At 45.4% G+C, this 71,845-nt stretch overlaps 1 protein-coding gene and 1 pseudogene across 2 annotated transcripts; one reads left to right on the top strand and one right to left on the bottom strand.

Moving 5' to 3' along the window:
* The first annotated feature begins 29,328 nt into the window (after positions 1 to 29,328).
* LOC126491221 (SUMO-activating enzyme subunit 1-like) lies at positions 29,329 to 30,646 on the top strand (annotated as a pseudogene).
* Positions 30,647 to 39,398: 8,752 nt separating this feature from the next.
* On the bottom strand, positions 39,399 to 45,658 carry Atp5mc2 (ATP synthase membrane subunit c locus 2). Of its 2 annotated transcripts, XM_050126735.1 has the most exons (5): positions 45,526 to 45,658; positions 43,205 to 43,273; positions 42,574 to 42,648; positions 41,952 to 42,166; positions 39,399 to 39,662 (listed from the first exon to the last, which is right to left on the bottom strand). In XM_050126735.1, exons 2-5 carry the CDS (start codon positions 43,241 to 43,243, stop codon positions 39,548 to 39,550), a joined length of 444 nt encoding a protein of 147 aa, XP_049982692.1. In that variant the 5' UTR covers positions 43,244 to 43,273; positions 45,526 to 45,658; the 3' UTR covers positions 39,399 to 39,547. The 2 variants fall into 2 exon arrangements, with proteins under 2 accessions (XP_049982692.1, XP_049982691.1); XM_050126734.1 differs by lacking the exons at positions 39,399 to 39,662; positions 45,526 to 45,658 and adding an exon at positions 45,061 to 45,216 and having other exon boundaries at positions 40,976 to 42,166.
* Positions 45,659 to 71,845: the final 26,187 nt, after the last annotated feature.

Here is a 71,845-nt window from a genome sequence, read left to right as displayed (position 1 = left end):
AAGTTCTTTTAATTTCCATTTATTTAAAAATGTTTTGGGTTCATTTGGTCAAGTGCTTGTCCTAAAAGAACAAGAACATAAGGTCCTGAGGGCCCACATAAAAAACCCAGGGGTGTTTTCTGCTTACAGTCTCAGTACCAGAGAGTCAAAGGCAGGAGTCCTGGGGCTTTCTGGCTAGCCAGCGCTGTCTACTAGGTGAACTTCAACCAGTAGGATGTCATGTCTCAAAAAACAAGGTGGAAGGCTCCTGAGGCACATGCCTTTAATCCCAGCACTCAGAAGGCAGAGGCAGGAACTCAGAATTTGAGGCCAGCCTGGTCTACAAATCTAGTTCCAGAACAGCCAAGACTACACAAAGTAAGCCTGTCTCAAAAAAAAATTTAACTTTAAAGACTTTGGGATTAAAAACATATGCCACCATGCCTGACTAATGTTTTTTAATATTTTTTTAATTATATGGGATCCATATTTTCTTTTTATGAATGTTTTCAAACATTCTATATTATTCCCTGTTTATGCACATTGACGTCTCTGCTCAGTGAACCTGGTGGTCAACGCCTTATTTCACTAGAACCAGAAAGTCACTCAGTCTTTGCCAAGGTGCTCAGGACTTGCTGAGGCATGCTTTCAACTCCAGCCAGGTAGTTTATACTACTTCACTTCCTGCCTGGAGAGAGTCTCACGTTTAATCAATGGTAAGAAAGTAAGAATTCCTCCTGTCTTTCCTGCCCACACACAGCCTTGTGTATGCACATTACCTAAAGTATGTGTGTGCTCTAGACTCCCAGAAACACCTCAAAATTCTTCAATGCCCCATACAGATACCACATTTTCTAACTTTTCCTTGTAAGCATTTTAGTTAACTTCTCCTTTCTCCAGATGTTATCAACCAGCACAGAATGCCAACATGTTAAGCAGCTGCCTCTCACAGTTAGACAAATGTCCCTGAGTCAAGTATGGCTCCAGGTCAGTGAGGGAATGAGGAAAAGACAAATAAACACTCAGGAAATCTGGCATCTGGCACGTTGGGTTCTCTGATGGAAGAAGCTCAGCATGTTTATTCTATCAGTTGAACAGAGAGGTGTATACAACTGGATGAGGTGTCAGACCATCACACACAGATAAACAAGGAGGCAGCTGGATCTAGGAGGCAGTTTCTGCAGGGGAGAAGTCTTCAGGTGGTAAGTCTTAGGGGTGGGGATCAATGGTGGACATTTTCTGCACACACTATCGACATCTACACATGGACTAGAGAAAGGCTTTCCCTTCTTCTGAGCTAGAATGGGGGAGGTTTTACCACTTCACCACAGGTCTGAGCCTATGGGGTCCTTGACATGGCTGTTCCCTATGCCAGCAACACTCATTCACTCAGGACTTCCTCCACTCCCCACAATCCCTAAGCAAAATCTGTTCTCTGCAACCTGCAAGTCAGATCAAATAAGACAGCCTTCTCTTTCTCAGACTTCGCGTGTATTGTTCCTTTGGCATGTTGTATTTGGATGGGGGTACGCAGGGTTGTTGACATGAATTGGCATGATCCGGAGTTGGTTTTGAAAGAGTTACTTCATCAGCTGGCATGGTTACTGATCTCTGCATTCTTTTGGAGCAGCTCTGCCAGCAGGGCCTGCTCTGTTCCAGTTTATATTACTGTTGCTGTCCATATGCCAAGAAGAAGAAGGTGGTTCCTCTCTCCTGCAGGAGCCTCAGTTGTTATGGGGAATCAGATGTATGCTTCTGGTGAGTCTGTGTTGCCACCACTTGCCAATTGCTTAAGTTGGAGGTAAGCAACTTGGTGTGTTTTAAGCCAAGGGAAAAACTGAAAATAGAAACGTGGCAGTTTAAGTTGCTGGGTTGGTGAAAAATTGTTTCAGGGCTCCATGCAGTGAACACTGACACCCTTACATACGATCCTCCATGAAGCCACTAAATGATAAACAATGAGTTTGCTGTGAAATGCCTTGAAGGAACTTTGAGCCCCCTGTTCCTCTCAGGACTGCCAAGCTGCTGGCTTTCTTTCTATCTGCTGCAGGATGTTGGCTTTCAAGGCTCCTGTGGAACTTGGGAAGAAGGAAGATGGAAGGGATGTTAAAAAATGCCTCCAAACTCACTGCACTTCTTAAGATCTCCCATTTTTCTTGAATAAACACTCATGGGTGCGAAACTTTGAATAATTTCCAAATTTGTGCTTTTATTGTTTGTTTTATTTCTAGTTTTCAGACAGGGTCTCACTCTCTAGCCCAGGCTAGCTTAGAATTAACTATGTAACCCAGGCTGTCCTAAATGTGTAACAGATTTCCTGCCCAGGCCTCCTTAATGCTGGATTACAGGTATGAGCCAGCATACCCAGATTCATTTCCGAAGTCCTTACAGGTCAGCAAGATTTCCGAGCAGGGAAAGGCTCTGGCCACACCAGCTTGATGATCTAAGGGAGATTCCCAAGAACTCATGGCTGCCAACTGTGCACCATGGCACGTACTCCTCCTGCCAAAAGTAATACTTTTATTTTTAATTTAAAAACTGACCCTGACAATTTTGCTTATTACTTAGATTTTTTAGAAGTTCTTAATTCACCATTTTTGCTAATGCTGCTGCTTTCAATTGTTTTCTTATTTTCCCCCTTTTTGTTCTTTTTTTTTTCATATTTATTCATTGGGACAGGGCAGGAGGGTGTTGCTCATATGCCATGGTACATGTGCATGTGTAGAGGTCGGAGGACAACCTTTGAGAGTTAGCTGTCTCTCTACCATTGGGTCCTGGTGGTCAATCTCAGGTTGTTAGGCTTGGTGGCAAGCATTCCACCCTAAGTCAGGCTTCTCTTTAGGAATAAAACCAATAGAATGACTCTTTCTATATGTGAAGAGGATTTATTAGAGTAACTTGTAACCTGTGGTCCTGCTAGTCCACCAGTGGCTGTCCTCTGACAGAAAGTCCAAGAACCTCACAGTTGTTCAGTCCACAAGGCAGAGTGTCACAGTGGGTCTTCAGATCGTCTTAGAATCCTGAAGAAATACGGCCTCCCTCAGGAGTAGGATAAACTTGCCATTAAGTGGAGGGGGGGGGTTGTGTGGAACAATGCTTTGTACCCTGTAAAGATTTGTCATTCTTATTAGTTTAATAAAATGCTAATTGGCCAGTAGCCAGGAAGAATAGGCAGTGCAGCCAGATTAGGAGAATTCTGGGAAGAAGAAAAGAGATATGCAGTCACCAGCCAGATGCAGAGGAAGCAAGATGAGAATGCCATTCTGAGAAAAGGTGCCAAGCCATGTGGCTAAACATAGACAAGAATTTTGGGTTGCTTTAAATTGTAAGAACTAGTTAATAATAAGCCTGAGCTAATAGGCCAAACAGTTAATAATTAATATAAGCCTCTGTGTGTTTCTTTGGGACTGAACAGCTATAGAGGTGCAAGTAGGCAAAAAGAAAAAGCTTCTATTTTAGTTAGAATTTCTACTGCTGTGAAAAGACACCATGACCATAGCAATTTTTTCTTTATCTATCTTCGTTTGTTTGTTTTTGTTTTTCTAGACAAAGTTTCTCTGTGTAATGGTCCTGGCTGTCCTGGAACTCACTTGGTAGCCCAGTCTGGCCTCATACTCACTGAGATCTGCTTGCCTATGCCTCCCGAGTGCTGGGATTAAAGGCATGTTCCATCACCTCCTGGCCCAACCACAGCAATTCCTTTAAAAGGAACATTTAATTGAGGTAGTGCCTTACAGTTCAGTTCATTGTCACCACAGTAGGGAACGTGGCAGTGTTCAGGCTGACATGGTGCTGGCTACAGCCTGACCAGAAGGCAACAGGAAGTGGAATGGGACACTGGGATTGGCTTGAGCATATATGAGACCTCAAAGGCCACGCCCACAGTGACATGCTTCCTCCAACAAGGCATTCTTACTTCAATAAGGCCACACCTCTTAATAGTGCCAATTAAATTTATGGGGGCCAATTCCATTCAAACTATCATAGTTTCCTTCTTTCTTGTCCTATATATAGGCTGCCACCAGAAGGTATGGCCCTTAAGGGTGGGTCTCCTCACCTCAAATGATCCAGTAAAGAAAAATTCCTCACAGGTGTGCTTGTGTTTTAGTCAGAGTCCAGATGTAGTCAAGCTGACAACCAGAAACTCTCCCATTTGTTTTTAGACTAAATGTTTTACTATCACCACCAATGTCCGTCTTTCTCAAACACTCACCATCAGCAGTCCTGTAGAGGTTACCAATCCTCTACCTGTGGAACTATCCAGGGTAATGAGATTGTCACCAGTGCTCACCACCTGCATTGCCACCACCCTCACCTAAATCACAGCTCTCGAGTCACTTAGCATTTTCAGTGAAACCTTCCCTTCCCTCAGACTGCCCTCTGTGGTCCTTGTTATGCTTCAGTGTGGTTTGAGTACATTACAGAAAAGGTTCATGTAACCTGGGTGGTGGTGGTGCACACCTTTAACTCCTGCACTCAGGAGGCAGAGGCAGGTGGATCTCAGTGAGTTTGAAGCCAGCTTAGTCTACAGAACAAGTTCCAGGACACTTAGGGCTGTTATACAGAAAAACCCTGTCTCAAAAATCAAAAACAAAACAAAACAAAAAAATATTCATGTACTAGTATCTTGGTACTTAGGGGATGGGGAAGACAGTGGAAATTTTGAGAGGGATGGCTTAAGGGAAGGTAATTAGGTCATTGGGGGCATCACCCTTGCAAGTGACTGACGTAATGACCACGGGACCCAAGCCAGATAGAACCTGTCTGACCTGAATGACCTTGACCATGCTACACACTCCATTTCTCATTGGATCACTCCATTTTCTTTATCTCGCCTCATTATTCCCCAGGACTCACGCTATCAGAAATGCTGTATTTGCTAATGTTCATCTGTCTCCTCACATCAGAATAAAGCTCGTGAAGACACTGTGAGGTTTCATTTGTCTCTTCCTGGAATTTGGGTGTCAGGACAGGAAGAACTGTGCAGTTGCTATCTCAGGTTCTCCTGTAAAGACCACCCCCATATGAAGGCTGAGGCTGCTTGTTTGTTTCCCAACTGCCCAGACCCAGAATTATCACATAGAAACTGTATTAACTGTGATACTGTTTGGCCAATAGCTTAAGTGTATTTCTAGATAGCTCTTACATCTTAAATTAACCCATTTTTATTATTCTGTGTATTACCACTAGGCTCGTAGTTTACCGACAAGGTTCCAGGGTGTTTGTCTCCTTTGGCAGTTACATGGCATCTCTCTGGCTCCACCTTCTTTCCTCCTCTATCTGCTTGTAATTCCCACCTTATCTATTCTGCCCCGCTGTAAGTCAAAGTAGTTTTGTTCATTAACCAATAAAAACAACACGTATACAAAAGGACTTCCCATACCACCCATATCTTTGTAAATGTATCCTTCCTACTTGATCCTAACTTGAGAGTGACATATATTCATTTTGAAATCTTGCTTTGCATAAGTAAATAACTTTAATATTAGCTGTGTGAGGTAACACTGTTAACCATCTTTATTTTATAGACGAGGATGCTGAGGCCCAGAAAGATGAAGACATTTGCCTGAGATTGAACAGCTAGTTTCTGACAGAGCCAAAATTTTACCTTCAGGAAAAATGTGTGGTAGAATATTTTAATGCTATTGGGATAGGTAAGGATCCTAAAACAAGAATAAAAAAGAATATTCATGGCCTGGGGATCCAGCCCAAGAGCACTGGCCTGCAGTTCACACGGACTAGAGATCTCCATAACTACTTTAAAAAGTCATAAAGGAAAGATGGAAAAAGGTGAAGCTCTTTGCATCAAAAGATCCCATAGGGGGCTGGAGAGATGGCTCAGAGGTTAAGAGCACTGACTGTTCTTCCAGAGGTCCTGAGTTCAATTCCCAGCAACCACATGGTGGCTCACAACCATCTGTACTGAGATCTGGCTCCCTCCTCTGGTGTGCGGGTATACATCGAGGCAGAATATTGTATACATAATAAATAAATAAATTAAAAAAAAAGATCCCATAGGACCCAAAAAGATAGTAAGAGAACCTGCTTCATCTCTAGCATCTGTATTAGTTACATAACGTGGGCATGATGGCACATGCTTATGGCAAACAGAAGTTTCTGTCCTGCCCAATCCCACAGTCATCCAGTCCCAAGAAAACACAGAGGTTTATGACAATTACAAACTATTTGGTCTATTAGCTCAGGCTTATTATTAACTAGATCTTACAACTTAAATTAACCCATAATTCTTGTCTATATTAGCCATGTGGCTTAGTACCTTTTATCAGTGAGGCATTCTCATTTTGCTTCCTCTGCATCTGACTTGTGATTTCAGACTGAGCCTTTCTTTTTCCCAGAATTCTCCTAGTATGGTCGCCCCACCTATACTTCCTGCCTGGATACTAGCCAATTAGTGTTTCATTAAACCAATACAAGTGATAAATCTTTTTTTTTTAAAAATAAAGATTTTATTTATTACATATACAATACAGTATTCTGCCGCCATGTATGCCTGCATGCCAGAAGAGGGCACCAGATCTCATTTTAGATGGTTGTGAGCCACCATGTGGTTGCTGGGAATTGAACTCAGGACCCCTGGAAGAACAGTCAGTGTCCTTAACCTCTGAGCCATCTCTCCAGCCCCCCAAGTGATAAATCTTTGCATGGTACAAGAGCATTATCCCACAGCACTTATAATACCAGTGCTGGGGAGTGGAGACAGGCGGATACCTGGGGCAAGCCCTATGTTCCAGTTAGAAACCCTGTTTCAAAAGTGGGGGTTGGGGAGTCAGTTGGGAGGCAGAAGGTGACTCAGTGGGTAAAGGAACTTCCTACCAAGCCTGATGACCTGAGTTTGATGGAAGTCCCACATGGTAGAAGGAGAGAACCAACTCTTCTAAGTTGTCTTCTGACCATTTATGTGCACTATGTCACATGTGCATCCAAACATGTGCATACAAATAAATAAATGTAAAAAGGGAGGTGTGGTAATGCAATGGCTTGGTGAATGAAGGAGCTTGCTGCCAAGGCAGATGATGGGACTTCAATCCCCAGGAACCACCTGGTGGGATGAGAGAAAGAACTGATTCCCATGAGTTGTCCTCCAGCCTTCACATGAATGCCATGGCATATACAAGGGGCCTGAACATGCATGCACACACATGTACACACACAGGCACATAAACAAACAAATAAATGTAAAATAAGACTTTAAAGAGGGAGGAGGGATTGACTAGATGGTACTAGAAGTACTTGCCACTCAAGCCTGACATCCTGAGTTTGATACCTTGGATCCACATAAAGATGAAAGAAGAGAACCAATTTCTCTCACCTCCACTCATGTGCAGTGATGTAGTAGTGTGTGTGCATTTGCACTCACATAAACATACACATGCTAATAATATATATATATATATATTTAAAAACCGAGATGAATGGTTCCTGAACAACTTTTGAAGTTGACTTTTGACCTCTGCATGCCTGTGCGTGCCAACAAAAAATAAAGAGAATTTGCAGAGGAAGAAATTCATGTAGTTACATACAAAAGCTGCTCAGAGCTTAATGTTTCACACAGTATATTGTAGTAGAACACTTGCTGGGCATGCATCAGGTTCTGGTTTGAGTTCCCAGAAACCCCTAAATTCAGTAATTAGGAAAGTGGAAGTTTAAATACAAGATCTTACAATGTAATGTTTGGCAGTAAAAACCGTGAGGTATGGTGTTAGGAGGATGCAGCCAGAAGAATTGTTGGTTCAGCCACTCTGTTGGGACAGAAATTAATGACAGCCCATAAAACCAATGCTACACAAACTACATCCCATATTTTCCATGGAAGAATCCTCCCCTGAGAAACATTCACATGTTCACAAGGAAATATTCATTGGTTCAATTTGATGTAATTAGGGAAATAAGAAATCTCACTGGGAAAATGGTCTGTCTACCTTACATTTGCATTTATCTACTTGGATCCATCTCAAAAACACAGCATTCGGTCAAAAAAGAAAGGTGAGAAAAAACAAAGTATTGGTGCTTGGTGGCACCTGTGGTCCCAGGTCCTGGGAGCTGAGCTGGGAATAGTATGAGCTGGGAGGCGTGGTGGAATAAAATATTTGCTTAACTATTAAAGATGTGTTGCTGTGTTATCTGGCCTGCCTAAGGCACCTGATTGGTCTAATAAATAGCTGAATAGCCAATAGCTAGGCAGAGGAGGGATAGGTGGAGCTGGCAGGCAGAAAGAAAAGGGGAGCCAGCCAGTCAGCTGGGGGCTAGCCAGCAGGGGACCAGATAGACAGACACAAAAAAGCAGGAAAGAAGGATGGACAGCACATAGATGAGGTAAATGAGCCTCAGGGCAGCACATAGATTAATGGAAATGGCTTAAGTTAAAAAAAAGAGCTAGCTAGAAACAAATCTTGAGATCTGCCTGCCTCTGCCACTCCTACCTGGCTGAGTGTGAGTTTGAGACTAGTCTGAGAAAACAGCAAAACTCAAAGCAAAACAAAACAGTGTAGTTAGTATTATTGACTAAAAGTATGCAGAGTGGTATGTCATATACTTTACAGAATTGTGGTTTATGGATTTCACATATGCTGTCATATGTCATATGTCAGCAATGGTGAGCATCCACTTTAGATGTCAAAACGAGGGGAAGACTAGGGGATAAGGCTGTGCCTAAATCCAATTGTTAAAACTTTTTATTAATAATTTTATTTTATAGTTATTTACATCATAATCCATGTGTCATTTTTAGATCTATTGAGATGAAATTGATATAAATTAAACTACATCTATTTAAAGTGTAAAATTTGATAGGTTTTAAAAAATCTTTTAGTTTTTGAGATTATGATTACAACAAACATTATCCTTTTCTTCCCTCCAAACCCTCCCATGTACTTCTTCTTTCAAATTCATTGTGTCTTTTCTCTTTAATTGTTGTTACTTATACACACATGCATGTACACACACACACACACACACACACACACACACACACACACACCAAACAGAAGCCACAAGAACATAAGAAAAATCACAGATCAAATGTAGCTCTGTGCTTCTAGAGTGATTATAGAGATTGGTACTGCCGGTCAAAAGCAGTTGGCCTCTGCAGAAGAGAAGAGATACTCTTGCAAGATGACAGTGGGTGGCTGCAAGTTTAACCAGGTTGATGCCAGTTGCAGCTGCGATACCAATACAACTTTATTGTCTGGGAAATGGAAGCTTCCCTGGAACCTACTGTGCATCTATTGACTTAGAAAGCAGATGGCTTGCAAGGCTAGTAATATATTCTCATAGCACCACCTCAGGGGTACACTGGAGGAGCAAGTGAAGTCCTGAGTAGAAGTGTGTCAACGACATACCACAGTCTCGTCAAGAACCCCACTGCTTCAGCTCCATGGGCATGGCACAGCCTTCCTGGGGTGACCCTCGGGAAGACAGCACAGCCTTCCTGGGGTGACCCTTGGGAAGATGATGGCACAGCCTTCCTGGGGTGACCCTCGGGAAGATGGCATAGCCTTCCTGAGGTGACCCTCGGGAAGATGATGGCACAGCCTTCCTGGGGTGACCCTCGGGAAGACGGCATAGCCTTCCTGAGGTGACCCTCGGGAAGACGGCACAGCCTTCTGGTCTGAGTGCAAATGTTGGCAGCATGTGCAGAAAATGTCCCCTGTAGCTTTCTCTGCCTGAATGTTTGTGACCAGAAGACTGCTGCCCTACTGAGATGATCTAAACCTCCATCTTTGATTCGACGGTGTACCCCAAAGCCTGCTTCTTTGTTCAGCTGTATTCAATGACCCCACCTCCCTGTTCAACTAACTGTATATGATAAACACACGACGCTCCAGGGTGCTGTAGCTTCTCTATCAGAAAGCCTAGTCCACCAGACCAGCTTGTCTAGTACCCTTACGTTTTCCTTCTTCCCTCATTGCCCTAGTCAGGTCCATCCCTGGAGAGGAGTGGGATGTGAGAGTGGATGAACCTGTGTACCAGCTTATAGCTGGATTTTCCTTGGACCACCAGCTACCAGATAATGACATGTGGACTTCTTATAAGTATGAAAGCTTGGCCTTAGCTTAGGCTTGTTCCCAACTAGCTCTTTGTTGTAATAGCTTTGCCCGAAATAATTACACGGAAACTGTATTCTTTTAAACACTGCCTGTCCCATTAGTTCCAGCCTCTTATTGGCTGGCTCTTACATATTGATCTAACCATGTTTAATAATCTGTGTAGCCCACGAGGTGGCTTACCAGGGAAGATCTTAACCTGCTTCTGTCTGGAGTGGGAGAATCATGGCGACTCCTTGATTCAGCTTCTTTTCCCCAGCATTCTGTTCTGTTTACTCCACCCACCTAAGGGTGGGCCTATCAAATGGGCCAAGGCAGTTTCTTTATTAATTAACCAATGAAAGCAACAGATTAGAAAGAAATCACTCCCACATCAGCTCTTATAACTTAAATTAGCCTGTTTATATTAATCGGCCCTCTGCCACATGGCTCATTACTGCTCTACTATACTGTCTGCCCAATTCCCTCTGCATATCACTGGTGAATTCTCCACCTCTCTTCTTCCCAGAGCTCTTCTCTCTCCCCAGAAGTGCTGCCTATCCTCTCCTACCTAGTTATTGGACAATCAGCTCTTTACTAAGCCAATTGGAAGGCATTTTAGGCAGAGACACATCTCCACAGTGTACAAAAAGATTATCCCACCACACCAGCTCTCAAGGCTTGTGCTGTAATTTAATTCAGAGGATTTGTTGGTTTGCTTGGGTCAGAGTCTTAGGGATTACAAGCTGATTTTGAACTCACCATGCAGCTGAGAGGGACCTTGAATTCCTCCCAGGCTCAGGGAGTATATCATGTTCATCCATGACATTGATGACATTATGTTCTAGTGACTAAATTTAACAAGAAAGCAATAAAAACTATTCAAAACTTACAAATAAGCGGTTTGCATGGTAGACAGCAGGGAAGAAGATGAACAAAACTCCAGGGCTTCTATTTCAGTCAGACTCTGTAATTCACTGCCATGGGGCTTGCTTTACTGCATGTGGGAGGAAGTGTATCTGTTAGGATTTTTGAAACAATATACTTCTTATCTGCACAGATTCCACCAAGAAGCAAAGAAATTGGATTGGAGCTTAAAATTATACCCTGTCACTTGCTGCATTGATTCCTTATTCCTCTGAATCAACAGGCAAAGAAGAAAGTTACTATAGCATTTGAGGTGACTGATCTTGACAATCATGGGATGAATTGGATTGACACTCAACAAGGAAAGTAAGGAAAATTATGTCTAGACTATAAGAGATCTCAGTATTGTATGCCTAGTGATTATGATCAGTGGAAAACTACAACAGCCTATCCAGGTCAGATTATTAATGGCCAGGATCCTTTGGAAATGGTAACTTTAGGGGAGATAGTTCAGCAGACAAGAGAGCATGCTGTGAAGTATGAGGACATGAATTCAAATACCCAGAGCCCATGTAAAAAGCCACCCAATTAAATGTTTTCCTTTATAGGAGTTGCTGTGGTCATGGTGTCTCTTACATAGAAATAAAAACCCTAACACAGAAGTTCGTACCAGGAATGCTGTGATAGGCTTGACCATGCTTTTGTCTGAAGGAATATGAACCTTGGGATTGTGGACCAGCCCTTTAAGTGCTGCTTAATGGGGGACCATCCTGATAGGAACATGAAAGACAGTAGTTCTGAGTGTGATTTGAATTGTGGGTGCTCAGAGGAGCAAAATGTTAGCATATGGCCTAGATATCTTCCTTGTGATATTTTGGTGAAGAATATGACTATTTTTTCCCTTGTCTGGAGAGTCTGCCTGAGTCTAAAGCGAAGAGTTTGAATTAATTCCATTGACAGAGGAAATCTTAAAACAGCTTGGTATAGACTCTAACATGTGGTTATTAGTGGTAAGTTTAATAAAGATTTATAATGAAAAGGAGCAAGCTATACAGGGAAAATTACAAAATGTAAAATTTGAGGAGAAAAGGGGCACCAGAAAGTAGAATGGAGCTAAGTCCTCTATTCAGAGAGATAAACAGATTAAGAAATAGAATAAAGGGAGCAGTGACCTCAGGGCAAGATCCCACCCAGCTAAATTTCCAACTTGTGAAAAGGAGCTTAGGTTCAAGTGTGGTGGTGCACACCTTTAATCCCAGCTCTTGGAAGGTAGAGGCTGGCAGATCTCTGATTTTGAGGTCAGCCTGGCCTAGAGATCCAGTTTTAGGACAGCCAAGCTTAGCAAAGGTAACCATCAAAATCAGAAAGCTGGTAAAGATGTAAGTAAATAAGGGGGACTATTAAATACTGTTGATAAAATAGACTGTGGGGACTTTTAAAGTTGGACTAAATGTATTTTCCATTATGATATGGTTACAAGCTTATTCCAGGGAGTGGAATGTGGTAGCTCGAATGTAATTGGTTCTCATAAGCTCATAGGGAATGGCACTATTCGGAGGTATGGCCTTTGTGGAGTAGGTGTGGCCTTGTTGGAGGAAGTGTGTCATTGTGGGGGTGGGCTTTGAGGTCTCTTTTGCTCAAGCTTTACTCAGTGTGACACTGAGACCATTTCCTATTGCCTGCAAGATGTAGGATGTTGGGAGGCCAACCTTGACAAAAATACCTTTCTTCCAGAGTGGAGCCAAGGGAATTTAGAAGTATAGTAAAGAATATAAAGACGTGAACAAAAATAGTAAAACGCAGAAACACATAGGATAATATCGGGAGGAAATTTCAGTGAGTACTGAAAATTTGTCTGTGTTTAATTTTCATCTGGTTAATACACCCCTGACTTCAAAAGGTAGGAGCAGAACAAAAGGACTGCATTAACATACAAATTAAAAGTCATGGGGTACATTCACTGCTCATGCTCTTGACTCACGCCCTAGACCAAACACTTTGTAGGCATACCACTCCTTGGGGGGGAATCCCAAGTCATTTCCATTAAGGGAACTGGAACTTAGTTGTATCTTTAGACTTTTGTTTTAGGTAGGAACCAACTATTTTCTTATTTCAGGAGCATGAGGTCTGGCACACCTGTTGACAATAGCCTTGAGAGAGCAGAACTCTGATTTACAACTAGGCGTGACCTTTGAGTTAGAAGCACAATAATCTTGAATGAACTAAAAACAAGTCCCAACTCTCTGACCTTTGGCCTCTTTGGGCCTCCACAGTAGCACTCTCAGCTACTTCTCCAGCACCATTTCTGCCTGTGTGACATTACGTCCCACCGTGATGATAATGGACTGAGTCTCTGAACTGTAAACAAGCCAACCAATTAAATGTTTTCCTTTATAAGGGTTGCTATGGTTATGGTGTCTCTTCATAGCAATAGAAATCCTAAGACAGCCCCCAGAAAGTGGGTACATTGTAGTCTTCACATAAGAGAAGATGTATATGATAGTTTGAAAACAACCAGGCACAGTGAATTCTCTCAAGTGCTGGCCTTGTAGGTTTGGGTCACTATGCTGAGTCCACCTTTTGTTCAATTCAGACTTCTAATGGACTGGAGAGGCCCAATTACATGAGAAAGGTAATTCACTTTACTTGGTCTACTGATTCAAATGTTATCTCATTCAGAATATCCTCATGGACACCCCCAGGATGATGTTTGGCCTAATAGATAGAGGCTGCCTGTCTCAGTCAGATTGCCACATAAAATTAACCATCCTAAATTATCTCCTCATCATCTTGGCATCCATATAATTCTCCATAAGCTATATTTATTCTCTAAATAAAAACAGTAGCAAGGTCATAATGTTGCCTAATATGATACAGTTGTCCTGTGTCCAACCAAAGTCCTTCTAAGCCCCTTCTCCTGAAGAAGAGGTAACATCCTCAAGTGATGTTTGCTCCCCTTGTGTCTTAGTTAGGGCTTCTATTTCTGTGAAGAAACTCCATGACCATGGCAACCCTCATTCTCATAAAGGAAAAACATTTAATTGGGTGGCTTGCTTACAGTTCAGAAGTTCAGTCCATTAGCATCATGATGGGAAGCAAGGCAGCATGTAGGTAGACATGGTGCTGGAGCTGAGAATTCTATATCTTTTTTTAATATTTATTTATTTATTTATTTATTTATTTATTTATTTATTGTGTATACAATATTCTGTCTGTGTGTATGTCTGCAGGCCAGAAGAGGGCACCAGACCTCATTACAGATGGTTGTGAACCACCATGTGGTTGCTGGGAATTGAACTCAGGACCTTTGGAAGAGCAGGCAATGCTCTTAACCACTGAGCCATCTCTCCAGCCCCGAGAATTCTATATCTTGAAAGCAACAGGAAGTAGTCTGAGACACTGGATGGTATCTTGAGCACATATGAGACCTCAAAGCCTGCCTCCATAGTGACTTACTTCCTCCAACAAGGCCACACTTCTTATTAGTGCCACTCCCTTTGAGGGCCATTTTCTTTCAAACCACCACTTTCCACTCCCTGGCCCCCAAAGGCTTGTAGCCATATCATAATGCAAAAATGCATTCAGCCCAACTTCAAAAGTACCCACAGCCTATCACAGTCTCAACAATGTTTAAAACTTCAAAGTCTCTTCTGAGATTCATACAATCTTTTGTTGAAGGAGCTGTGGGCTGTGTTCCTGCGGCCTGGCTCCTGGCCGCCAGCTAGCTTATGCTCCGAAATAATTGCACAGAAACTGTATTCTTTTAAACACTGCCTGGCCCATTATATCTAGCCTCTTCTGGCTAACTCTCATATCTTGCTTTAACCCATATCTAATAATCTGTATAGCACCAGTCTTACCGGGAAAGATTCAGCATGTCTGACCTGGCGGCTTGCTCCATCGCGTCTGCCCTGGAGAGAAGCGGCATGGCGTCTCTCTCACTTCCTCTTCCTCCCAGCATTCTGTTCTGTTTACTCCACCCACCCAAGGGCGGGCCTATCAAATGGGCCAAAGCAGTTTCTTTATTAACCAATGACCTTCCTCCATCAATCTTTTAACTGTAATCCCTTATAAAATCAAAAATCAAAAAGCATATCAGATACTTCCAACATATAATGGCATGGGATATGCATTACCATTCCAAAATGTAGAGAGGGGAGCATAGTGAGGAAATACTGGACTAAAGTGAGACCAAAAACCAGCTGGGCAAATTTCCAATTCTGGATCTCTATGCCCCATGTCAAAATGCTCTTCAGCCCTCCAAGTCCTTTCAGCTTTATGGAGTAAAACACATTACTTTGTCTTGGGCTGGTTCTAAGCCCTGTTGGCTGCTTTCCTCAGCAGGTATCCTATGACTTTGGCATCTCTACCATCTTGGGGTCTCCAAGGCAATCCAGGCTCCACCTCCACAGCCTCACACAATGGCCTCTCTAGGTCTCCACTCAGGGACACCCCTGACACATGCCTGGCCTCAGTGGCTTTCCTTAGTCACAGAGGCAAATTCCATAGCCCCTTTCTTTTATCCTTAAGTCCAGGAGCACATGGCCAAAGCTGCCCCGTGCTGTTGCTTCCTGGGACTGGAACATGGTCCCTTGTTCAATTACTTTTTCACCAGTTCTCTGTCCTTCATTGCCTAAGCTTGGCTGCCCTGAAACTGGATCTCTAGACCAGGCTGACCTCAAACTCAGAGGTCACCAGCCTTCCAAGTGCAAACACCATACCTGGCTCTAAGCTTTTCTTTAGTTCCTTTATATAAGTTGGAAATTTAGCTGGGAGGGATCTTGCCTTGAGGTCACCACTCCCTTTATTCCATTTTTTAATCTGCTTATATCTCCTTGAGCACAGACTTTGGCTCTATTCTGCTTCCTGGTGCCCCTTTTCTCAATCTGTGCATTTAGTGTTTCTATTTGCTCAGCTTGCTCCTATATCTTACAGGAAACAGGAAATGATCTGAGGATCACACTGAGCAAAGCTTGAGCAAGAAACCTCAAAGCCCGTCCCCAAAGTGACACACTTCCTCCAACAAGGCCACACCCACCTAAACAAGGCCACACCCACCTAAACAAGGCCACACCTCCTAATAGTGTCCCTCCCTATAAGCTTATGGGGGCCAATTACATTCAAACTGCCTTTTTGAAGTAAATGAAGTAGAGTTAAGGTTTAAAAATATTTTTATATAAGTTTAAGCCTGAGGGTTAAGAGAAAGAGAGGTGCTGAGAAGAAAGTAAGAAATGCCAGAGAGCATGGGTGTGAATTGATTTCAGAGTCTCAGAAAGGGAAACATATCCGAATGTAGGTACCAGCTCTTTAAGGAAGAGTCATCAGTTCTTAAGAATTATGCCACCCACTTCCCTGAGGCTCCTCGTTGCAGATGGCAGACTATAGGACTTCTCCAGCTCTGTAATTGCATAATCCATAGCTTATTGTGCTATGCTGGGCCTCATGAGGTCCGGTGTAACTTCCTGAGCCTAACTCGAGTTTGGAGAGTCAGCACAGCATGACCTAGGCCCGCCTCTGCCCACCCACTGCTGACATGCAAGTTATTATTGGCCCTTATTCCTCACTCCAGCTCACCCCTACCCCAAGACTCCAGCCCACTGCCTCAGCCCTATATGAGTTCCTGCTTCGACATTCTCCCAGCTCAGTGTGTGTTTCTCCCACTCATCCCAGGGAGAGACTGGCAGGACTGGCTCTGCCTCAGCCCTATCTGCTGGAGAACCCGGCAGTGCGATATTACACAAGCTTTTGCTGGAGATGAGCAAATGCCTATTCACCCCAACAGAGGACCAGCGACAGACTGAAGACATTATTCCACTCAAGTCTGACTTGGGGGGTCTGTGGGTCTAACTAAGGTTACTTACAGGAGCACAAGGGTGGCCAGAGTGACACCAGTGGAGGAGAAAGTGTCTGCCCTCCAGCACCTTAACTACCTTCTGAGCCCCTTTCTGTCATGACAGGACATTAGAGGACCCAGCCTTGTCCAGGGGAGAGGACAGCTGACCCACACATGCTGGTGGTTTTCCTTTTTCTGTGGTCAAACACCTGACAAAAGGCAGTTTAACGGCTGAAGGGTTTGTTTTGGCTCACACTTCAGAGCACTCAAGTCCACCTGTGCCTCAGTTAGGGTTTCTTTTGCTGTGAAGAAACACCATGTTCACAAGAACTCTCATAGAGAAAACATTTCATTGTGGCTCACTTACAGTCCAGAGGTTCAGTCCATTGTCATCTTGGGGGGAGCATGGTGGCATGCAGGCAGACACGGTGCTGGAGCAGAGAGTCCTACATCTTGCAGGCAACAGGGAATCAACTGAGACACTGGGCAGTATCCAAAGCTCACCCCCACAGTGACACAGTTACTCCCAGGCCACACCTACTCCAACGAAGCCACACCTCCTAATATTGCCACCCCTGTGAGATTATAGGGGCCAATTACATTCAAACCACCACAACATGGAAGGGAAGACATGGCGTCAGGAGTGGGAAGAGCATCAGTGCACACTGTGTCTTACAGTCAGGAAACAGAGAGGTTCAGCTTAGCAGCCCATATAATGAAATGTCTCTCTGTACTTAGCTCCTTCACAGTCAAAAATTTTAAAGAAAACACAATAATATAAAGAATCCAGACTCTTTGTGAATTCTTCATTTTTACGTGGCTTATTTTTCTTTATTTCTCTTAATCTATAACTATCTGTACTCTGTCTCTTTAAAGACTTTACCTTTTTTTTAAACCATTAACTTTATTCTCTATATTCTTTTTCTTCTCTCTCCCAAGCCTACGTATATCCATCCAACAGTGTCTAAATCTGTTTTATTGTGAATCTGTAATTTTTTTACTATCCAGGAGCATTTTTTAAAATGTTAAGCATTTCTTAAAAACTTAAGTTGCACCATGTAAGGGTAATACGGTACCGCCTGTGTCCTGCCCAGTCTAAACCTTAACTGTGCTGTTATTACGGTAACTACAGTAGTTCCTGCCTGAGACCAGCACAGTTCAGCATGGCGGAGCTGAGCAGCTCCTGCCTCAGAGCCATTTGGTGCCCCTGAGCCACACACAGTTCCAGGCACACAGCAGTCCACATTGCCATCAAGCAAGCCGTAGAGCTTTACTCCAAATGCTCTATTCAAAAGCTCTGTCTCCCGCAGGAGCCAGACAGAGATCACAATGGCGGTAAAGCCCAGAAAGCCGGTATTTTAAAACAGCCAGTTTTTTCCTGCTGCTGAGTCAGGACAATTTCTTTGCAGTACGAAACCCAGAGACAGCAAAAAGCTGTCTTAAATTGTCTCTCTCTCCTTTATTTTTAAGCCTTCTCAGGTTTTTAAATGGATTTAGTCCATCACGTCTGGCACCATCTGTTGAAGGAGGAGCAGCTGGGCTGCGTCCCCGGCACCCGGCCGCCCGCATGGCTAGCTTATGCCTGAAATAATTACACGGAAACTGTATTCTTTTAAACACTGCCTGGCCCGGCTAGTTCCAGTTTCTTATTGGCTAGCTCTTACATATTGTTCTAACCCATTTCTAATATTCTGTGTAGCCCATGAGGTGGCTTACCAGGGAGGATCTTAACCTGCGTCTGTCTGGAGTGGGAGAATCATGGCGACTCTCTGACTCAGCTTCTTTCTCCCAACATTCTCTTCTGTTTACTCCACCCACCCATGTTCTAACTAATAAAATGGGCCAAGGCAGTTTCTTTATTATATAATTAACCAATGTCCTTCCTCCATCACATCTCTACAATTTAATTTTTACCTATGGTTGTGTTTAATTTTTTTTGTTGTCTGGGGGTGTGTGACAATTTTTCTATGAAGCCCTGGCTGTCTGGAAACCGTAACACAGAGCAGGCTAGTCTTTGGCTTTTCGTGGTGCTGCTTCTGCAACCTAGGGTTATAGGCATGTGACAACCACTTCACTGGCACAGTTTCTTTCTTCTTTCTCTTTTTCTTCATCTTTCAGACAGAGTCTTGATATATAGCTTAGGAGGGCCTTGAACTCAGGATCTTCCTGCCTCGGCATCCCAAGCACTGGGGTTACAGGTATCTGCTACAACACCTGGCTGCATACTGGCATTTTGAAATAACTTTTGTATATATCATGATGCAAACAGCAAGGTGACTTCATTTCACATAATGCTCCAGAACCATTTGTTGATAAGTTCTTGGTTCTATTTTGGACTGCTCTACTCACACACAGTCAATTTTCAGCAAAGGTGTCAAGGCAATTTAAACAGGAGGAATAATGGGTTAGAGATGTATTTTTGTTAAACACTTACCCAGAACATGTGAGACCTTGGATTGATAACTCAATACCACACACACAACAGTCTAAAATAGTGTTGAACTCTGGGATTCCTCAGAAAGTGCCTTTACCCGTTGAGTCGCCTCACCAGCCTGTATTTAGGCTTTAATGGATCACCAAGTATTTCATATAGTTCATTATGGTTTTGTATCTTTTGTCAAATTCAGTCCTAAGTATTTTGAGACAGGGTCTCATGTAGCCTCAGGGTGCCCTCAAACTGAATATGTAGCTGTTCAAGGATGACCTTAAACTTCCGGTCCTTCTGTATGTAGTACCACCAGTTTGTGTCTGATTAATTCAGGGCTGGAGACCAAACACAGGCTTTGTATATGCTAACCACACCTGGTTCAGAAGTGATGTTCTGATTATATCCTAATACTAAACATGATTTTAATAGCTGGGCAGTGGTGGCACACACCTTTAATCCCAGCTCTCGGGAGGCAGATGGATCTTTATGAGTTCGAGACCAGTCTGGTCTACACAGCTAGTTCCAGAACAGGCTCCAACGCTACACAGAGAAACTCTGTCTCAAAAACATCAATCAACCAACCAATAAATAAAATTTTAATGTTACTTTGATCCACAGATAATGGCAATGTCTGACATGTTTCTCTGCTCTAGTGACTTTTTCCTTGGTAATGAAGTATAAGAAAGCACTTTAAGACCCAGGTGGACCCATTTCTCATCACATTTTCACTCGTTTGGTTTATTTAGTATGTGTAGATTTTTGTGGCTTCTAAGATTATGTTATTACTATGATGATTACTAAATGATTATTCTTTTCAAATTTTAAAAATTATGTGGCCGGGCGGTGGTGGCGCACAACTTTAATCCCAGTACTCGGAGACAGAGGCAGATGGATCTCTGAGTTCGAGGCCAGCCTAGTCTACAGAGCGAGTGCCAGGACTGGCTCCAAAGCTACAAAGAAACCCCATCTCAAAAATAAATAAATAAATAAATAAAATTATGTGTGTTGGTGTTTGCTTGTATGTATCTGTTCATACCATCTATGTGCCTGAGGCCCACAGAGGTCAAAAGTAGGCATTATTCCCCTAGAAGTGGAATTTCAGCTTCTTGTGAGCTGCCATGTGGGTGCTGGGAATGGGACCCGGATCCTCTGCAAGAGCAAAGAGTGCTCTTACCGCTAACCATCTGCTTAGTCCCCTGAACGCTGTATTTGAACTCCGCCATTAGCACTATGTTGACTAGTTATTACATTAGAGGGGAAGTTCTATCTCCTTTGGTTTATTACTATTAGAATGACTTCTAGATTCCTGTGGATTATCATTGTCTACTGCCAGGATCGCACTCAATGTTTGGATCATCCCAGGTTTGGTCAGCCCTCAGTCTGGCTCCTGTCTGGACAGCTCCATTACTTTGTAAGTAAGCACTGCGCTTTGTGACTTGGCCAGGTATTCCAGGTCCACCTTGTATTTCCCATCCAAGCTCTTGGAGTCAGTCTCTTTCAAGGGGCAATGCTTTGTTCGTTTTCTTTTCTTTTGTTTTTTGAGACAGGGTTTCTCTGTGTAAAACCCCTGCCTATCCTGGAACTCACTCTGTAAACCAGGCTGGTCTCGAACTCACAGAGATCCATCTTTCATTGCTCTCGAGTGCTGGGATTAAAGGCATGTGCCACCACCACCTGGCCTCTTTTTATTTCTTCTTTTGAAATCTATTTATTTAGTTAATTTATCCAAAACACCCACTTTTTCATTGTGAGTGCCACTCAGTATTGTTGGCTACTATTTTGTTCATGGTGCAATAGATTATCAGGGTTCATCCTGAGAGTAGTTGTGGCCAATCTGTGTCCATGATAAAGTTTCTAGTAGCTTGCCTACCACATTTGAAGCCATTCACCATACAAATTTGATAGAGAATGTTCAGGAAAGGGTGGGCTTTCATGAATCCCACCCTGGCCATTGAAATAGGGTGATGTGACCAAGTTCATGTGAGGGTCTGTGTGGGGAGGCAAACCCAGGGATTCAAGCATAACAGGATTACTTCACTGAGCTGCATCCCAACCCCTGGCTATGCCCATCCTTGCCTATTTTCCATTGGCTGTTTTTTTTTTTTTTTTTTTTTTTTTTTTTTTTGGTGCTGGGGATTGCCCATGCCAGACAAACATTCATGAGTTGCAGCCCGAGTCCTTTGTGCATCCATTCTAAACTACATGGCAAGAGAAAGCCCTTTCTTCTTTCTGCCTTTCTTCTCTCTCTCTCTCTCTCTCTCTCTCTCTCTCTCTCTCTCTCTCTCCCTCCCTCCCTCCTTCCCTCCCTCCCTTCCTTCCTTCGTTTTCTGTTGCAAGAAGCTTGTTCATCCCAGCCACCCAGAACCAAATTAAATCACTGCTTAGCCCATTAGCTCTAGCGTCTTATTGGCTAACTCTTACATCTTAATTTAACCCATTTCTATTAATCTGTACAACACCATGAGGTCGTGGCCTACCAGCAAAATGTCATCACATCTATCTCCAATGGCAGATCCATGGCATCCCTCTGACTCTGCCCCTCTTCCTCTCAGAATTCAGTCCTCTTTTCCCCACCTACCTAAATTCTGCCCTATCAACAGGTCAAGGCAGTTTATTCATTAATGGAAATCACAGCACACAGAAAGGACTTCCACATCACCTCCCCTTTTCTGTTTAAATAAAAAGGAAGGTTTTAACTTTAACACAGTAAAATTCCATACAACAAAACAGTTATCAAGCAAGAATTACAGTTATATCTATTTTATCTTTTATTATAACTAAGGAAAACTATAACTACAACTATAAATTCTTCAACTCCATCAAAGACTCCAGAAGGATATTACCTAAGTAAACAGGAGGTGCATTTTAAGCAACTTCCAAAACTCTAGAATTGAAAGAGACATCTTGCTACCTGGACAGTCACTCAAAGTTCTTCTGTACCATTGGGACAGCCATCTTCAACCTACAGGCCCATATTATCCAGCAGACTTTTCCACGAAGCAGGAAATTTCAAAGACAGTTCACCTATATTGGAAGTTTTTCAGTCATTTTCTTCTGGTTCCTGCAGAATGTCTAGCAGACTCTTTCATAATACAGGAACCCTGAAGGATCATCTTAGCTTTAGGAAAGTTCAGCAATCGTTTCTCTGTGGGTTCTGCAAGTACAGTCAAGCAGTCCAGATTTATTGCCCAAATGGCTAACCAACTCCATAAGAAGCCTCTTCAACGCCCATCTTCCTCTCAAAGTAACTGGTGCTGCCAGGAGCAGATATGCCTCATTGTCATGAAAAGCCCTAGGTTATTAAAACTTTTTAAATGCCATATTCTGAAGGTCTCTGAAAGATTTGGAGAATACCTAGCTAACTGAATTATAACTCTATATATCTAGAAAACCTAACTAACATGACTACAATCTTGACTATTATAGATGACTATCTATTAACCTATATTTCTTAATTATACATTACATTTTTTAAATGAACTACACAAACACAATACCTTAATCAAGGGCAGAAATATACATATACAATATAAAAAATTTACCTTAAATTTGTATCAATAAACCAAGGTCCATACCAAAGCAAATTATTCATCTTATGGCATATCCCCCTTTAAATGTAAACAAACAATTATAAATAATATTTGGGAATATGGGCATAGTTATTTCTCTCCAAACTGCTTCCTGTTGTTTATTGTGTGAAGTATTTTCTTTGTTGGGGTTTTCAAGGAAACCTTTCATTGGGGTCTTGTTCCATCAAACCACACCAGTCTGGAAGTAATCCACAGGTTCTCATCCTCTGTGGAAACAAGAGAAGAACCTTTTTTCCAAAGCAACATATCCTTAGACACTAATTCTAAAGTCAAGATACCTTTATAATATACATGCTGGTTTAGCTCAGCAGCCCATATAATGAAATGTCTCTCTGTGGTTAGCTCCTTCACAGTCAAAAATTCAAAGAAAAAATAATATACATATTTCAGACTCTCTGTGAATTTTCCATCTTTACGTGGCTTATTCTTTGTTTACTCCTTTTAATCTATATCTGTACTATGTTTCTCTAAAGGCTTTACTTTTTTTAAGCACTAACTTTATTTTATGAGTCTCTATATTCTTTTTCTTCTCTATTCCAAGCCTGCATTTATCCAGCACTATGACTCACCTGGATTTGTCGTTTTTGTATATCTGTAATTCTTTACTGTCCAGGAGCACTTCTTAAAATGCTAAGTACTTCTTAAGGTGCACCATTAATAGGGTATATATGGTACTTCCTGCTTGCTCCCAGTCTAAAACTTCAGCCGCACCATTACTATGATGTATATGGTACTTCTTGCTCCACACAGGACAGCATGGTGGAGCTGCTTGCACCTCTGAGAATCACACACACCTACCAACTCTCAAGCACACAGCCAGACCATGTCACCATTAAGCAAGCTGCAGCAGTCTGCTCACAAACCCCATCCAAATACTTGGTCTCCCGAAAGAGCCAGAGGTCACACTGGCAGCATGCATTTCAAAACAGCACGGCTTTTTCCTGCTGCTTCTGCTGCTGAGTCAGGAAAATCTCTCTTAAACACCACCAGCAAACAGCAAGAAGCTGCGTTAAACTCTGTATTTTTTTTGTGTGTGTGTGTGAATGTGTCTAGAAATCCTTTTCAAGCTCTCTCGGGTTTTTATATGATGCAGTTGTCCACATGGGCGCCATTCTGTTGACTGAGGTTTTCTGTCCTGCCAGGTTCTGTAGTCATTCAGTCCCAAAGAATCACACAGAGGTTTACATCAATTATGAACTGATTGGTCCAGTATCTCAGGCTCTTCTTATTAACTAATTCTTATAACTTATATTAGCCCATAATTCTTGTCTATGTTGGCCACGTGGCTTGGTACCTTTTCAGCGAGATAGTCACATCTTGTTTCTTTTTATGACTGCAGACTGCACTTCCTTCTTCCTAGCATTCTTGTTGCCCCGCCTCTACTTCCTGCCTCGTTGCCCCACCTATACATCCTGCCTGGCTACTGGCCAATCAGCATTTTATTAAACTACTACAAGTGACAGGATAAAAGACCATTGTCCCACAGCTCTTTTCTTTTTATTTCTCTTTTCCTTATTTTGGTTTTTCAAGACAGGGTTTCTCTGTATAGCCCTGGCCATCCTGGAACACACTGTGTAGATTAGGCTGGCCTCAAACTCAGATATCTATCTGCCTCTGCCTCCTGAGTGCTGGGATTAAATGTGTGCACCACCACTGCTTGTATTTATTTATTTATTTATTTATTGAGACAGTGTTTCTCTGTAGCTTTAGAGCCTGTCCTGGAACTAGCTCTTATAGACCAGGCTGGCCTCGAACTCACAGAGATCCACCTGCCTCTAAGTTCTGAGTGCTGGGATTAAAGGCTTGCGCCACCACCGCCTGGCACTTCTTTTTTCTTATTTAGTTTGTGTGCATAGGTAGGTGTATGAGCATATATGTACCATGGTGCACATGGGAAGGTCAGAGGACAACTTATTTTACTATATGAGAACTGAGAATCGAATGCAGTCAGGCTGGGTAATGGGCATCTTTATTCTTATTCAAAAGAAAGTCCTTCTTTTCTTTCTAAAAATTAAGTATTAGTATGAGTCTGGATAATAAGTGTGGAGATCCCCAATGGAGAGCTAACCCAAGATAAGACCTTGTGCATGCAAGGAAAGTACTCAATCAACTGAGCCACATTCCTAGGCCCAAAAACAGTTTCTGAAAGACATGTCTTAAGCCAGTAAGATGACTCAGCAGGTGAGGGCACTTGCCACCAAGCCTGCCAAAATGAGCAGTCTCTGGAACCCATACAGTGGAAGGAAAGTACCAGTTCCTGCAAGTTGTCCTCTGGTCTCTGCATGATGTACACCACAGTCCTTGTGCCTCCCCTCAACACAAAATAGATAAACGTAATAAACAGAAGAGTCTTGGAGGACTTATACACCTGACTTCAAAGTTTAGAAAAAAGTTACAGAAATGAAGTCAGTGTGGTATAGGTATAAGGATAAACAGTTATATCAATGAATGCATGTGGAGACTTGAATTTCAACAAAGATATCAAACTAATTCAATGGAAAAAGACAATCTTTGCAAAAATAGTGAAATTATATAACCGAGTATAAAGAAAACCTTAATTCATACCTTGTACCCCATAAAAAAAGGAACTTGAAATTGATGCTAGACTTAAATATGAAACCTAAAACTACAAACGCTGTGGACAATGCTCCTGTACACTGTAAAGATTTGTAACTCATATTGGTTTAATACAATGCTGATTGGCCAGTAGCCAGGCAAGAATTATAGGTGGGCCAACCAGACTAGGAGAATTCTGGGAAGAGGAGAGGCAGAGATGCAGTCGCCAGTCAGATGCAGAAGAAGCAAGACGAGAATGCCTTGCTGAGAAAAGGTACCAAGCTGTAGCGCGCGGAGATGTAGCACGCACCATGGCGCTGTCATGTCAGGGGCACGGAGCCTGGGTGCCGTTTGCTGTTCCACATCAAACTTGACAACTTGTGCACAACTTGACAGACAACTTGTGCGCATGCGCGCGAGTCCCCCCCCAACGCGGGGAGTCTTTCGATCTGGCCACCCGATCTGGCCAATCATAATTTAAGCACGATCACTCCATTCTGGCCTGAGCCATTGGGTTGATGACACGTCAGGGCTTTGTCTGGCACCGTATATATTCTTCTGCTCCACGGGGACGGGGTCTTTTGCCTCTCTACAACCTCAAGTGTAAGTGCTCCAATAAAGTGTGTTCTGAGAAGAATCCTGTTGCGGTCGTCAGGCAGAGACCCCTGCGGAAGCGGGAGGATTCAGAACTCAGATGCACGGAGCGGCGGTGCCGGTGAGTTCTCTGTGAGTATTACTTCTGACGTGCTGAGTGGAGGAGTGAATCCGCTTTGGGAGCCCCTGTCATTCGGGGTATGGTCAAGGGTGTATTTGCTGGGACCGGCAGTAAATAAAACTGAAAGTAAGCCCGGTGTAGATAGGCATTTCACTCGTGCATAAGGTGTGTGCAGATAAATGTACAGCATGGGAAATGTAGCGTCTGGACCAGCCGGCATGACACCTTTCTCGCGCCCTATCCAGAGGCTGCTTAGGGACCGAGATCTAAAAATCTCAGAGGGTACCGTAAGGAAGTTTTTGGAGGATGTGGATCGAGTAGCACCATGGTTCGGAGGCTCGGGGGACATCAATCTCCCTTGCTGGAACAAGCTAGGTAGGGACCTTGAGATGGCTAAGGCGGAGGGTATGCTTCGGCCGGGAACTCACCCGTTATGGAAACTGGTACGAGCCTGTTTGCGGGACGGGAAATGCGTCGAAGCAGTAAAAGAAGGCCGAAGAGCGCTTTCAACCTACCAGGATAGCATGTCGGAGCCAGATACCAAGGAAGAAAAGACAGGAGAACGCAAAAAACATAGGCCTAAGGAGGGCAACCAAAGCTCTCGGAAAAGGGAGGGCGACCAAAGCTCTCGGAAAAGGGAAAAGAAAGCTCCAGAGAAAGATAGGGAGCTGGAGGATACGCGGTATCCACTCTTGGAGGAATTTCCTAATTTTTCTATAGATGAGTCCTCCGAGGATGAGGACCAATTAGATGTAGAGGAGGAGGAGGAGGAAGATCTGGAGGAAGCTGCAGCTCAGTATGAACGGGAGCTACCGGTATAGTCCGCAGTATGCTAAGCCCCCGCCATATGATTCACCCAGAGCTAGTGGTACGAGGAGTGGCCCATCAGCACCTCCTGCCACTTCTGCTTCCTTTATTAAGCCTAGCACATGGAGCCGATTGGCTACTGCATTCCCCGTCTTTCAGGATCCCAACACAGGGCAGAGATTTCATGAGCCGGTAAATTATAACCAGTTAAAGGATTTGGCTGATTTGGTTCAAATAGGTTGCATTTCGTATCAAAAGCATGTATGCATAACCCCACTTTCTTTTGATAATTCCAGAAATGAATCAAAGATCCTAGGTGAAATCCTTGCCGACAACTGGTCCAAGGAAGCAGAGAACCTGATCCAGGACCAGCTGTTGCAGATTGCTACCTTGAATGATACTCGTATACAGCCCATGACCCTTGGACAATTTACTGATTGGCTGCAATCCGCTTTTTCTTTCTTTAAGGAGTGGGTGGGGGTTGGCGTATTCGGTGCCATATGTTGCCTTGGCGTGTTTCTCTGCCTTTGGCTTCTGCGCCGATTTCGTGCACGGCAAGCTCGGGACAAAGCAATTATAGTCCAGGCCCTTGCCGCCCTCGAACATGGCATCTCCCCTCAGGTCTGGCTGTCTAGCCTCAAGCATGACCTATAACTGGATGTGGCCTCTGCACCCCAAGTTGTTACAGACATTGCACTGGGACAGGCACATCCTATTCTCTCTATTTTTAAAAACGTGCTGGTAGTCCTTGCACCTCATAGGCCTTGCTGCCATTGCACATGAGAGGATACACAGCATGACACGCACAGCGCACCCTGACCCTTGATCGTTGGGGACATCATGAGGTCTCGAACTAGATCGGGTTTCTGCTTTAAAATATAAAAGGGGGAGATGTAGCGCGCGGAGATGTAGCGCGCACCATGGCGCTGTCTTGTCAGGGACACGGAGCCTGGGCGCCATTTGCTGTTCCACATCAAACTTGACAACTTGTGCGCAACTTGACAGACAACTTGTGCACATGCGCGCTGCGCGCGAGACCCCCCAACTCAGGGAGTCTTTCGATCTGGCCACCCGATCTGGCCAATCATAATTTAAGCACGATCACTCCATTCTGGCCTGAGCCATTGGGTTGATGACACGTCAGGGCTTTGTCTGGCACCGTATATATTCTGCTCCACCGGACGGGGTCTTTTGCCTCTCTACAACCTTAAGTGTAAGTGCTCCAATAAAGTGTGTTCTGAGAAGAATCTTGTTGCAGTCGTCTCTTCTGCTGGCGGGAGCAGGCGTGCTGCACCAAGCCACGTGGCTAACCATAGACAAGAATTATGGGTTAATTTAAGTTGTAAGAGCTAGTTAAAAATAAGCCTGAGCTAATAGGCCAAACAGTTTATAATTAATATAAGCCTCTTTGTGTTTCTTTGGGATTGAACAGCTGCAGGACCAGGCAGAATAGAAACTTCCATCTACAACAAAACTTTTAGGAAAAAATAGAACTTAACTCTTTTTTTTATTATTTTGTTTTGTTTGAGACAGAGTCTCAGTGTGTAGCCTTTGCTGGCCTAGAACTCTGTATATAGACCAGACTTGTCTTGAACTCACAGAGATCCACCTGCCTCTGCCTCCCTAGTGCTGGGATTAGAGATGTGTGTTATTATACCCAGCTAAAATTCAAAATCTTTGTAATCTCCAGTAAAACAGAAATTTCTTAGAACACAAGAACATAAATCATTTTAACAAATGGGTATACCTTAGGTCGGGTGGTGGTGGCGCACACCTTTAATCCCAGCACTCGGGAGGCAGAGGCAGGTGGATCTCTCTGAGTTCAAGGCCAGCCTGGTCTACAAGAGCTAGTTCCAGGAGAGGCCCCAAAGCCACAGAGAAACCCTGTCTTGAAAAAACAAAAACAAAACCAACAAACAAAAAAAAATGGGTACACCTGAAATTACTGCACTTGAAAGACCAGGGCTAACCTGGGCTACATAGTGAGATACACCAAATTAAAAAAAGAAACAGTTGATAATTATCTAAAAGGCTTAGAATCACTAAAATGTAAACTATAGACAGTCTAAAGCAGTGCTAGGAAGGATCCCGAGCAGCGAGAACTCTCACATTCCGGTGGTTGGAGTGCAAAGTGGTGTATCCGTTTTGGAAAACAGTTTGGCAATCTTTTATAAAGGTCCACCTACACTTACCACATAACCCAGAAAAACCAAGAGAAATAAAGACATCCACACAAAGACTTACACATGAATACTCAGAGCAGCCCTACGTATCAGCCCTGAATGATAACCCGCCCGAATGCCGGTCAACTGATGACCGGATGAAGACGTTACAGAGGACAGTCCAATAAGATAGCATTTGCAATAAGGAGCAATGCATGCAAAAACATGGATGCATTACCTTTCCTTGTAGGACTCTCAAAACCTTTAAAAACAGGCAGACACGGCCCCCTCTTACGGCTCTGCTGTAGGTTGACAAGAGCCAGAGTGGGTGAGGTAAAAGCTGGCACCATGGTGGAGAAAGAAGAGTCCAGCATCAGTGAGGAGGAGGCGGCGCAGTATGAGTGGAAGATCCTGTGGGGGGCTGGACGTCCAGAAGCAGCTTTGAGCTTCCCAGGTGTTGATTATAGACATGAAAGGACTTGGGCTGAAATTGCCAAGAATTTATCCTGGCGGGAGTGAAAGGACAGATCATGCTGGATCACGAACAGGTATCTCCAGAAGACCACGGAGCTCAGTTCTTGATTCGAACAGGGTCTGTGGGCCAAAATAGGGCTGAGGCCTCTTTGGAATGAGCCCAGAATCTCAACCCCATGGTGCATGTGAAGGTGGATACTGAGGATGCAGGGAAGGAACTAGAGGCATCATTACTCAGCTTGATGCCGTGTGCCTGACTTGCTGCTCCAGGGATGTCATTGTTAAGTTGACCAGATCTGTCACAGAAACAGCACCATGGTCATCATAGGAGACGTCTTTGGGTACTGTAGAAGCCTCCCAGCTCCCGGCCACTGGCTAGCTACACTAGCAACACAAACTGTATTCTTTTAAACACTATCTGGCCTGTTAGGTCCAGCCTCTTATTGGCTAATTCTCACATCTTGATTAACCCATTTCTATTAATGTGTGTAGCACCACAAGATGATGGCTTACCAGGGAAGATTCAGCATGTCTGACCTGGCCTCTGGCTCCATGGCGTCTGGCTCACTTCTCTTCTTCCCAGCATTCTGTTCTGTCTACTCCATCTATCTAAATCCTGCCCTATCAAAAAGCCAAGGCAGTTTCTTTATTAACCAATGAAAGTAACAAATAGACAGATGACCCTCCTCCATCAGGGTACCATGCATTCACCTTTGCAAATCTTGGAGAGCATGAGTTTGTAGAAGAGAAAACCAAAGTTGCCAAAGTTGGTCAAGGAGAAGATGGACCTGATCCCAAGAGAGCAACCATGGCCAAAAAGAAAGTGCTTCTGCCTTGTAAAAGAGGCACTGGAAATGGATTGGAGTGAGAGAAAGCCAAGGCCTCCCTGAAGCGCACAGCCCCAGACTACTTTCTGCTGCAAGCGCTGCTGAAATTCCACACAGATGAAGGTCGCAGTCCTGACAGCTATAAGCGAGGACGCAGAGCTGCTGCTACAGATATGAAATGATGTGCTTGACCCGCTGGGTGTCAGTCCTGACTGCTTCCCGATGACCCCAGTATGTGCTGTGGTTACAGGGATCTTGGCACAGGAAATTGTGACGGCCCTGTCTCCAGGGACCCTCCTGACAACAACTTCTTTTCTGATGGCCTGACGGGGAGTGGAATTGTGGAGTGCCTGGGTGCCAAGTGAGCCAGAGGTGCATACTCCAAGCTGTTACCTGCTGTCTTCCCAAAAAGGCATTTCTGGATGACAAAGATTTTCCTAGAGCAAGTAGGCCAGACTGTGTCCTGCTCCCATCCTAGCAGCTGTCAGGGACCTGACAGCTCCGGAGCGTGACCACCACCATCACAGAGCACCCCTCTGGCTGGCTCCATCACCATCACCATCACAGAGCACCCCTCTGGCTGGCTCCACCAAACATCATAGAGCATCCCTCTGGCTGGCTCCACCAACATCACAGAGCACCCCTCTGTCTGAGTGATGCCTGGCAAGAACAACATGCTTCATGTTGTTGGAGTTTCTTACAACCTCTGGACTTGGTCCCTTCCGTAGGTCAACAGGAAGGAGAAGGCCTTCAGCAGGGGTATGAGGCCCAGAGCTTTTGAAACCCAGTGGAAGCGCACTTCTACCAAAGCCTGAAAGACTGAGAACAGTGCTGGCTTACTGAGCCTCTTCAGGGTGTAGCCTGGGCTTTGGGAAGGGCGAGACTGTCACCCTGCTTTCTTTACAAGATGAACCTTAGTGGAACTGTTCGTTTCTTATCTTTTGGTTGTGCACCTGTGAGCCTAACCTTTAATGGCTGAGCCATCTCTCAGCCCAAATTTATATTTCTAAAAAGTCAGATTCGGTGCCAGGGGCATGATGTAAGTCTGTAATTCTAAAAATTGGGATGCAGAGCCAGGAGAATGGCTGTAAGTTTCAAGGCCAAGCTGGTCTACAAAATGTACTAAGAACGTGTCTCATAAAAGATGTTTTCCAGAGTTAGAGATGACTGTGTCCCTCATCTCGGGCACCCAGGTCCTTCAGTGGGAGGGTTGAGTTGGTTTGATCTTCTTGGGGTGAGACAGCTTGTTGTCTCTAGTTTGTAGATTCCCTTGGTTGTTTGTGAGGAATGATAATAAAGTAATAATAACTCAAAAAATGAAACAACCTTTAAAAACATTCTAGAGAAAGCAAACTTCGGGAACAGATATCAGATCAGTGGTTCCTGAAGGCCGTGGTGGGTGGGGGTGGGACTACTACAACAAGGGAACTTGTTGGAATAAAAATGTCTAAATTGGAGCTGGAGAGATGGCTCAGTGGTCAAGAGCACTGGCTGCTCTTCCAGAGGTTCCAAGTTCTATTCCCAGCACCCACATGGTGCCTCACAACCATCTATAATGACAGCCAAGGCTATACAGAGAAACCTTGTTTCAAAAAACAAAAGTCTAAATCACAGTTGTGATGGTAATGTGTGTGTGTGTATTTGTGCAAGCATGTGTGTGTGCACACGCGCGCACATGCTCTCAGCTCTTGGATTGTAGACATAAGCTACTACATGTCTGGCTTTTTATGGGGATACTGGGGATCCAAATGCAAGTCCCTTTGCTTATGCTGCAAGCATTTTACCAAATGAGCCATCTCCCCAGCCCTGACATTAGTAGTGTTGTTCTGAATAACACAATTTTTCTGTAAGTGATGGCTATGTTAGGGAGTAGGCACAGGCAGAAGCAGGGAGACCAGGAGGGAGTCTATTATAGTACCACGTAAGTGAGAGACTACAGTGGCTGGCAACCCACGTGCTGGGTAGAGTGGATGAACCAAGGGTGCCTGATGGACTTCATTTGAATATCTAGAATGAGGAAGCATAAAAGGAACTGACTGGGAGAAGAAGTTGTGGGGGGGAATGAGACCAAAGGATGGTGTGGGCCTTGGAGTTCATGGTGTTGGACAAGGGAGTGATATGAAGTAGACAAAAGAGAGGCCAGAAAAAAGGTCCCCCTGGAATACCCCTATTTTCCACCAAAAGGTATCTAAACCTTTGTCACCGGAATTCATGAAATGCTTTTTTAGTAGGAGAATAATTGGTCAAGCCCATGTTTCCAAAGATAACGAGAAGCTGTGGTGTGGAGTGTGGACTGAAGAAGGGGACACGGGAAGCCAGAAGTCCTGCAGAGCTGTCTGACTCTTAGGATGTGGCGGAGAACCTTGGACTCACCAAGCTCAGACCTCATAGCAGGTCATCTCTTGTTATGTAACGAATTGCACACACTTCACAACTCAGATGTTGAAGGATTATTAACCCTTTGTGCCTCTAGATATGTGAAGAATGTTACATAGATAAGCACGAAGAAATAAAGCCAGATGAAGGCATAGATCTACTACTGCAATTATCAGCGTTATATGGAATACCACCTAAAAACCATAGGATGGACAAGATGACCTAGGAATCACCCTTTTTTATTTTAGTTTTTTTTAATTGATTAGATTTTTAAAAAATACCAATCCGAGTTCCTCTCCTTTCTCTCCATTTCCTCCACACACCCTCCCACCCTACCTCCATCCACTCCTCAGAGAGGATAATGCACTTTGCTTTGTGGAAGGTCCAAGACCCTCCCTACTATATGTAGGCTGAGCAAGGTATCCATCCAAAGAGAATAGGTTCCCAAAAAGCCAGTACAAGCAGTAGGGATAAATCCTGGTGCTACTGCCAGTGGCCCCTCAGTCTGCCCCAGCCATGCAACTGTCAACCACATTCAGGGGGACTTTGGAGTCATGGTCTCATGTAGTCCAGGCTGGTCTCACATTCCATAACTGGTTTTGAACTCCTGTTCCTCCTATCTCTCCCTCTAGTGCTAGATCCTAGGTGTGTGACACCGTGACCAGCTGGCTTAGGATACCTTTTTGTTGGTAGACTTCTTAGAGAGGAGCCCTGGCATCATTTTGCACTTTCAAAATGTAGTGTGTTTCTTTTTTCTGGGGAGGGGGCAGGGCAGTAGTGAGGTGGTGATGTTTGAGGCAGGGTCTATTGCAGCTAGACTGGCTTCAAATTCTCTAGGTGGCCAGGCCTGGCCTGGAACCTCTGACCTCCTTGTTTCTACCTCCCAAAAGCTGGGATTGCAGCCACCATGACCAGCAAAAATATAATTTCTTTTGGGATTGGACATTAGTAAAAGAACTAAAAGCACCCTCAAAGACAGGAAGATGGAAGTCAACTAAACTAACAAAACTGTATTGAGAGGAGGGTCAGAAGGCAGGCAGGCAGTGAACAAAGCAGAGAATGTGCCAGAAACCTCCAGCTCCCCAGCTACTTCCTTGGGTAGAGGCTTTGAGTTGAGGGTTGTCTTCTTCCCAAGCGCACAAGGAAACCAACAGAGGCCCCACCAGTCCTTCCAGACAGGGAGTCCCCTGCCAAAGCAAACAATCCCAGCTCTCCCGACTGTGCTCAGCCTGGGGTAGGGGAGAACAAAGATCCCTTTCTTTTCTTCCCCAGCGCTATGACTGCAGCCAAAGACACTGTTTACACAATCTTCCCTGGTGAAGAATTTGTTCCTTTTCTCTCTGAGTTGCAGCTGGAAAAGATTGAGTTCCTCCCTGCCTGTTCCTTATTCCCGCTGGCGTCTCTGGGCAGGAAAAGTGCCCACACTTGACCTTCCCACCCCTAGAGATGTCAGCACACTCAGGAGTAACTCTAGGCCTTTTGTGACGTGACAGGGGGAGTTTAGTTCTAGTGGCAGAAAGCCTGTCTTATCTGGCTGGGAGAGGGAGGCGGTCAGAGGACTCAGAAGCCCAGCTTCCTTCCCAGCACTCAGATTATCTTTATTCCAACCTCTTCCATTCCCTAGGTTTCCCAGACACATTTCTACAAGAGGTCAAATCATCAAAGCCCAGGGCAGAATTGGATTATTTTGAAAAGATGACTGCAGGCTGGATAGAGTGTTTTCTAGAACGTTGTCTTTAGTTTTTGCTATATTACTAACTAGATCTAGGAGGGTAAATGTCTCTCTTACATCCCCCTAAACAAAAGCAAGCAGAGAAAATAAGAGTGCCAGAGTCTAATTTTAGTATTGGCAGAGAATTCTAGTGTTAAGTTACTCTCGGTAAATTGGTAACTAAGAAACAGCAGAGAGAGAGAGAGATCGTTTTAAAACCTAAGTTTGTGCTGGGCTATAGTTCAATGGTAGAACATATATGCTTAGCATGGGATGCCCTGGGTTCAAGCTCCAGAACCAAAAATTAAAACAAAGCAAAATGAAAAACAGATTTTAAGAAAAAAATACTAATTTCATTTATTTCTGTGGCATCTCAAGGAGGCAGATGCAGTCTCATTTCACGAGGAAAGGAACACACAGCACACACATTTAACAAAAGATTAGTGGGTAACCTGAATCCAGGGTTCTGGAACTCTCTATCCAGACTATTCCACAGGGTCAAGCTGTTTCCTGAAAATGCGGTGAGTCTTTTAAGGTTTTAGTTTTCTGCAGCTCTGGGGATTGAACCCAGGGTCTGGTTCATGCTCTATAAGCATTCTACTCCTCGAGAACAACACCCAGCCCTGGAGTCTTTTGTACTGAGTAAACTTTCCCGGCTGTAGACTTTCTCCCTCAGGTCCCTATGGACTGTCCCCTGCTGCTAAGGGAGTCGGGGCTAGCTGTTTGTTACTTTGCAGCTATGTTTTGGAAACTTGAAGTTTCTGCTCCAGGTGTTGGAAACGTGGATGGAGAAGCCACAGGGAGCATAGAGGGACCACAAGTCTGCCTAACCCAGAAACCATCCCTTCACGGTGTACAAAACACCTCACGCCAGCCAACGGCCCCTGCTCCCAGTCCCAACTCAGCAAGTTGTGTGGAGAGTGTCTTTCTGTAAAAGCCGCTTTGCAGTTCCTGGAAGGTCATAATCCACCATGGTTAAAAATATCTATCACAGGGTCAGGGCTGTGCCAGCTACACCTAAACTGAGCTTGCTCAGAACCCCCAGAAAATTATCAGTGTGGTAAAACAAACTCAGGAGCAGGAAAAATGTACCTGTTCTCAAGACAGCAATGGAGACAGTAATTTAAGAAAAAGTCTTCACTGAGAAGCCTCAGAAATTATCCAGATTTCTTTTCCTTGCCTCCAACGGCACCTTAGAGGCAGAGTTGTATAACACAGGGACAGGTGTGTGCCATCAAGCCTGGACAAGTCTTGATTCTTAAACACTAAAGAAAAAGTTCCTACGTCACACAAATGGAAAGACTCCAAAGCATGCATACCCCTCTGGGTTAAATATCTTTTCTGTTCAGCTTTCCCAAGCTACATTTGATCTGATGAAGTTAGGCAGCAACTTGTTGTATGGGCTGGGTCTTCTTCAGGAGGTTCTGAGAAGAAGGAAGATGTATGTGTTTTCAGAAGTCTCGTCTTGAAGTTGTGAGGTGAGCTCGCTACTTCTTTTGGCTGCTAGTTAGGATGTCAGTCTCAGCAGAGAGACTACTTCCTATCTTTGCAAATGACCCCCTCTAGCTACAAAGTGGCAATCGTTCATTTAGCCCATTTTCAAATCTCTTTTCCTCTAATGCTGGCAGTAAGAGAAAGCTCTCTGCTGTTGAGGTCCTTGGATGTGGCCCAACCAGGGTGATGGTGGCTCACGCTTTTGATCCCAGCACTTGGGTGGACCAGAGATGTGTTCTGAACACAGACTTGGAAAAGGCAGATTGACCAGAGGTGTGTTCTGAACACAGACTGGGAAAAGACAGGTTGACCAGAGGTGTGTGCCGAACACAGACTGGGAAAAAACAGGTTGACCAGAGGTGTGTTCTGAACACAGACTTGGAAAAGACAGGTTGACCAGAGGTGTGTTCTGAACACAGACTTGGAAAAGGCAGGTGGGCCAGAGGTGTGTGCCGAACACAGACTGGGAAAAGGTAAGGTATTTTGAGATATGGCTCAATAAAAAGTTTTATTGCTCAAAACTTGCAGGACTACAGCACCACTCCCCACTGTGGCTGTTCTTCCTCTTGATTCGCTGATGGAAGGTCACACGCAGGTGCACTAGCTTGAGCTAGATCCCAAGTACTGCTGACTGGTAGTTTTCTCAGGCTGATGACCTTGGCAGAGTCTGACAGTAAGACACCCATCCTGAGAGGCTGGGGAGAGCTCCTGCTGACTGCTGTATAGCATTTGGGATTCTTTTCTTTTCTTTCTTTTCTTTTCTATGTAGTCATGGCTGTCCTGGAACTCACCACACTGGCCTCTGCCGCCTGAGTGCTGGGATTAAAGGCGTGTGTCATCACCACCCAGTTTAACATTTAGATGATTTTCAAAGGGTGTCGTTTACTTCTAATTAGGAGGGCATAAAACTGCGACCCTCCTTCCCTGGTGCTGAAGAAACAATTGACTCCTAAGAACAGGAAAGCAGGTCTCTGCCTGTAGCATCTCTGGGTTCACTCCTAAGAAGCTATTTCTGTTTACAGATGGGAAAACCGTAAGTACTGGAAAGTTACTGGTTAGAACTGGCTAGTGTTACAGAGAAACCCGAGTTTCTGAAGCCTCTTGATTTCAAATCATGGGGTGATTTTAAAAACCAGGCCAAATAGAAACCAGGGTTGTGAAAGATCTTCAGAAAATCTGCTCTTAAATCCGTTTCTTGTAGCTGGAGAGATGACTCAGTGGTCCTGAGTTCAATTCTCAGCACCCACATGGCAGCTCACAACTGTCTGTAACTCCAGTTCCAGGGAACTGACACCCTCACACAGACATACACACAGGTAAAACACTAATGTACATAAAAAAATAAAAATAAATTTAAAAAAATAATAAATACCAAAAATCTGTTTCTCTACCAAACATAGCAGGACTTCACCCCCAAGCTGTTGCAACTTGGGTATCCAATCAGTGTCCTGAGGCCTCAGCTGAGAGGACGCCCCTGCCTCGACTCCTCTGGAATAAATCTATTTCACTCACCTTCGAACAAAAGCACACACAGGCCACAACGCTTTGCTCTCTCCAATGGGTCAGCTCCACTCAGTTCCAGGATCAAGGGAAAAGCACATACCCAATGACCCCAAAGGGAGGACAGGGCAGGAGCGTCTCCTACCAGGGTTCTAATTCAAGTGACCAAAGCAAAGGGGGGGATACTGCTTACTCTTAGATATGCAGACACTTCCAGTAACTTTCAGCTGTAGACAAGCCGTGGTTTGAAAGAAAATAGCCTGCTGGGAGGTGGTGAGCACTCCTTTAATCCTAGCACTGGGGGAGGCAGTCGGATCTCTGGGAGTTCGAGGCCAGCCTGGTCTACAGAGCAAGTTCCAGGACAGGCTCCAAAGCTACAGAGAAACCGTCTTGAAAAACGTATTATAAAGGGGATGTGATCAGGGGCCCATGCTCATTTGACAAAGGGTCGTATTTAAGCCAAGTCTTTCATAAGTTTGAAGAGGAAACAGCAGAGACGAGCAGAGCAAGGGCAAGGTGTGGGAAGGCCAGGAAGGCATTTTAACGTACACTTGAGCCTAGTTCAGGGCTAGCCTGGGCAATGTGGCAAGACTCACCATTTAAAAAACTAAATTATATATAAAAAAGAAAAAGACGGGGGGCTTGAGAGATGGCTCAGTGGTTAAGAGCATTGTCTGCTCCTCCAAAGGTCCTGAGTTCAATTCCCAGCAACCATATGGTGGCTCACAACCATCTATAATGAGATCTGGTGCCCTCTTCTAGCATACAAACATACATGGAAAGAATGTTGTATACATAATAAATAAATAAATCTTTAAAAAAATTTAAAAAATCCAAAAAAAAAAAAAAAAGAAAAAGACGGGGATAGTAGCTCACATCCATAGTCCCAGCGCCCAGAAGGCAGAAGTAGGCCCACCTTCAGTGTTTCAGGCCAGTGGAGGATGTGATGTGGATGAATTTTGAACTGGTTTTTGAACTGGTAAATGACAAAATCAGTCCTGTCCTCAAGATTTACCTGGCAGTATAAGTAAGTAATGGAAGAAATTGGAAGCAGGCTGCCAGTTAAGAGGCTTTCACCGCCTGGGTGACAAGGAGGGCCTGAGCCAGAATCACTGTGCCAGTGACAGGTAATGACTGCTCTGGGGTCTGGGAGCAGGGACCTCAACATCCCAAAGTGAGTAGCAGGTCATACTGTGATAATTATTGAAAAGTGTGCCAGGTTTTTCCTTTCTTTTAGGCCACTAACCAGCTCCCAAATCATGACACACAGACTTGTTCTGAATGCTTGGCCTGGCTTAGGCTCATCTCTGGCTAGCTCTTTCTCTTTCTCTATCTTCTCCTTGGGGCCTACGGCCTTTCTTACTTCTATGTAACTTACTTTCACTGCTTCTGTCTTGTGTCTCCCGTGTTCTCATCTCTCGTTCTTCAGTTTCTCCTTTTATGTATTCTCTCTGTCCATCAGCCCCATCTATTCTTTTTCTGCCCAGCTATTGGTTGTTCAGCTCTTTATGAAATCAATCAGGTGCCTTAGACAGGCAAAGTAAACAGCTTTTCATAATTAAACAACATAAACAAAGTAACACTTTTACATAGTTAAAGCAATATTCTGCAGCATAAACAAATATAACACATCTTTGCTTAATTAAAATAATTTTCCACAACAGAAAAGAACAGCTATTTTGAATGGAACTTTCCTGAAATAAAAAATTAAAGAATGAACCCAAGGACTGGAGAGATGGCTCAGCATTTAAGAGCACTGGCTGCTCTTCAAGAGGTCAATTCCCAGCACCCACACAGTGGTTCACAACAGTCTCTAACTGTAGTCCCATGGGATCTGATACCCTCTTCTGGTGTGCAGATGCACATACAGACAATACCCATGTACATAAAATACATACATAAATAAATAAATCTTAAACGAATGAGCCTGCCAGATCCCTGCGGAGTTTAGAGCCATCATCACCGGGCCTCGGTTCTCTTACCAAGGCACTCAGCCAACTGTGGAAAAGAAATATACACAGGAGACTCAAGAAACATCTTATTAATACAGTATTTATTTGTCTTCTCTCTGTCAAACCCTGAGCCAGTCACTTTCCCCAGACTTCTTGGGGAGGTAGAGGAAAAGGAACATACAGGGCAGACGGGACACAAAAGAACTACGGGAGGTGAAGTGGAGACAGCTGGGTCACATGGCGAAGAGGATGAGAAAGGCCACCATTAGGCAAAAGAGCCCCATGGCCTCTGAGAGGGCAAAGCCCAGAATGGCGTAGGAGAAGAGCTGTTGCTTCAGAGAAGGGTTCCTGGGGAAAGAGGAGAGAAGTCTGAACTTGTGGTCCACAAGGAAAAGGCAAACATCTCGGTGGTTGCTCGGTTTCCTGCAAGCTAACATTCTAAGTTTAGACGGATCCATCGAGACCCACTATACCCATATTCTCCCACTACGGCTTCAGCGGGGGTGAACAAGGTAGAGGAAGACAATCTTCGGAGCTGTACGGCCATGTGCAAACACCGTCCCCAGTGGATCTCTCCCCCATCGCAGGCCTGGAGACAACGGTCAGGGCCAGAACAGAAAGGCCGGGGATACTCAAAATGACAGTCTTTCCGAAGCAGAACCCAAACCACAGATGGGCTGTGGCGTCCACCCTCAGGGTCCCGGGACTCTGGGCACAACACTGTTCCAGAAAGCAGGTGGAATCAAACAGGACGGCACCCCAACTTTAGAGTCAATACACACTTCACCCTTCTCACCTGTGCCTACGGAGTCTTATGGGTAAGTCAACACAAACTCTCACCTGGGCCTACGGAGTCTTATGATAAGTCAATACAGACTCTCACCTGGGCCTACGGAGTCTTATGGGTAAGTCAACACAGACTCTCACCTGGGCCTGCGGAGTCTTATGGGTCAGTCAACACAAACTCTTAGCAGAATTATGGACAGAAAAGTAACCAGGCTTGTTTAAAGCAGATTCTGAAAAAATAAAAAAACTAACCCTGTTTCCCCAGACATTAGAACAGCGTGTTGGCCTCTAGAGGATTAATTTAGCTCTTCAGCGACTTGTCCAGAGGTAGTAAGCACCAATTAGTCCCAGGTGCCAGGGACCAGGAAGGAGCAACAGAGAGAACCTCCAGAAATGGGGAAAACAGCAGTAACGCTATGGCACTAGCTGACCTCTGCCCAGGGTGGCATCTTTTCCAGTAAAGGGACAGGGTTCTGGACCACAGAGCCTCTTGTTTTAATTTATTCTGGAGTGCACACATATCTGTGCCTGTGTGGCGCACACGGATACATATCAAGTCAGCACACTAAACCCTGCTGCTTCCCTGTAAGAACACGGGAAACTTCTATCTGCTTTGGAAATACTTTTGAAGAATATAAAAACTAGTTGATAATCCCACTTGTAATCCCAGCAGTGGGGAAGCACCCAGGACTACACAGTTAAGTCTGTCTTGTCTGGAAAGATGGCTCAGGGGTTAAGAGACTCTGGAAGGGCTCTGCTCTTCCAGAGGTCCTGAGTTCAAGTCCCAGCAACCACATGGTGGCTCACAACCATCTGTAATGAGGTCTGGTGCTCTCTTCTGGTGTGTGTATACAAAATAAATAGATAAATTTAGAAAAAAAAATAAAAAAATTAAAATATTTCTTTTAAAAAAGTGTCTCAAAAAATAAAAAATAAGGTAAAAACTATTTTTAACTCAACTATAGAAAACCAGGCTATGATCCAAATATCACCCTCAAGCTTAGACTTGCTGGTCCTTGCTCCACACTATGGCGACGTTCATGTGCTGTAGCTGCCGTTAACTGAGGTTCCATCCAGATTCTAAGCACTAGAAATTACATGATAAAGGAACTGAAAACTTCAATTTTATGTAAAGATAGGGTCTCATATAGCCTAGGCTGGCCTGAATTCACCATGTAGCCCAGGCTAACCTGAACTGCTGACTGTTCTGCCTCTATCTCACAACTGTTGGCATTATAGGTCTGTTCCATCATACCTAGCTTGTATTAATCTTATTAAAAAACCTTAAAGCAGAGTGTGTCTGTACACACCCTTAATGCCAGTACTCAGGGGGCAGAGCCAGGTAGATCTCTTGAGTTCAAGGCCAAAATGAATTCTAGGACAGCCAGGACTGCACAGTGAAACCCTGTGTCTCCAAAAAAATAAAACAAACAAGAATTCTGAACAAAGCCAGGCATGGCTGTTTACACCTTTGATCCCAGCAATCAAGAGGCAAAAGCAGATAGATCAGTGTGAGTTTGAGTTAGCCTGGTCCATACAGAAAGCTCCAGGCCAGCCAGGGTTATTTAGTGAAGCGCTATCTCAAAAAAGAAAAACAGAGCAGGGTGGTGGTGGTGGCGCATGCGTTTAATCCCAACACTCAAGAGGCAGAGGCAGGCGGATCTCTGTGAGTTCAAGACCAGCCTGGTCTACAGAGCTAGTTCCAGGACAGGTTCCAAAGCTACAGAGAAACCCTGTCTTGAAAAAACAAAACACCAAAAATATAAATAAAAAATAACAAGGCCCAGCTAGGGGCCTCTGTATATGACAGTGCAGTTCTAGATCTGACCTTTGAAACATAGCAGAGCTAACAGTGGGCCCAGGTAATCTTTCCTGGCATAACCAATGATGAGGCTCCCAAAAACAGTTCCAATCCCAGCCCCAGAGCCAGCCACCCCAACAGTAGCAGCCCCAGCCCCAATGAACTTGGCGGCTGTGTCGATGTCCCTGGAAATGACACTGGTTTGGAAGCTGCGGCTAGGGACGAGTGAGGTCAAAGGACGAGGGACTGCCAAGCTGCTGAGGGCCTGTGAAGAAGAGGCAGTCAGAAGGAAGGGCTTTTGTTAGTAATCTACTGTTGTGCTTTGGAAACACTGTACTCTTTCAAACTCCTGGATCGCCCAGTATGATACTCCTCCCTCAGTAGATCATTTAATTCCCTAGAAACCTCCCTAAAACGCTGGCAGAGAACTTGTTCAAATGCCTTCAAGGAAAGTGTTAAGTCTGAGACATGAGCCTGTTCTCGACCCCAACACCTCATCAGTACACTAGGCAATTCCTAACAAAAGAGTATTCACTGCCTTCCATCCCTACCTAAAGTCATGGCTTGATCCTTCCTCAAGTTCAGTCTGTGGTAATTGTCCTCACACTGGTTCTGGGAGCAACCCTTTTTACCCCTCACCAGAACTCCAGTCCCAACTCCACCTCAAGGTACCTCATCTTTCCGTGTCTGTGGGTTCAGCTCCACTGCAGACAGAGGACGGCTCAGCAGCTGAGAGGTGCTCCTGACCTAGTGGAATGACATGGGCAGGAAGGTCAAGGAAAGCTGTGTAGGCAACTTTCAGAACCATGCCAAGTCACTGCACCCAGTAGGATGTTCTCTGATGCTTCTTCCATTCTTTCAAATTTAGTCAGAACCTTAAAGCATTCTTTTTAACAAATTTCGTTAGTTTAAGAGAGGCAGACACCTCTAATCCCAGCTCTCAGGAAGCATAGGAAGGCGGATCTCTGCATGTTTCCGGCCAGCCAGGGCTACACAGTGAGACCCTATGACAGCAACAACAAAATAGTAAGAGAAAGATTGGAGAGATGCCTCATGGTTAAGAGCATCTGTAAAGACTCAGGTTCAATTCCTAGCCTCTACATGGTGGCTCACAACCATCCATAACTCCAGCTCCAGGGGATCCAACAACCCTCTTTCTGACCCCCTTGTGCCCAAGGCTCACATGTGGTGGTCATGACACATTTGTAACAATGTCATGTGAGAAGGTTGGACGCCTCTGGCACTCTCCAATATAAAGAACAAGGTGTCCTCCTTTTAGGATCCTTTCACAAAATGTACTCACCAAGGAGCGGGTGGAGATGAACCTGGAACAGGCATACATTTTCAGGGGTGAGGGGCCAAGGCAAGAGAGCTGGAAATAAGAAACAGCACTGTAAACACTTCCTGCTCACCAACTGCATCCTTATACCCCAGAAGGAGCACTAGGAAGCTTAATTAGATCACAGGACAGAATGACGGATGTCAGGTCATCAGTACAGTGGCATCAGAATCTGGCAATCAGGTGACTTTCTCATGGCCTGGACAATGCTCGCTCCATGCTTTCAAGAACCACCATCCGGGTGGTAGTGGTGGCACACACCTTTAATCAACACTTGGGAGGCAGAGGCAGGCAGATCTGAGTTAGAGACCAGCCTGGTCTATAGAGTGAGTTCCAGGATAGCCAGGGCTATGCAGAGAAACTCCCCCTACACACACACACACACACACACACACACACTCCACCCGTTCCAAAACAGAACTACCATCCATTTCCACAGTCGCATGACTTGTGGCTGTCAAAATAATTTCCCCAGTGTCCCTTGCTTTTAAATCATCTCTTCCTGGTCTGTCTAGGCCTAGAAAAGGCGTTTCTTAAAAGACCGGAGACCTAGCAGTGCATGGTGGCTCTAGCACCTGTAATCCCAGCACACAGGAGTCAGGTGCAAGACCTTAGGGTGGGGAGTATTAGTGCTAGAACCCAAGACCTTAAGCATACTAGCCTAGTACTGGCTATACCTCCAGCCCCAAAAGACTAGAATCCCACTTTTGGGAGAATTCTTAGAAGACAAAGGCACTGGAAGTGTTCAATCTTTTTTATTATCTGAAGCATCTGACTCCTTAAAATATTGACTTTTATATTAACAAGATGCAGCCAATCAATCAACGAGGAACATTAGCATTACTCCAATCAGCATCGACTGGCCGTTCCATTTCACCACTCCAGTCAGGGCTATTAAATTTTGCATCCTCAAGACCCAAAGAAAGAATAGGTGAGTTGAAGATTTAGGACAATGTTTTTCCCCAAATGAAGTAAGCCCACTTGAACCAGAATTACCTGAGAGATGGCATATATATTAAAAATGAATGTCACTGGGCCAGCAAGATGGCTCAGAGGGTAAAGCCCTTGCCCTATAGCCCTAAGAAAATGAGTTTGATCCCTGGAGTACATGTGGTACGAAGTACTTCCAAGAGCAGTCTCCTGACCTCCACAGGTGCATCACGGTGCACGCTCACACACAATAGAGCAATTTAAGACATTTTGAGATTTGTATGTTTTGCCTGAATGCATGTATGTGTACCACGTGTACGCCTAGTGCCCAAGAAAGTCAGAAGGCACTGGATTCTCCGGAACTGTGGGTACTGGGGACCAAACCTGGGGTCTCAGGAAGAGCAAGAGATGCTCTTAACTGCAGAGTTATCTTCCCAGCCCCTAAAAACAATTTTTAAAAAAAGTGTGTTCTTGGCTTCCCCCTTAGATCTTCCTAGTGCCAATGTTTTAAATAAGCTTTCTAATTGTCTTTCTGTTTAAGGTACACAATGTCAAGGTCTCAACAACACTGAAGAGGTGGTAGCGGCAGAGCAAGGACTCTCTAATTTCACTTTTGAGGAGGTAGAACCCAGAACCTTAGTGCACTAGGTAAGAGATGGTCTACCACTGAGCTACATCCTCGGCTTTTCCTCGTTTCTTAAGTTATGAATATTCCACAAACTGATACTCGGTCCAAGTATAGATAGGCCCGTTAAACACTGTTCCCTTAAGTAATCTGCCCTCAACCTGTCCAACCGTAGGTGCACTACCTGCAAATCTTGAATCATACTTTTAGATCCAATCTTGTTCTACCTAAAACTTTGCTTTTTGCTGGACATGGTGGCACACACCTGTGATCCCAGCACTCAGGATGCAGAGGCAGGCAAATCTCAAAGAATTCAAGGGCAGCCTGATCTACAGTGTTCAGTCTGAAGGTTTCTAAAAGTTAAGGCTATTTTGATCAGGATGGCAGGAGGAAGCAGAGACAGGAGGGGAGAATGTGGGGTTATGACAATAGTGAAAAGGCGGAGGGTGAGCAAAAAGCATCCATAAAGCCTGGTTCGCGCCCGGCGAGAACACGCACACCAGGGGGCCCCCCAAACCCCGTGAGACACCCAAGATGGCGCCAGGCCCGTGCGGTTAGAGGTCACCGACACGAGGAAGGGGCCGCTCTCGGCGCGGAGATGCCGGCAGCCGCGAGGGTGCGAGGACCCGGGTGGGAGCTAGCTAGGTCAGGGTGGCCACGCGTCCACGCAAGGGGTACTGCTGCGCGCGCCTGCGCGCCACGAAGAGGACGCGAGGCCTCAAGGCCTTACCTGCTCCCAGGGTAGAGAAGACAGAGAGGGGCGGGGGCGCGGGAAGCGCAAAAAAGAAGGCTCTGCGCATGCGCGAACAGAGCCAACGAGTTGCTCCGCCGCGGATAGAGTGAACACAAGCAAGAGGCTCGGTCGCGGCGCCACAGCGCCCCCTGTCACGTTGGTGGTGTCTTCGAGACAAGTTCTCCACCTGGCGTTCAACCGGAGAAACTACAAAGGGCGGCCAACAGCCAGAAAAGCCGACCCGCAACGTGGCGGGCGGTGACGACTGCACAGCTTTGGAGTCTGGGACGCGAATCCCCTTTCCGAGCATGTGCAATCGCATGGGGGGGGGGGGGGGGGGGAACCAACTACTCGGAAATTGCTTGTAGCAAAACAGTAGGGATTGGGGTTCAATGCCTAAAATGTAGCACGGGGAAAATAAGTTCACGGAACTCCTGGCTTCTTGTCGCCCTGGGGACCCTGACATCAGTGGACTAATAATAAAATGCCAGGGCTGGTCTGCTGTTTTTAACATCTTTTCGGCTTTTCCTAGCTCGTTGAAAAGCATGAGAAAACCAACATGTGCGAGTCAGAAGATAGGCCTGAAGCTCCCTCTTGTGAGTCCTGGGGCCAACTAGGAATAACCGCACCTGTGACCTGCAGCCGGCCTCGAGGTGCACTCCCAAGCCCCGTTTTCTTTGCCCGTCCCTCCATCCCTCCCCGGTGCAGGGGAGGTGGGGGAGGGGAGTGTTCCCGGCGCCAGCTCCCCTGCAGGCCTTTGTGTCCACCCAGTACCAGACTGGCCTAGAAGAGGGCTGCCCAGCTGTCGTGCAGGGTGCTTGGACGCAGCGCGAGAAAGACGAGAAGACCCACCAAACACACACACACAAATAAATAAATAAAAATAAAAAGAGAACCGCAGCTGTAAATAAAGGCAAATCCGCCACCCTCTGAGGGGCCGTTTGTCCTCCCCTCCTTGGCCCCGTCCTTCCAGTCACCCCCTCCCGGCCCCGCGGCGCCCCGGCCCCGAGCTCCTCCATTTAATCGGATTTGGGAGAAGGGGAGGATAAATCACGGCAGCAGCTTTACGGTCCCGGAGGAGAGGCGAGCCTCAGCCAGGCACACCCCGGCCGGCGATAAAAACCGCCGCTGAAAGCCCACGGAGCAATTTCCCGGGACCCCGAGCGACGCCATTACAGGAATGTAATTTTGCCCGGATGAGGCCCCGAGTTTAATTATCCTCGCGGAGGAATTTCAATGCGGCCAATCCATCTTGCAGGCGGGCGGCAGAGGGATTTATATGGGCCCGTTATTTCACACCGATCCTCCATCTGCATTTTTATGGCCCTGAGCTCCTGAAAGGGAGGGAAAGAGTGGGGAGAAATGGAAGAAGAGGGTGGGGGGACTCCCTGCCTTTCCTAAACCCTCTATTTCAAATGGATTAGGATTCTCACAGCTTCTCCTGAAGTCCCCAAATCTCCCTCCAGTGCCAGCTGTTGACCTGGGCAGGGGCGGGCCAGGGATCTTTAGGAATCAACAGGTATTTTCCCAAGTACGAAGCAGTGTGAGACTTGTGTGGGAAAAGGAAGACGGGCTAACAAGGGCTTAGGAATTGATCCCTTGAGGTTCCCGGGACACACCGCCCCGCCAAAACTGAATTCCTTTCAGTTCTTAGTTTCATATTCTAAGAGGCACAATCCACGGTTCTTAGAGCCGCCACTGCCAAATGATATTGCAGCTGTTGGTTGCGACAACGTAGAGAATGTTGTATATCGGCTAACAAAATCTCAGAGGACGATGGCTCAGAGAAGGGTCCTGTGAGGGGCTAACCCTGGCTCTTCCGAAAAGTGACTGCAGTCTGCAGTGGGTCTTCAGACAAACCTGGGTTCCCAACTCGCGTGCGACCTTGGGCAAGTTAAATTTTTTTTTTCCTTTTAAAACGGAGTATAATAGCAGCGCGTATCCTGTAGCCAATATTGCGATAATAATGTACAAGAAGCTTTTAGCAAAGGGGTTGGTCCTCAGTAAAAGTTCATAATCATTATCGTCAGTATAACAGTTAGCATCCTTGCATTCAGCTCTGCTCCCATGAGGCTGTTTATTGTAAGGTTCTTGCACAGTAGTATCTCCTGAAACAGAGTCAACTATCACAAAACTTTTTCAATCACGTAAATCATGTAAAACCAGCTAGTTGACATATTGATGGGTAATCTGTGAGGGCCCCGGCAACAAGGTTTGAAGCAAGAAATTAGATCGCAAAAGAGCAGGGACCTGACAAAAAGTGGATTAAATCATGCGAGGGAGGGGTGATCCCAGAAAAGATTATCTGGGGGTCCAGGGGTTTCCTTAATCCTGGGGTTGGGAAGGGACCTGGGGTCCAGGAAGGAAAGAGTGCGTGCGGAGCCAGAACCATACTTTCCAATCAGTTCAGGTCTCTTCTGACCAGGCCATGTAGTAAGGTTGACCTGATTGGCCAGTTTTCCTAATGACTTCTAGTGGCAGATTCTAACTGGTTAGCAGCCTCCCTGCACAACGGTGACGGCGAAATGAGATTGATCTTTCCTATCCGAGGATTGGTTAACCACCCTCAGGGGACAAAGACTTTTTAATTGACTGCTAGGCTAGAAGGAGGTTTGGCGTCTCTCAAACCGAAATTCCACGAGTTCTTTTTCACAAAGGTCACCAAGAAAGAATCTAGATAGTCTTGAATACATTTGCCTTTGGCCAGGAGACACAGCAGTTCAGACAAAAATCAAAATCGTACAGGCCCGCCACTGTTAAATATGAAACCTCAGACAGAAGGATTCACAGGAAGAAACATAAAAGAGACAGAGCGAAGGGAAAAATAAGTGTTGTCAAGTGATGAGGGGAAGAAAGGGAGGATTTTGATCAAAGGATACAAAGTTTTATCTGGAATGGAGAAATAAGTTTTAGTAATCTATTTTACTTGGTAGTGACTACATTTAATATGTTGGAGATTTCAAGGCTGCTGCAATAGATTTTAAAGGTTCTCTCTACACGCACGCAAATTGATTGATAATGTTTATTTTAATTAGCTGGATAGAATCTATAATGTATATGTATATCAAAATATCACATTATGTCTAGAAACATGCACCTTTTGTATATGTGTGTGTGGTTTTTTTTTTTTTTTTTTTTGTCTACCCAATCCTGGCTGTCCTGGAACTCACTTTGTAGACCAGGCTGGCTTCAAACTCACAGAGATCCACCTGTCTCTGTCTTCTGAGTGCTGGGATAAAGGCATGTGTCACTATGCTTCCCCCCCCCCCCCGGAGTCAAATCTCATCCCAAATGCCCTTTTTGAGACAGGGTCTCTTGTAGCTGAGGCTGGTCTTGAACTCCTTATACCCCTGCTTGCAATTCTAAATACTGGGATTACAAGAAAAGTCTATTAATTCATTATGTGACTCTGAGAAAAACACAGCTCTGTCCTCAGTTTTCTCATTTGTAAAACAGAAAACCAGCAAACGGTCACTCAGTCCCTTCTCATCTTTACATATTTGTCATAGAGCGCAGCTTTGATTTCTCATTTGCCCTCGTCACCTTGCATTAAATTGATTAAGCATGATTAACTGACATTTATTGACAACCTACTTTGCAAGGTATTGTACCACCTACTGTGCATGGTTATTAAAACAACAACAACAACAACAACAACAACAACAAAAAACCAACATGTGGCCGGGCAGTGGTGGTGCAATTCTTTAATCCCAGCACTGGGACACAGAAGCAGGTGGATCTGTGAGTTCAAGGCCAGCCTGATCTACAGTGTGAGTTCCAGGACAGGCTCCAAAGCTATAGAGAGAAACCCTGTCTTGAAAAACAAAACAATAAAATAAAATAAAATAAAATGTTCTGGGCACGGGGGCACATGCCTTAATCCCAGCACTTCAGAGGCAGAGGCAAGTAGATCTCTGTGAGTTGGAGGCCAGTTTGGTAACAGGAGTTCCAGGACAGCTAGAGCTACACAGAAAATCCTTGTCTCAGAGAGAAAGAAAGAGAGAGATAAAATGGAATACCTTGTCTTTACAGATTTAGAATCACTAAGAATCACTCATGCACACGTATAATATGCACAGGGTAAGTTTATTATGTAAAAGGCTATATGGGTAATAGGAGATGAAAAACTAGAATGAATTCCAGTGAAGATAACCAAATGGGAATCATGATTAAAATGGGGTGGGTTTTTTTTTTTTTGCCTTCTTTAAAAAATTATGAGTCAAGCATGGTTGCCTTTAATCCCAGCACTCAAGAGGCAATGGCAGGTGAATCTCCATGAATTCAAGGGCATCCAGCCTGGTTTATCTAGCAAGTTTCAGGCTGGTCAGAGTTACATAGTGAGACCTTGTCTCAAAAAATATGAACTATGAGCCAGGCTATGTTGCTCATGCCCTGTAGTCCTAGAACTCAGAAGACTGAGATAGGAAGAGGACCGCAAGTTTAAGGCATCTATGCTCAGAGCATGTCTTTGTCTTTACAAATCATAAAAAGAACGCATGCTGTAGATATGTATGTACACAACAGATTATTTTTGGCCTCACAAATGCCAGGCAAAGTTCCCTGTCCAGCACCTCAAACACTGTTTTTTCTGGCATCTGCTATATGCCAAGTATTGTTCATGTGCTCAGAACACAGATGCAAAGAAAGCAAGACAAGAGAGAAATCTTTATTAGAGGCTGGGATCCAGTTTAGTGGCAGGGCACTTGCCCAGCATGGACGAGGACCTGAGTTCAACTCTCAGCGTCACCACCACAGAAAACAAAAGCCTCACCCATCCCGAGAGCTGACATTTTACAGAAACTATGAGGTCTAATAAGAAAATGGGATAGGAAGTTATAAACAGGCCTTGAGCTTAAGAAAAACAAAAATCCCCAACAACAACTTGCTGGTACCACTGAGGGTCTCATGTGCTTCTCCCTGAGTTTCATAGTTAGCACTTCCTAGCCATTCTCGGGTTCTTACTGTAATTATTTTGTCCTTTTTTTGTAAACTTTTCTGAGTGTGACATAGGCTTTGCGATTTCTTCCACTTCTTCTTTTCATTCCATTCTGCATTTACAAGACTCCTCCAAGTCGATGTAGATAGTTGTACTTTGCTGATTTCTCCTGTTGACCAATAGTGAAATTTGTTCTCGGATGTTTGCCCACACAAATAATGTTGCTTCTAGGATTTCTGTACATGTCTCTTGTATACATGGAGAAGAATCTTTTCAAGGCATACAGTTGTCGGGCTGGGGATGTGGCTCAGTGGCAGATAATTTGCTCGTATGTGTGGGACTCTGGGTTCAATCTCTAGTACTAACTATTAATGAGCGGGGCCGTGTGGCAGAGACCAATCATCCCAGTCACTGGGAAGGCTGGCACAGGGCCGGTCGTAATGGCCCACACCTTTAATCACACCTATAACTTGAGACACAGTGCCAGGCAGGTCTCTGAGTCTGAGTTCAAGGCCAACCTGGTCTACAGAGCAAGTTCCAGGACAGTCAGGGTTACACAGAGAAACCCTGTNAAACACAAACCAAAACAAAACAAAAAGAAAAAAAAAAGGATCCTATGTGCAATCCCCTGGACCATCAAAGAGGAAAAAAGTGAAACAAAAAAATCTTATTTTTAATTTTTTTAAACTTAACTTTTCTAACTAAGCTCATTTTATTTTTCAATATTTATATCTACCAAAGTATAAAATAATTTGAGTTGCTATACCATCCATGTCAACTTTGGTATTTAGTCAATTTATTGTGCATTAAGTGGGATTTCATGGTGGTTTGAATTTATATTTTCTTGATTATTAATGAGATTGAGCATCTTTTCATGTACTTATTGGCTATTCATGTTCTATCTTCTGTGAAATGATTAGTCATGTATGTCTTTTGTCCATTTTCCTATTGGGTTATTTATCATCTCTTCATTGATTTTTAGGAGTTAACTAGATCACAAGGGGTGTGTGTGTGTGTGTGTGTGTGTGTGTGTGTGTGTGTGTACATGTGTGTGGAGGCCAGAGGACAACCTTGGATGTCATTCCATAGTCACAGTCCACCTTTTATTTCTTTAATTTATAAAGATTTAAAAATATATTATATGTGTCTGAATCTTTTGCCTGAATGCGTGTCTGTGCAGCACACGATGCCTAATGCTCACGGAGGGCAGAACAGGGTGCCTGTCTCGTGCATCACGGAGGGCAGAACAGGGTGCCTGTCTCGTGCATCACGGAGGGCAGAACAGGGTGCCTGTCTCTTGCATCACGGAGGGCAGAACAGGGTGCAGCTGGAGTTACGGATGATTGTGAGCTGCCGTGTGGGTTCTGGGAACTGAACCCAAGTCCTCAGGAGCAATAACTGCTCTTAACCACTGAACCAATTCTCTGGCTCCTCTTTTTTTCTTTAAGGTAAGGTCTCTCATTGGCCTGGAACTCACAGAGTAGGCTAGGTTAGATGGTCAGACAGTCCGAGGGATCTACCCTAACACTAGGATTAAAAGCATCACTGTGGCTAGTTGTTTTGTTTATTTGGGGGGGGGGGCGTGGATCCAGTTTAGGTCTTCTGTCTGTGAAGCAAGCACTGTGTACCACCTGCAGATCTCCCAGTCCTTTCTGTTATTCTGAGAAAGGATCCTTCTGTGTAGTCCAGGCTCCCCTTCCACTCTAGTCTAGCCTGTCCTCAAAGCCAGTCTTTCTGCCCCAGCTTTCTCAGTACTGAGGTTACAGGTATGAGCCACGCCTACACCTGATTTAGGAGATAACTAGACCTTGAAGGATCTTGGAAGGTCTATCTATCACCTATCCTCTGTCTGTCCGTCTGTTTATCATTTAGCTCTTTGTCTACTTCTAGTTTATAGAGAAGTTGGGCTCTTAGTAGAGTCTATGGATGGATAATTTCAGCTCCAGGGCTCACATCGCATCCTTTAGTTGGATTAATTCTAGTTTATTCACTAGCTGTGTATTGTCTAGCCTGACGTTAAGTATACAACACATCCTGTGTGTGACTACACCGTGTTACCTCCACAGTCTAAGCTGGGTCAAACCACTGACTTCTCTTGCTCTATGCTTCAGTAGCAGCCTCATATATGGTTGCCTGGATTCCAGCACAGCCTCCTCAATGAGGAGGAAGGATCTAGTCTTCCAAGTGAAGCTTAGACCTTGCAACTTAAAGCCACTTAATGGGACTGAGGATGCAGGTCAGTGGTAGAGCACTTGTCTAACACACCGAGGACCTGGATTCAATCTCTAGCAACACACACACACACACACACACACACACACGCACACGCACGCACGCACACACACACGCATGCACGCACACACACAATAATAATCAATAAAAATAATAAAAGTTTTCTGCCAAACAAACAACACACGCAGGAGCAAACCAGGGTCCAGCTGCAGTGCTCCTACTGATGCTCAGACACAGAACTGAGGGGTCTGGAAGATTCTTCCCTGAGTTGGAGCTTCAGCTGCTCTCTTCACAAGACTCTCCTCTGCAGAGTTTCCCTCTCAGTCCCCTTATCAACTCCTGTGGTTTTTCTTTTTAACACTTACTTAAATTTCATAAATTTTCTTATTTGGTTATTTGTTTTTGTTTAGTTTTGTTTGTTTCACTGAGGCAGTGTCTCACTCTGCAGCCCAAGCCGGCCTTGAACTCGTGGATGGTTCTCTTGCCTCAGCCTTCCAAGTGCTGGCATTATAAGTGCAAGTCATCATCCATCGCTTGTAAGTTTGTTTGCTGTGGTGCTGGAGACTGAATCCAGGGTAGTGACCTTGTTCACTATTGTTTCTCTAGTATTAGAGTGATATCCTGTACTTGCTGGACAACCCTACAGTCTACTAGCTGAAGTTTGTGAGTGCCTGTTGCACAAGATAGAGCCCATTCTGTTTTATTTTTGTTTTATTTTGTTTTAGGCAGGGTATCACTGTGTAGCCCAGCCTAGCCTGAGACTCAAGATTCATCTCCCTGAATGTTCTGAGTACTGGGAATTGTAGGAGTATACCAGCACACCTGGCCTAGTGTTTATAATCGTGGATCAAGGATGTTCATAGTTCAATTGGTAGAGAGTTTCCCTAGCATGTGTGCATCCCCATGCGGGACCCCATCACTATATAAGTGGGGTACAGTAGCAATGCCTCTGATGGCAGCACTGAGAAGGCAGGAGGCCACGTGTTCAGAGTCAGCCTTGGCTACATATTGAGCCCCAGGCTAGCCTGGGGTCCATGAGAGCCTCTCTCTAAATAATAAAATAGATAGATAGATAGATAGATAGATAGATAGATAGATAGATAGATGAAACTCTGTGGTGTTGTGGGCTACAGAGGCTGGAACGTCTTTTCCTTTTCTTTATTTTCCAAACAGAGCCTCTCACTGCACTGCAGATCCCAGACGAGCCTGAAACTTCTTTTCTCAGTGCTGAAGATCAAGACCAAAACCTTGAGCATACTAGGTAAGTGGCTTTACCCCTCAGACTGACATTTTAGAAAAGCCATAAGACAAGTATAAGAGCAATAAGAGGCTGTCACTGTATCCAGGAGAGAGATGATGGTGGCCTGAGCTCTCAGGTCACAGCTGCATGAGGAGATGCAGGCAGAGCTCAGGCTGCAGCGGACTCCTTGTGCTGGAGGGTGAGGTGCTGTGCAGTTTCTGACCTGGGCCACTGAGTGGTGCCATTCCCTGACTCTCCACGCCTAGTACCCCATCTCCAAATTCTGAGAACCATTCCCACAGGCTCCATAACCTCCTGAGTGCCTCTGCTGGACTTCTAGTATTTCTGTCCCCAGAGCCTCTACATTTGTCTGATCTTTCCTTTCTTCCAAGTTTTCTTCCTTCCAAATGAAACTGAAGCCTTGTCTAGATAGCCCTATTTCTTGTCCCTGTTTTTCCAGCATTCCCTGAGTCACTATGCACTGCTTTATAATCTGACTGGGAGCTCAGCGGAGAATTAGGTTATAGCTGGAGCAGTGGTGACACATGCCCTTAATTCCAGCACTAGGGAGGCAGAGGCAGACAATCTCTGTGAGTTTGAGGCTAGCCTGCTCTACAGATCGAGTTCCAGGGCAGCCAGGGCTACAAAGAGAGACCCTGTCTTGAAAAACAAAAACAAATAAACAAGAAAAGAATAAGAATGTCGGGTTGGAGGTTCAGTTCAGTGGTAGAGCACTTGCCTAACGTGTTCAATCTAGTGCTAAAAGTAAGCAGTAGCCCCTATAACAAAACAAAACACAACAGCCCTAAGGGTCTTCCCACAGAGGCCAAGACAGAGCGAGCTACCAATGAGTGTCCTAGGCAACCCAAAGACTCTGAGACCTAAGGGACAGAAGAACAGGTCCCTGTTAGTCAGTAAGGGCATTACAGAGATGTAGGGATGTGCTGTGACTTAGTTACATCCTCCTCAGGTCAGGATGGCAGCAGTCATCCAGTGAAGGTCAAAGGGCCAAGGGGAAGAAGTCTGCAGCAGTCTGTGAGGTAGAAGACAGATTTGGAGAGCTGTGACGATGGAGAGGAGGGGGTTGCTTGGCAGCCAGGTGTAAGGATGGCCCATCCCTGCAGCTCGGAGAGCGAAGGGCAGGAAAGACAGCCATGAGACCTGTCCACTCACCCCTCATGTGAGCCCAGGGGAAGATAAAGGCCCAGGCATTCAGGACAAATGTGAAAGCTCTGTATCACACAGCAAAGGAGCCATTAGAAAAATAGGTTCTTGCCACTGAAGCTGTCAATGTGAGTTAACTTCCCAAAGCCATATGGCAGGCAGCAAGAGAGAACCTCTGGCCTCCACATGTGCACCAATGCAGGCACACACTCCCCGTTACCCACCCACTCCCAACAAATAAAAACTGTAAAAGAAAGAAACAATTACAGAAAGCATTCCTAGCTTACAGACGCACACATCAATGCCAACTTGGAGGCTTTCATTTAGGATTCTGGAATCCCCCCCAGCCCTTGATTCTCGGGTCTGCATCCCATTCCTGCTCGGACAGAAGTGTGGGCTCACTGTACGTTCAGCGGAATGTCCTCCACTCTGGCCAGCAGGAGCTCTGGCTAAAGTTACCCTCACAATGAAGAGGCAGAGGCCTCCTAAGACAGATGCCAGGGTACTTACTCTCTCTGGCCACAGACCTGGTTAACTCTGTGCTGATATTCTATTTCTTTTTCTTTGAACCTCAGCTCCCTGTTAAAATGTTAGGTCGGGTCAACCCGAGTTATTATGAATGTTAAACAAACGAATACACATAAAGCATCTGGGATGCAGCTGAAGTTCTGAGTGAATGTGTCTTCTTGACAAGTCCAGACTATGGAAATGACAATGCCCTCCCCAGGGAGGCTCAGAGAAATGGAAAAGTCTTCCTCTGGTCCAAGTATGAGTGTTTACCAAAGACTATTGTGTGCAAAAACTAGCAACTGCAGCTTTCTCCTCTGTGAGGACTGCAGCTTGAGACTGCATACAGACCTCTCCCACGCAGAACCCACCCACCCGGACCACATAACCCTTCCTCCTCATGCCATATGTAAGAAAAGCCCTGAGTTCCCAGTGGGCAGTAGATCCCCTCTGTCAGAGTGACCATGTTCCACCCCATCCTAGCTTTTCTGTCTGTGTGTCTGTCATTCTTTTACACACACACACACACACACACACACACACACACACACAATTTATTTTTTTATTTTATGTGCATTGATCTGTGTTAGGGTCTTAGGTTCCCTGAACCTGGAGTTACAGACACTTGTAAGCTGCCACATGGATGCTGGGAATTGAACCAGGGTCCTCTGGAAGAACAGTCTGGAAGAACTCTTAACCATTGAGCCATCTCTCCAGCCCCCATGTCTATCATTCTTGAGTAGCCCCAGTAAGGTTTCCAGGACTCAACACACTACACAAGTCTCATCTCCGCCTAGATCCTATACTTCCCTCAGACTAACCATGGCAAGATGAGGGGGAGAGGACTTTCTCTTTTTCTTTCTCTCTTCTTAATTGTTTTATTTAATATATTTTTAATTTATTTATTTTTATTTATGTGAGTATGTGTGAGCCCGTGTTGTACATCATTTTTGTTTTTAAGTTAAGACTGTCTTGAAGGAGAGTATCTGGAAATAAAGAAACGCATTTTAAAGGGAGACAACAATAATCTAGACATCAATAATCCCAGCTTAGACTGGAGCCATGTGGGAGAAGGAGGCAGAGCCGTGATAGCGCAGCGGCACGGGACGTAATTGCTTTTACAATCTGTTTGCTTTGCAGAGGGTAGCAGCTGGCTGTTGCTTTCATTCTTGCTTTTCAGATTAAGATAGAGCATGATAATCTAAAATAAGCAAGTACAAGCATCATTTAAAAAAATCTTGGTGTATGTGCCAGTGTAGAATGTATGTGTGCATATGTGGTATGTGTGTGCATGCACACATATGTATGGATGTGTGTGAAAGCTGTGTAGGGTGTTGTGTACACATGCTTGCATGTGGTGTGTGTGCACACCCTCGCATGTGCTACAGTGTGTATGCAGAGGTCATAGGGCAATCTCAGGTGTTGGTCCTTGCTTTCCACCTAATTTGGGACAGAGTCTCTTTGTCGTTCCCTGCTTTGCATGTCAGGCAAGCAGGCCTTCATGGTGGTTCTTCTGCCTTTGCCTCTCATTTTTTCGTAGGAGTTCTGGGATTGCAGACACAAGCTATTGCATCTGAATTTGTGTGGCTTCTGGGGATCTAAACTCAGGCCCTCACACTTGTGCGGCAAGCACTTTACTGAGCCATATCAGCAGCCCATCCAGTGACCAGGAACACCTGGATCCTGTTTTCAAGCTTACTATTCCTGCTGCTGCAATGTTCTCTCTCCCACACACTCCAAAGTCTGTTTAGATCCGTTGCCTTCACACAAGCATCCTTGTCCAGCATGGATCCTGTTTCTTGAGCTCTTTCCTGTCTTTATGTTTTAGATCTCTCTCTTTGTGAACAGGTCTCACTATATGTTCCTGGCTGTCCTAGTACTCAGCATGTAGACCAGGCTAGCACACAGGTCTCACTATATGTTCCTGGCTGTCCTAGTACTTAGCATGTAGACCAGGCTAGCACACAGGTCTCACTATATGTTCCTGGCTGTCCTAGTACTCAGCATGTAGACCAGGCTAGCACACAGGTCTCACTATATGGTCCTGGCTGGCCTAGTACTCAGCATGTAGACCAGGCTAGCATCACACTCAGAGATCACCCGCCTCTGCCTGTGAAGTACATGGATTAAAGCTGTGCACCACCACACCTGGAAGAACTTACACTTTTAAACTTATTTTATGTGTATGAATGTTTTGTCTGCATTTATATGTGTGCACCACATATGTGCCTGGTGACTGCGGAGGTCAGAAGAGGGCATTGAATCCCCCTGGAACTGGATTTACAGACTGTTGTGAGCCACCATATGGGTGCTGGGAATTGAACCCAGGTCCTCTACAAGAGCAATAAATGCTCTTAACAATTGAGTCATCTCTTCAGTCTGGACATATTTTCCTAATGTTTGTTTGTTTTGGCAATTTTGAATACTGAACCCAGGATCTTAAGCATGTCAGGCAAGTGCTCTCCCACTGAGCTATAACCCCAAACCATATCTGCCTGATAAAGTCTAAATGTGTTCACTTCTTCTATTATTCTTTCTTTTCATGTGCACAGACCTACAGTGGGAATTTAACCTTATTAGAGGCAGCATGTATCTAGTTCTAGCTAATCAGAAATCTGAAATAGGAAGGTTCCTTGAGTTTGGGAGTTCAAGCCCGATTGAAAATCATAACTAAACCCCATCTTAAACAAACAAAAACAAACAAACAAAAAGAGATATATAGACTTTGGATCTGGTTTATTTTTATATGATATTTTTATTTTTATGTTTTTATAATAAAGTTTATTTAAAATAATAAGTAAAAATACATGTATAATGAAAGGGTTCTGGAGAGATAGCTTAGCAGTTAAGAGCACTGGCTGCGTTTGCAGAGGACCAGGCTCTGTTCCCAGCTAACACAGTAGCTAACAACCATCTGTGACTTCAGGTCCAGGGGATATGATACCCTCTTCTGGTCTGCTTGGGCATCAGGGACACATGTGATATACATCATACATGTAGACAAAGCACTATTGCATATAAAATAAATCTTTAATAAAAAGGCAGGAACTATATTTCTAATTTGCTTCTACTTTTATTCTTGTAGCGTTCATACAATAAATTTGTTCATAAACATGCATTTATACAATAAATGTGTTTCTGTGTGCCTGAACCACGTTAGATCCTAGGGATACAAGAAAATGCCACTGAGACTGGGCACGATGATGCATGCCTTGAATTCCAGCACTCAGAAAGCAGAGGCAAGAGGATCTCTGAGTTCTAGTTCAGCTTGGTCTACACAGCAAATTCCAGGACAGCCAGAGCTACATAGAGAGACCCTGTGACAGAAAACAAACCAAACAATAAAAAGAGCCACTGTCAGAGCTAATGAGGTAATGGACTTACGGTGTCATAACTGCCTATCAGTGCTGAGCATACAATAGACCTTCAATGCAGGGAGGATGGACTGGTGGGCCGCTTTTCAAATAGGCATTTTGTGAATGAATTAATGAACAACTGAATAACAAACCGCTGGTACAGATGCAGATGCCTCCTATATGAACCTCAGTCTGGAAGATTATGAAGTGGGCCCTATTGCTACCAATACATTACAGAAGAAGCTGAGAGGAAGCTAGGAAGTGGAGCTAGGATCAGATTCTACATTTTGCTGTCTACCCAATAGTCGGGGAGACTGGAGGATGGAGGTCTTCAGGGGCCGTGCCATTCATCACTATGTGATATGTAGAAGTCATTTCAACTTTCTGGTCTTCAGCCCCCTCCGATTACAGAGCCAACTCCTCTGAGTTCAGGTCCGGTGCTCCCTCCACCAACCTCAGTGAGGATCCCTCACCTTCTGTGTTGCCTCTCATAAGATGGGTGTTCTTTTTTACAGAGCAATGTACACAGGCTGAGATTTCATGCAAGGCTTCACAGAGGCAAGCATGGGGAGAGCTGCAGCCTGACCTCACACTGGCCCAGACCTCACCTCAGCCTCACCTCAGTACCGGGCTTAAAGGAAGGCATTCCTGGCATGCAGAAAGCTTGCCACCAAAGGTCTATTCAGAAAGCACATAATCAAAACAGGGCTATGACTGGAAGACAGGTATGGGCTTGACTTCTTTTTAATTGACATCTCCGGGAAACTGAGAGCAGCCACAAGAAAGAGCAGAAAAGGAGCTTCCTGGAGGAAGCCCCCATATAGAAACAACGCTTCCTAAATCCTCTGCACTGTACCTTCATAGGGAGAATATTGCCTCCCCCTCAGGCAGACAAAGGATCATTATCTGAACAAGTGTGTAGCGTTGGCTGGCATCAGTCAGTGTTTTAAATTGGCGTGCATAAACAAAACCTGGCTTGCCATGCTGTTCATATCGCTACTTGACAGCTCCCATATCTCCCTTACTTGAATTTCAAGGGTCAAGGCTAACCACTTCTGTATACTGGGTCCTACAAGGTCTTACTGCAGGCAGCCTGGCCAGGCAGTCTTTGTGAGCTTCGCCTTCGCCACCTTCTTCTGCCTTCAATTTCATCGTCTTCCCCCCTCCCTCCCCCCCAGAAATGTTTTCCTGACTGGCTTGTATGTTTCTACCCTCCTGGGAGACAAGTCCAGTCTTTTGGGGGAAGGGGATCCACCCAAAGTTGCAGAAGGACTGAATTCCGGTGGCTTCTGCTTGTCAGGTTGTAGATGGGGCCTGGTGACTAGCAGTCCGGCTCAGAGTGCTTGTGAAGGCATTTCCCTTAAACAAGACACTTCGGTTACAGGTTAGGATAGAAGCGTTTGTGAGTGAGCTAGTGAACGATTCCACCAGTGGAGGTGCAGATTCAAAGAGAAGTCTTGGTCCCTGTCTTCCTAGGAACTCCCATTATTTTGAGGAAAATATCAGAGATCAGATGGGGTAAACTAGGGGTTCACAGGAGCTTGGAGAAACCGAGGCCCTTCATTTACATACAAATGCATTTGTTTGGATACCTAGGACGCTGGGCTCGGCAGCCACCTTTCAGGGGCTGCTGCAGAGCTGAGCACAGGCAAGCTTGGTAAAGGATCCCGATAGCCCTGCCTGGCTCTCGGTCCCTCCACAGTCTGACCCGCCAGCCTCGGCGCTCGCCTCCGCTGCCCATCGCAGACCCTCCCGCAGCCCTGGATAATCTGACACCTCTTCAAATCCAATTATCGAATTAATTGACGTGCGACTCGAGAGGCAAACAGAAAGGGGCGGCAAACTCCACGAGGCTCAGATTTATCCTCCGGCCTCCACACACCCCGGCCAGCGAGATTTACTGGGCCTCGAGCACGGCGACAGTTCAAACCTTTGATTAATCATGGTTTTCTCCCAGCCCTATAATTTAGTTGCTCTTTTTCCCTCCCTGTCTTTTTTTTTTTTTTTTTATCAGTAGAAACAGAGACAGAGTCCTCATCAGCTTCAATTACTAATATTAAGGTCCCGGACAGCACTTTGACAGAAAGGCGGCCGCCCCGCTCCGTCCCGCCCCGCTAAATCATCGCCGAATTAACATCACAATTGGCGGCTGGCGCGCGTTCAGACTTAAACGGTGGCATATTGTACGAGCACGGTCTCGGTCAGACCCGCGGGCTCGTCGTCCGGGGCGGCCGCCCCCGCCCCTCGCCACGGTCCCTTCGGCCTCCCGGGAGGCTGCAGCTCGGATCACCGCAGCGCGCTGGGCCCTGTTGCCGGCAGGGGGCGCTGCAGCCAGGGGTGCGCCAGGGTGGGCGCGGAGAAGCCGCGGTGGCGAGACCGGTGCACTTGGTCCGGAGTGGGAGGGAAGGACGGTTTATGCAAACCAGATGCAGATGAAGGCTTAGAAGCTGCTGACTGGGGACTACCACTTCTCAGACCTCGGGGTGAAAATCGGACCCCTCGCAGTGGTTTTGGCTGAGTGACGAGATCTGAGCGGCGTGGAGGTGAATGCGGGGCACGATTTCTTCAGTTTCTGAGCATTTTAGAGAAAGTTGGGCCTAAATTACAGCTCAAAGGATTGCAGATAAGCTTAAGGCAGACCAAAGTGAAGTTCCCTGGGTTTAGAAGTTTAGAAGGCCCTCCAAATAGCCAGATTTTAATGAAGGCTTTTTTTTGGGGGGGGGCGAGGGCTATGCTTGATCCTGTCAAATCTTTAAAGTACTCAGGAAGAAACAAATGTCAACCCAGGAGCCTAGGTTTCCAGATATTTTCGTATTCACCTGCTTCTGCATTATGGCCCACATCAATCTCCAGGACCCAATTTTGCCTAGCAACATCTCAACCAATCAAGATGCAATTAAAGCTGCCAAGTCAGCTCATCCCTAACTGGGATTGGCTGCTCGCAGTAGACCTATCCCAAGTTTTCATTGGCTGATGGCCACCTATATGGAAATTGAGAATTACCCGGGACTCTGAGGCCCTCCTCAGTGATGCAGACCTGTGGCTTGCTGCCCTGAAACCTGCAAGCCCAGAGCCGAACCTAAAACTCTTCTGCCCAACAAAAGAAATCTCTCACCCCTCCCCCCTTTTCCTTTTGCACTCCAGCTTGGGCCTAATCTGATAGAAATTCGATCAAATAATGCAGAAATAATGCGGTTGTGCAGACTCTTGGCATCTTTGCCCTCGGTTCAGTGTCAGAATTTGTCGTATGCTTCAGTGCGGCCACTATTCCTGCCCTTTATTCTTCCTCATCCTTCCGTCTCTCCATTGTGAGTCCCTCAGCCACTAGCCCTCTCAAATTCCAACAGTCCCCTACTTGCTACTCAAAATCCAGGCAGTTCTCACAACAATCTAGTTTAGGAGGGAGTTAGAGCGGGAGAGGACACCCTCCCTTTAAAAAAAAATCTCCGTCCTCTTTCCCCATCCATTTTCTCCGAGGGAGCCGAGTTTGACAGCGAATTCATTCCGAGCGGGGAGGGTGATTTATTCTTCAAATATACCGACAAGTGCGGGCATGATGGAGCCCATTAAAATGTTGGGAGATTGTTTTTATGATTGAAGTCTGTATTACTCCAACCATAAAGAAAGAGAGCAAGGAGTCATTAGCATTTTCATGATGGTGTATTTCTGCTTGTCTCCGCGCCATCACTCATCTTTACTGCCCGTCCCTTTGCTCTGGCTCTGCTACAACGAGGAGAGACTGCAGCCTGAGTTGGGGCTGGGGGCTGCGGGAGGCGGGGGCCAGAGTTTCCTCCACCCACGCTCTGCCCTTCACGCCAAATCCTCACCCTCTCTGGGACGGAGATCCGGGGTGAGAGGGACACAGAGGCTGTGCCTCCACTTTTTCTAGACAGCTCCCCCTGCCCAGCTGTGGCAACAGGATGGCTGTTCAAATGGTCCTTGAAGTCCTGGGTGGGCTGGCGTTGGGGATAGCGACATATCTATCCTTTCCCGACCTACACAGCCCTCAAAGCTTTACAGAATCAACATGTGAGTCACTTCAGGACTTCTCGTCCAAGTGCCTTGGACTGGAGAAATCAGGGTAGGAAAGAGCAAGAAGAAGGAGGGCCCCAACCCTCTGGGCTGGGAACTGTGGTGGCAAGAAGTCGGGAGTCTGGGCATTTGGTTTCTGATTCTGCTACTCCAGAAGGGGCCCTGTTCCCCAGGTCCCACTCCCCTGCCCCAAGTTCCTAAAACCTCAAATAATCTCAATCCTTTACAATTAAACCTTCCAATACCCTACTGCTGGGTCTGGGGGGGGGTACAGAGCGAGAGCACTTGCCTACATTGTGCGAACTCCTTTGTTCAGTCCACGACACCATAAAGAAAAGAGGCACAAATAGCCACTCCCACTCCCATGGTAAGAACACCAAGTGTGCTGGCGATGGGTGAAACCCTACTCCGGGTGCCCAGGGATTGCTAGAGTCTACCGTGGTCACTCTTCATCCATGAGACTCTAACATGAAGAAACATTCATTTCTGAGCGGGTACAGTCTGCCTACATGTTGTAAGTCCCAAAGTGTGTGATGGCCCCTGAGTTGGGAACTGGTTGTGGGAAAGAGGCGTGAGTAGCAGTGGAGGGACGGAACACTGGCTAGCAGTGCTTTGGTAATGCCCATAGAGGACCACCTTTCTGTTGGTCCACTGTGTGCTTCTGATGTCCCACGTGCTGAGATTTTTTGACTACTGCTTTAAAGATGAGGAAACCAAGGCTCGGGCTGGAAGGTGTGTTCTAGGTCACTTAGCTAGTTAAGAGAAGAATCAAGGCCTGGACTGTCTGTCTTCACTACTCTGTGCTTCCCAAGAAGGAATTCAGGGCCTCGGAGTAGAAGTCAGGGTGAGGCCCTGCACTACCAGCTTTTTCTGGGTCCACCCAAAAGCATGGGAGGCCGGTAGAATTTGAAAATATTAGGAACTTTTGGTAGGAGTATTCTTCTTTTGGGCAGTGGTTACCATTGCTGGGATTCATCCTCTAATAATTTATTGAGCACCTATTATGTGTCTTTCGATTCAACACATCCTTCATCTTCTCACCTCGTCCCTTGCTGAGATGGGCACCTAAAAGGGTTGTCAGGTTCTGGACAGGGGTAATGGCCCGGAGGGAGAGGGGGTGAAGAGGTGAGAGCCCCTCCAGAGTCTGCACAGTGCCCAGAGGCTGCCGCAGTAGCGGCTCCAGATTTACAGCTGCCCTGGCGCTGATGCCATAAAAGCAAACGATCCTTCTCTGTACTAATTTCTGTGTAATTAGATCTCTCCTGGCATGGAAAAGTGGGAGTGGGGTATCCAGAGGGGTGAGTGCCAAGGGTTCTTCACAGTCTTCCTTGAGAAGAGGCTACAGGATATACATGGCTTCACACGGGGTTGGCTGCATGGATCTGCATGCAGCATGACAGAGAAGGGAAAGGCAATGGAGACAGGGAATCCGTCAAATCTTGATGTGTCAGCACAGTAAAGCCCAAGATAGGAACAGAGAAACCTCTAGAAGCTAGAAGACTGTCTCCTGGCTAGCCTGTGTGAGTGCAGAAGGTACTGCAACCCCCAAAGTGCTACACATATACAGCAAGACCCCTCAGAAGGCTTGAACAGCCAAGAATTCTTCAGACCCACTTACATTTGCATCCACAATGCAACATATGTATGAGTGCTCTCACACACGCACGCACACACATACACACCTGCACTAGAGCGTATACACACTTCTCTTAATCAAGAGCAAAATTTATGGGTCCTACATTTAATAGGAGCTAAACAAATGTTTGAGTCCTTCTCCCACTGCTCACTCACTCCTGCAAGGACACTAAATGATAAACAAGGCTCTTTCCTTGGGGAACATTCCGTTAAGGCACTTGAAGATGGATCTCATGGAGAAAAAGACGAGGATTGCAAAAAAAAACACACACACACAAAAAAGCAAGGCAAATAGTGATGGTTAGACACAGAATGTTCCCAGACTCTTGCCTTTCCTGGGGAGGAAGAAAATCTCAGGAGGGAACACCACTGTTACTATTGCTGCCCCTCCCATTGGCGACAAACAAGGATGAGGGCTAAGGCAGTAACACTGTTTGGAGCAACACTTGTGCTGTGCTAAGTATTCATCATACTCAAGTATGTTTGCAGTGGGACCTCAGAGGGCCTCTTACCCAGTCTCCCTCTGCAGCCCGCATCTCTGTCATGGTAAGCTTGCCCAGGAGTCGGCCAGCCCGTTTCGATATTCCTGCTGAAATGCAGCTCTGCACTTCATGCGCGATCTGCCCTTGTTGCCGGACAGCTGCAGGGGTGAGGATATCATTCCGTGGAATTGAAATCTGTCTTCTCTTTAATTTCAGAATATCCTAATTCTAACTGCCTGTCATATCGCTTTGAGTTATTCTAATGTTTTAAGACCGATTCAATCTAAGCATTAATCGTCCCCCCACAATGGCAATAACAATTAGGTACTCATTGGAAAATCAGAGATTTTGATCTCCACAGATGACTGTCATGTACTTATCTTAAGTCCTTGTTCTAATGGGTAATTTCTGATTAACCTGAGTAATGAAGATATCACAATAACGGAGGATTTGTCATGCCTTGTTATCACTTCATAAGGCCATTCTTCTAGGTACCTGCCAGAGCATCAGGATATTTCTACCCCAATAAAACATGATCATGATGTGCGTGGCTAATAAAAAGGGGAAAAGCCTGTATTAAAACATGTTGGGAATGATTTGCATGAGTGGTATAAACATAAACCACCACCATCGTCACGGCCAACATCATCCTTGTTTATTTGCCTTTTGAAATCTCTGCCCGACCTTGAGGGTGGGAGGTAGATAAAGGAAGAGAAAAATTAGCATTTATTAAATGCTTAGCATTGTTAAGCGCTGTGAAGAAACTGGGTTTAAACACCATCAGTCACTTGCAGGTCATGGGGTGGGAACCAGACGATTAGAACTTTAACCTAGTCTGATTCTGAAGTAGGCATTCTTTACGGATTATTTAATAACACCTTGGACCCAGTAGATGTCTATACTGTTGACATGATATTGGTGGTGAGACAGGCTGGGCTCAGTGATCTTGCCTTACACCCAGAGTCCCCTAGAGAGCAGCCGGGAGCTCAAGAGCTTGAAATTCGTGGGTCTTCTGCTCAGTCACATTACCGTCTTCACCCAGGGTGCCCACGCACTACTGTGTGTCGTGCCGTACACACTATTATACTCTACAACGATGAAGTCACAGACCTTTGTCACAACCAAGTGTTGTCCAGCAGGGCTCAGGAAGGCCCCCAGTACCTCTCTGGGTCTGTGGTGGTGTAAACAGCCGGCAGGGGTCGCCGGCACACCAGAAATTACTGCTTTCTGAGTTTGTCTCTTGCACCAAAAAGACAGGCATGTTCTCCTTCACTCTTCTTTCAAAATCCCTGGTTAATCCCTTCCCTTCTCCACCTCCTTCCCCTTCCAGTCTTGACATTTCTAAGAAAACAGCTGAGCAGTTTTCCCTCAAGTACAGCACCCTACCCAACCCAGATAAGGTACCAGGAACAGGGCTGGCTATCAGTGGCCAAATAGCAGAGAAGAACCCTGATGCCCCCAGTCTCCTGGTTCAGGCTTGGCTGAAGGATACTCAGGATGCTTCCCTCCTCTCTGTCTTGGCATCATCCAGTAGACTCAGCCTTGACCGTCTTTTTCTTGTCCCAATATCCTTCTGTGTCAGCCCCTCAAACCTCCAAGGTCTTTCCGTCCCCTCATTTTTGGAGTGCCTACGGATGAACAAGTCTTCAGGGAGTTATCTGTGGTCAGTGGTTCTAGATGGGAAGTCGCCTACTGATGGACAGAGGAAAAGGACCAGGCCCTCGGCGTCACAGGGAATAGGGGGGTAGGTGTCTGTTTTCTGTAGGAAAGGGGTTCAAAGAAGGGCTGTGTAGACAGTTTGGGCTGTTTGCTGGGAGGGGCACTTCTCTGCTCTTTTCTGCTTCTCTCCTCTCCCTTGCTGTAGCAACAGTGCCCTAGCTACCCCCGCCCCCGCCCCATCTCTCTGCTGATCTCCTCCCTTCAACTCTTCCAGCCCAGTGATTGGCGGCTGCCTGCTGCAGAACAGCGTAGGTTTATGGCTTTGCGGCAGCTGGGACGAGAGCAAGGCCAGAGATGGAAAAATGAAATCAACCAAGAAAACAGAGAATGACGAGAGGGAGAGAGAACCAGAAAAAGTCCCCAAGAATATTAGAAACCAAAATGCTGGGAGGGACAGTCTGAAGCAAAGTGAAGGGCGCACAGAGGGATGGAAGGAAAAACAGACAGAAAAGCATTGCATAAGCCCTCAGGATAGGGATTGCTCAGGAACTGCCAGTAGGACGGTCCTTCTGTGTATTTAAGGTCATTCCATGGTATAGACCAGGATGTTAGCGTCTTCCATGCACATCTTCCTGGGGTTTTAAAGCTACTGCAGAAATGTCCTTGAGAGCAATTGGATTTAGGGTAGAAACATCTTGTTTCATGTTCCTTGAAATGAATAGGAAACAGCCGTGGTGTGTGGAGGGACTGGGTATTAGAGTCTCCCTTTGTTGAGCAGGAATAACTTGCAAGGTTGTTACACGGCCTGGCCTGGCCTCTGCTGACACACACCATGTACACCTTATAGTTACTTCTGTGATTTTGCTAAAATTTAGGATTCCTTAACTCTATGATCAGCGTCCACCCTTCTTTGCAGTGTCTACAGAGTCTCGTTTTTGTTTATCAAGCAAACCAGTGAATGGCCCCTGGAGAGGTTTAAGCAGAGGTTGGATGACCACCAACGAGGGATTAGTCCAAGGAATTTCTACACCGAATGAGAAGCTGGGAAAATGTCTTAAGGAGCTTTTGGTTTTGGGATTCTGCCAGTCCACTTATACAGAGTAGAATTTGCTCTGCAACTTTCCTCACTTCTCTCAATCTGCAGGGTTAAAGGGCAGAAGTGGGAAGCCCAGAATTACGAAGGGTCTTCTGCAGACAGTCTCCAACAAGGAGCTGTGACTGCCTGCCCTCTTTATCTTCTCAGGTACTCTCCTGGGAGGCCGTGTTTGCATTTTGCAGGTGAGGGCTGAGAGCCAGGAATGTTTAGTCAAGGTCACATGATGCATCTGGGCCTGCAGCCTGCAACTTGAGTATGGGGACACACGCCTGTCATCCTAGCAAGATGATCTCAATCAAGTACAGTCAGCTGGAGCTACAGAGTCAGCTCCACGCCAGGCTGGGCAGCTTAGTGAGATACTGTCTCAAACTACAAAACCAAAACAAACAAGCAAAAAGGATGAAGCCTCGTGCACTCTGGGCATTTGTCTTCCTGCTGTGGGAGGCACTGGGAGTTAGGGGTGTGAATCAGAATCTCAGGAGTCTGGACATTCTAGGGCTTTGGAGACTGGGTCATTACTAGAACTCATTGTTTCTGCCAGTTTGGGAAATTTCTAGTTTCATGAAGGATGAAAAGGAAAAGGGACAAAGGGGGCTGAGAAATTGAGAAAACAGGGAAAATAGGGCTGGAGAGATGGCTCAGAGGTTAAGAGCACTGACTGCTCTTCCGGAGGTTCTGAGTTCGATTCCCAGCAACCACATGGTGGCTCACAACCATCTGTGATGAGATCTGGTGCTCTCTTCTGGCCTGAGGGCATACATGGAGGCTGAACACTGTGTACATAATAAATAAATAAATCTTTAAAAAAAACAGGGAAAATATGTTTCATAAATTCAGGGCTGCTGGGCCAATTCTGAGCTATAAGCAGGAAAGTGTGTGTGTGTGTGTGTGTGTGTGTGTGTGTGTGTGTGTACAAGCACATGATACTTGGAGTGTGGAAGACACACATGTTAGGCAGCCTCCACCACTGACCCTTTGTACTTTATCTTGATACAGGGTCGCACAAAGTTACCTGGAATTTTCCCGCCTCACAGGAGAATTTCTGAGCAGTTGAGATCAGACATGTGTGCCACCACAGCTAAAACTCACTTTTGTGAGCTAAGACACTCTGCTCTCACCTGAGTAACAAGTGAAAAAAGGTAGTCTGGGGGACTAGAACGGGAACCCCAGAGACCACATACAGTAGACAGAAGTCTCTGCCCCGATTGTGAGGTTGGGATACGCGGCTCAGGGATGCGTCAAGACTACAGTCTTTCGGGTTTAGAATGAAGCTCAGGCCAGGTGGTGGTGGCGCACGCTTTTAATCCCAGCATTCGGGAGGCAGAGGCAGGTGGATCTCTGTGAGTTCGAGGCCAGCCTGGTCTAGAAGAGCTAGTTCCAGGACAGGAACCAAAAAAGCTACAGAAAACCCTGTCTCGAAAATAAAAAAATAAATAAATAAATAAATAAAAGAATGCAACTCAGTTGGAAAAATACTTGAGCATGTAAAACACTCTGTTTTTGTTTGTTTGGTTTTTGTTTTATCTCTAGCACTACACCAAACCAGATGTGGTGATCTGTGTGTGCAATCCCAGTCCTCGGGGAGCCAGAGCCTCAGGGAAGAGTTGTTTGCCACGCAAACATGAAGACCTGAACTTGAATTCCTAGCCCTAAGCAGGTTAAACATCCCTATAACCCCAGCATGAGGGAACACAGGTGGATCCTGATAGCGCACTGGTCAGCCATCCTCACCAAAATGGCATCTGGTTTAGTGAGCAACTCTGTGTCAAGGCAACAAGGAGAAGACACTTGGCATTCTGCTCCACTCCGGGGCCTCAGCACACAATAGTGGGCACATTTATACACTTGCACTCGCCATATACATGCGACACATTCACGTGCGCGCACACATACACACACAAAGAGAGAGAAGAGAAAAGAGAAAAGACAAGAAAGACTGTAGTCTTGGGAATTCCATGTGTTGCTCCCTGCTAAGAAGGATGATGATAGCTATGGCGAGTCTAGAGGACATGGGGAAGGAAGTCTAGGCATGGCCATGCTCTAAGGGTGGAACTTAGCCCAGTGCTGAATGGTAGAAATGTAACCCTAGATGTACACACAATGTAAAATTACCTAATGGCCTCTTTTAAAAGATATAAATAATCCGGAATAACATGTGTCTATCAACTCCAGCTGTGATTCACATGGTGTAGGGCCCTGGTCTACCCTGCTCCTGGGGTTCATCTTGAGGACAGTTTCTGGCCAGCCAGCTAGAACATCCTGTTTGTTTCTGTGCTCCCTCTGCTCCTCTGGTGATTAGCTATAGGGCATTGTTGACCTACCTTGGGCATGGTAATTTCCCACCTGCCTGGGGGAGTATTCCATTGTGCTGCAGCTAGGTATTTAAGGTTTTCCCTAAGTTTGAATAAACAGCATTCAGCTGATCTCCTTCTGAATGACCCAGGTCTCTTGTGGGGTCATTCAATCTCCAGGCCCTTGCCGGCTCGCTTACGGTACAGTGGCGCGCCAACTGTACCGAGAGTAACGCAGGCGCAGGCATTATAACATAGATGAATGATTATTGTTTTGGATTGAGGGTGTGTCCTTCCAAAATGCACCATTTTAACCTGGAATCAGTATGATGTTTTGAGACATTAATTGTTTTGAGTATTAGGTCTTTGAAATCTGTCACACACACAGCAAGCCAGTGTGGACTGACGCATGTCTGTCACACACACAGCACGTCAGTGTGGACTGACGCATGTCTGTCACACACACAGCAAGCCAGTGTGGACTGACGCATGTCTGTCACACACACAGCACGTCAGTGTGGACTGGCTGCAGTTCGAGCACCGTGGCTGGAGGGGTTCCTAGTGTATAAAACAGGACTTTAATGACTCTAGCTTTGAGGCTTGGTGGTGCCTGTACTCTCAGCTATTAGAGACCGAGGCAGGAGAATTACTTGAGCTCAGGAGTCTAAGGCTAGCCTGGCTAAACATAGCCAGTCTTTATCTCAAAAATAAGGAAAATTAGCATGTTTTCCACACCCTGGTAGCAGGAGGTTGGAGAATCTCTGAGGTTAGCATTCTAGACATTTTGATTTCTACTCCTGTTTTTTCTTATACTTTGGTTCGGGGCACTCATTTATTTTATTACACTAAAACTCATTTATTCTGCACGTGTCCGTGTGAGTCTGCATGTGGCGCGGTGCCACTGTGGACATCAGAGGACAGCTTACAGAAGCTGATTCCTTTCTTTCAATGGTGTGGGTCCTGAGAATCAGGCTCAGCTGGCTAGGCTCGTCAGCAGTGCTTTAACTGCTGAACTATTTTGCTGGCCCAGCCCTCATTTTTTATGAGTCTGGAGATATTCCCAACCCCTACTGGTCAGAACTCTGTCTATTGCAGGCTCTATGAAGTCCAGCTATGCCGCCACCGCCACTTGGGCTCTCCTCAAAGTTGTCTGTCTCTGCTATCAGTGATCCCTGGCTGTTAGTCCAGTGGCTTCCAGGAGTCATTTTCCCGGCATTTGTGCTGATCCTGCTTCTGCTGGACCCTCTCCTTGACTTGCCTGTTCTGAGTAGCTTCTTACCTCTCTCTGGTCCTTTTCCATCCTCCCCATCACTCAGCATCCTCCAGCCCTCCCTTCCATGGTGATCTTCTCTGTCCCTGACTCTCTGACCTTCATTCTATGCAAGGGGTCTGGAAGACCTTTCTCCAGTCCTATTGACTTTACCATTAGAGATCTTAACCTCTATTTCAGCTCCAAATTCTCTTAGCCTCAGGATTTAAATGACCACCCGATTGCTTACTGGATCAATTTCTCCTTCATAAGTTTCCCCAAATAACAGGACTCCCATGAGCCAAAATTGTACCAATCCGTATCTTCCTCATATCTATTTCTCTATTTATAGTATTTATTTAGCGACTGGCGTCGTAAGCTATCTGGTCTTTAATACCAGAAACATGGCATCACCTTGATTCTTTCTGTTCACTTCTC

Source organism: Alexandromys fortis, unplaced genomic scaffold (genome assembly GCF_014885135.2).
Source record: "Alexandromys fortis isolate MF-2015 unplaced genomic scaffold, M_Fortis_MF-2015_v1.1 scaffold_264, whole genome shotgun sequence".
NCBI classification, from domain to species: domain Eukaryota; kingdom Metazoa; phylum Chordata; class Mammalia; order Rodentia; family Cricetidae; genus Alexandromys; species Alexandromys fortis.
Note: the sequence above shows the minus strand (reverse complement) of the source record. Positions and strands in the feature narration are given on the sequence as shown.

What these genes read in the sequence shown, in the direction of transcription:
- Atp5mc2 (XM_050126735.1), bottom strand. Translation starts at nt 43,243, where the DNA reads ATGTATGCCTGTTCCAGGTTCATCTCCACCCGCTCCTTG. An exon ending in TCATCTCCACCCGCTCCTTG is followed by an intron (nt 42,649 to 43,204) that starts GTGAGTACATTT and finishes TCATTCCACTAG; the next exon opens with GTCAGGAGCACCTCTCAGCT. An exon ending in CACAGACACGGAAAGATGAG is followed by an intron (nt 42,167 to 42,573) that starts GTACCTTGAGGT and finishes TCTTCTTCACAG; the next exon opens with GCCCTCAGCAGCTTGGCAGT.